At 49.9% G+C, this 60,948-nt stretch overlaps 1 protein-coding gene across 1 annotated transcript; it reads left to right on the plus strand.

The window, feature by feature from the left end:
• Positions 1–22,773: 22,773 nt before the first annotated feature.
• On the plus strand, positions 22,774–59,849 carry MEGF9 (multiple EGF like domains 9). The gene is made up of 6 exons (XM_042879256.1): positions 22,774–23,035; positions 40,265–40,457; positions 46,728–46,864; positions 50,094–50,228; positions 50,719–50,991; positions 55,005–59,849. The coding sequence occupies exons 1-6, from the start codon at positions 22,774–22,776 to the stop codon at positions 55,457–55,459; spliced, it is 1,455 nt and encodes a 484-aa protein (XP_042735190.1). The 3' UTR covers positions 55,460–59,849.
• Positions 59,850–60,948: the final 1,099 nt, after the last annotated feature.

The following is a 60,948-nucleotide window of genomic DNA, read 5'->3' on the forward strand; positions in this document are numbered from 1 at the left end:
GCTTTGGTGGCTGGGTGTCTCAGCATGCTGCTTAACCTGTCCCTTCTTTTCACAGCAGGACAATACCTTTCACCCACACTCAGTCTGTGATTCATAACAATGTTGGATTGTTTTCTGCCAAATCAGAGCCCAGAAAGTATTCCCTCCTGCATTCCCTCAATGGACTGCTCCCAAATATACATATATATACACACATGCACTCATCCATGTTTTTAGGGAATCACTCAGGATTTGGTTTTCATTTAGGAGGGATTATTTCAAGATCAAGCTGAAAACCATCTCCTAGCATTCTTGAAACCCTTCCACTCTTCTGTTACTTGCAACGTTTCTAAGACTATGTCCTACTCTATTGTTCAGTTCAATAATGAAGATACAAAATGGTCTTAAAACCAGGACAAAACTTCAAACTTTTTTTTTTTTTTAACCACCTTAGAACCTGATTTCAAACCTCCCATATGGGAGGTTTGAAGGACCTCCAATGTGGTGATATGCTCCAAAAACAATAACTTGGAAAAATGAACTACTTCATGCATACCACATCACATTGCAACCACGCGTTTTCTGTAGCTCACTCACTACAATACCAAGTTACAAAACATCAGAAACTTTATCTGCAAAATCAGTTACTGCTCCTCTTCCCATATTCTTGAAACAAACCTGCTTGTTTTTGTGGGATGTGTTTCTGACAAGGCCTTGATATCTGGAGGGTAACTCTGGGCAGGCACAAGCCATTCCTCTAGTCCAGAAAACAGAGGTAAGCTGCAGTGCCTATTTTCCCCTCCACTTTTCAAAGCCAACTACAGGGTTAGCCTTACAGTTCTGTGTAGCCTAACTCATCCTCAGGAGCCCTGGAAAGGAGTCAGGAACAAAACGGTGCTCAAAAACCTCTTTGGCACTGCTCTGAGTGCTTCAGGGTGTTTTATGCCAGGCAGTGATCTAAATACCTCCAGTGTGAGCCCACTCCCTGTAAAGCATTAAGTGGAGTGGCAAAGGCACAGGGCAGCTCCCAGTTAACTGGGAATATATTCCCAATGTTTCTTTTGCATTTACACCCTTCGTAAGTCAGTCTTTAACAAACAACAGCGACCAACTGAGACAAATGACAAAAAAAAAAATCACTGTGATCTGGGAGGTATGCAAAGATACTGGTGGCCATATGTTCCATCTCCAAACGGTACATGATTTATGCTTCCCGTCAAAAGCTGCTGCTTTGGAAGCCTTTTCTACTCAGTTTAAACCTAAGCAGTCTCAATCTCTCTGCTCCCAGCTAAAGCACAAGAACAGCATCTCCTCGCTGGGAGAAGGGTGTGATCTGTGGTCAGGGAGGGGCAGCCAGGACATGACATACACACAACCCACAGATCCCATCCAAACCGCAGCCATTCATGTGGAAGCAGCCCCACAGCGCTCAGCTTGCTACAGCAGAGGGCACACGGCTCCTCTGGAGTGCTGGAGAAACACCACAGAGCCACACTAGTACCATGACATCTCCCCATTGCCTCTACATTTATACTTTCTTTTCCAGCTGTGCTTTGGTGCCCATCATCCACAGGCTCCTGCAGAACTTTATCCTCAGTGCCAAGTGATGGATGCAGGCAGCCCGACACGGTTGCATGTTTTCAGCCTGGTCTGCACGCACCTGGGCACAGGCCAGCAGCACTCCCACACTTTCCTCTCGTTGCTAATCCCTCTCCTGCAACGAGGCTCAGCCCAAACCTCTGATGAACAGAAGGGCAGTTCACAACCACCTCCACCAGCATTTAATCTTTAGCATCTTCTTGCCTCGTGGAACACATCAAGCCATTTTGGGTTACTTCATTATCATGATTCTCCCACCTACATCCTGCAGCACATACACAGCTCTCCACCCAGCCCTACTACAGTCACCATTCTCCATCTCTTTCCCTCCTGCCCCCCGGGAAGCCTCCCCATCAAACCTCCAGCTGTGTCATGAGCCAGCAGCCTGCCCACAGCCACAGCTTACCACCTTGTGCCCTGCTCCCATATTAGACCTAAGCACAACAGGGCTCCCTGCTCTGAGAAGTGGGCCCCTTGCATTCTCTCACCCTGCTGAAATCCCAGTTGAGATCCATGTGCTCACAGCCTGGTTCCTGCAGCCCGTCCTCAGACTTGGCACACAGCCTCACCTCACTACGTATCTGCCCGCAGTGGTGCCATTGAGATTTTGTTTAATCTGTTTGCTTTTCCAAAGTAATGCCTCCTTCTGCACTTATCTTCTGGTTTTCTCATCCGCATCCAAGCAAAGCCACTCCTGTGCACTCTCAAGGACCCATCAGACTGCCCAACCACAAACAGCAGCAAAGCATACCCCTTCCCACCCCCAAAACCCTCTCAGCTCTTTCCTATAATATCTTGAAAGCCCTGAGAGCAGCTGGGATGTCAGTGCCCCAAGGCCATCGTGTCTCCTGCAGCTCCCTGCCCTGCTCCTAGCAATCTGTTTGCCCGCACTTTATCTCAGCCCATGGCAGCGTGAGGCTCAGGGACAGACCATCACTTTTCTCACCCAGCCCCTCTCTGCACAGCCCTAACACAGCTGATAACCTACAGCTTAGGAAGATTTGTGCATCCCAACAATCCCAAATTTCTTCCATTTCATCTTTCCAAAGGAAAATAGCGATTTCTTTTTACAAGGCCAGCTTTTACAGACCCTCCAGCTCTCGTTATGGAAAATAAGTGGAAACTCCTGGCAGGAGATTATAATTTTTGTTGTTTTTTTTTTCCTTCCCCCCCAATATATGAGCAAAAGCATATATTATATTCTGCCTACGTAGACTTTGCCAAAAAAAATTGCTGATGCTTGCAGAACTATGGGACAGTTGTCCAAATGCCTGCCACTTGCTAGTCATAGACAGCCATGAATTGTCCTTCTTGCTGACAAGTTAATGTTGCATCATAAACTGCCCATATGAATTTTTGTTTCTCTAACACATGACTGAATTCAACACGTCAGAAAAAATGATTAATTGCCCCTGAGATTTGGATCTTTAAAAAAAAAAAAATAGCAGAAATTCAAAAGCCTGATGTTCTTTATTCTGAGGCTGGTAGGATTTACATCACGGTTAATAAGTAACAGGCTTCCTTCAGAAATTAGGTCATTAGATTATTCTATTTGCAAACATAAAATGCAATCAGATGGAACCAGTAATGTCTAGGATATACAGACTAGACAACAGTGACATCTCAAATGCTTGCAAGGATTATTTCAGGGAAATCTTGGTCTGACTTTCAAGTGTCTGCAACTTCAGATGCTTTCACATTCAGGGCAACGTGGAAGAATCAGAAAGGTCCTTTAAAAGGACTCAGAACTCATATCACAAAACGTTGTACATCTCAAAACAGAAAACCTCGTGCTGCCCCAGGTGCCATAGCTCACAGGGGCTGTGCAGATCAGCGCCACCAACCTGACCACACCACTCTGTCAGATGATTATTTACCCCCACGTGCTTCTCCCTGGCAGCCAAACAGATCTATATATTGAACATTTGGGATCAGAACAGCAAGAGGTTCTTCTGACCTGTGATTTATGAATCATTGCTAGAAACGTGCTCTGATCTCACCTATGAAGAAAGGTTGAGGGAACTGGGCTTGTTTAGCTTGGATAAGAGAAGGATCTGGGGAGACCTCATTGTGGCCTTCCAGTACTTGAAGGGAGCGTATGAACAGGAGGGGGAATGGCTGTTTATGAGGGGGGATGGTGCTAGGACAAGGAGGAATGGTTTTAAACTGAAACAGGGGAGGTTTAGGTTGGATATTAGGAGGAAGTTTTTCACACAGAGTAGTGAGGCACTGGAACAGGTTGCCCAAGGAGGCTGTGGATGCCCCATCCCTGCAGGCATTCAAGGACAGGCTGGATGCCTCTGGGCAGTCTGGTCTGCTGGTTGGCAGCCCTGCACACAGGAAGGGGTTGGAACCAGATGAGCATTGTGGTCCTTTTCAATCCAGGCCATTCTATGATTCTTTTCTCCATGTTTTGTTGCTTTTCCTTTAGCAGTGATGCACAGAGACGTCGTGTACCAAAGAAGGAATCCAGAACTGGGTTATTTGCCAGGCTCATACCCCAAGTGCTTCGCTGAAATATGCTTGCCATAAGGATTCACCACCTGCTCCTCCCTGCAAGGTGCCCATCTGTCACCAGCTCACCCTCTTCTGCCCCTCAGCCAGCATGGCCATGCAGCACCATGAAACCCAGTATCTCCCAAAACTGAGCCACCCTAACAGAAGGACAGCAGATCTTCCCATCTCAACAATCTTGTAATCCCCCACTGCACCCAAAGCCATGTGGTCACAACTCCAATGTGGAGCAAGTGGGATGCTCCCAATGGGATGCCAAGACAAAGTTGGAGATGGGCAGAAGGAATTACCTGCCCCTTTATGGGTCATTTCCATCCATTTGCATGCACCTCTGTACAGAGAGCAGTCTTCCCACACTATGGAAAGAGCTGCTGTTGCCAAGAGGTGCAGAGAAAAAGTGAGAGATAATTATAAATGATAGCTAATTTGACAGCAAGGACTTCCAGCACACACAGCTACCAACACACTGAGTCAAACCCAGTTCTCATCAGCCTTTTGTGCAATGCAGATTACCCAGCAGAGCTTACCCAAGCTGGGGCAACCCATGCTCCAGCAGAGCCTGACCTCAGGTCCCCCTCACCCAGCAGAGATTGATGCACAGCATCTGCAGGGAGCAGATGCAAATAAAGTAACAGATATCACCATGTGGTACATTCTGCCTCAGCTGCATTTTTCAAGATCCCGGGCAGCGCATGAAGAATCAATATTCCCCAGTGTGTTTGGGGGCTGCTTTGGCCACTTCAAAGAGAAAGGTCTGCTTTGTCAGGAGCACACTTTCTGCTGAGAGCAATGGTGAGATTTGGCACCTGAATGCAACTGACCGAGTGGCTTTGTCATAACACAGACCAGGGTTGGGTGACAATTTAAAATAAGAGATGCACAGAGTCAATGTGAGACCTCATCCGCAGCAACAGGCACAGGGGATGCTGCACACAGGGCTCCCCATCGCTCTGCTCCAGACAAGGGCTTTTTCCTCATTTTACCTTTAAAATGTCTCTCCTCATTCCCTATGAGCAGAGGAAGGTCAGTAAATAGAACCTGTGCTAGCATTGGAACACAAACCCAGCCTGTGTAGGTTTCTTTTTTTTTTTTTTTTTTTTTTTTTTTTTTCTTTTAATAAAATGCTCTCTACTGAGCTCTTTCTGTTCCCTCCAGTCTCCAGACCAGGACCCCAAGCTTTGGCTGAGCCTCTGCTCCTAACACTTTTATATTTTCTTAAATGGACTGAGAAGTTCTTTCATAAAGTTCACATGGGGAAAGCACTTCTGCGGGCTCCAGGCAGGTTTTCAGCTCAGCGTTCACTCACACCACCACCTTATGACAATGCCTGGGCCCCCAAGAAGCAAAGACACGCACAGAACTGCCCATTCGGGGCTGTTAGGGGTCCTTCCCACAGCCTGGCTGCAGAACACACACATGAGATGCTCCCTCTGCTGACTGCACAGAGCCTCCTCCAGCCTGGCACTGGGCATCTTAGGAACAAAAAAGAATTTAAGAACTTCTCTCCCCCACACTATTCTCAGGTCTGGGCACCTAAATGGGAATACAAACACCCAGTTTTGTGAGCACTCCATGGCTTTTCAGCCTCTGAAAACATTGCATTGGGAAAAAAAAAACCAACACAACAGATGTAAGCACTTCTATATCAGCAGTGCTTCAAACTTGGGTTATTCCATATGATAACTAGCCTCCTATCAGAAGGATATTTCATAGAATTCATAGAGTCATTAAGGTTGGAAAAGACCTCTCTAGTCTGACCATCCACCTGCCACCAATGCTGCCCATACACCACATCCCTCAGTACCACACCTGCCCTTTCCTGAAGCACCTCCATGGGCAGCACCTCCACCTCTCCCTCTTCCATTGCCTCACTGCTCTTTCTAGGAGAAAATCCCCCGATACAAACCTCTTCAACTTTCCTGCAAACTCATCCATCCAAAGACCTCAAAGCACTGCACAATCTTAGGGATGTTGGACACCCCAGCACTGTGAGGTGAGCACCATCCACGCACATCAGTAACTGGAAGGGAAAAGCAGGCAAAAGCAAGCGAGAAATGGAATAAGAACTCAGAACTCCTCTGAAAGTCTCCTTTTGATGGGGTTTGGTAGGGAGCTATAGTGGGGAAACAAACCAACCCTCCTCCGCTCAAAGTTCCACAAGCGAAACTGCTTTCTCACCTCAGGTCTCATTGAATGCAGAAACACCATCAGAAAAACATTCATGCCCTATTTATTTCCCAACACAGCAGCTATTAAGATATTATAGACAATGCTCAGGAGCAGAAGCAAGGAAACATTCAGAACACCTGAAAGATTAACCACTTAAAATAAGAATCAGTAAAATAATTAAGCCTTGTAAAAATTAGGTCTCTCTCCTGATAACTCAGTCATAGGCAGCTCCCAGGATTCAGGAAACACCCATACAGGTGGAAATGGGTCTCCCAGCAGCCCCCCGTCAGGAGGGACGGGCACAGATAAGAGCTGCTATGCATAGAGCTCCAGAAACCCTCCTTACAGACACCCCTATGGGAGCTTTGTTGCTGTGTGACAGTTATCAGCACAGGGGAGGCTTCAGCTATTTGGGATTTGTCCTCAGTGCAGAGGAATCCCAGGAACCAGAAGCAAAGCTCAGCACAGAGGTGGAGCCTGTCTGAGAACTGGCACCATGCTTCGCTGGGCTGAAGGATTTCAGATTTCACATGCTCCATTTTTCCAACCCAAAAAGATGAGTTTTTCCACAGGAGCAGATGCTTTTCTTGAAAGATTTCTTTGAGTAGAAACGCCAAATTCTCCATCAGGAAACTGTTCCGAGGGAAGCATTTTCGACAAGCCCTGTTTGAGGTCTATTTCAGGACTGGCCTTCCCTGGCCCACGTCAGTCCTTTTAACTCATCACAGTGTGTAATTCCTTCTGTTACGTACCTCCGCTCTGTTCTGACTGCACTCCTGCAGCTATTTAAACAAGTCCTTATTCTGAGCTGGGGCTGCTGGGTCTGGTGATGCCCAGTGCTGGAGGCAGCTATCCTCAGGAAGCTCTTTCCCCATGGGATGTGCTATTTTCCATCTCCCCTCTCCCTCTCCCCCCCCACCCCCCCAAACCAACCCGGCCATTTAAAATTACTTTGAAGGTCCTTTCTGCTTACCTCACCCATTACCAGAGCAATGCTTTCTATGTCAGGAGAGTTTAAAACCACTGCCTACTTCCATGGAGTCATTTCCACTCACAGTGCGGGCAGTGAGCTCAGAAGTAGTCCTTTGTTTCAATCTCCAGCCTGTCTTGCTCTGCAGTCACGCAGCATCCCTGTCCCTCAAGGACAGGAGGAGGAGGATGCAAAGCACGACTTTCGGCTTTGAATGGCCTCAAGAAGCCTGGGAAGCTCCACCACACCCCTGTATCTGGGTCCAGAATTTGGCCAGTGTTCCCAGGGAGGACTTTTACCAAATCTCTCTTTGCAGTTCTCATTGCTGCAGTGCATCCAGGCCACAGCCCCAGAGCACTGCTCTCTGTGCCAACATGTCTTTTCCACAGGGATGGGGCTCACACCATTTTGACTGCATGAAAACTTCTAACTTGTCATCGCTCCAAGATGTGCAGCAACATCATCCTAACAAGTTCTGCTTGAAAACATTTCATTCCTTTATTTTCAGCAGTTTTCCTTCTTCTGGTGCTGGCAGACATCAGTTAAAAGGGCAGACCCCCATACAGAACACAAACCCTGAGCTGACAGCAACCCACATAGCAGAGAAATAACCAGCACGAATGGAGCCAATGCCAACAAAATGCTTCCTATAGAGAATCAGCGTGGTTGTAAACACCTCCAACACACACTGCCACCAACCCTGCTCTGTGCACAGAGGTGGTGGCTACATTTTCCAACCCGTCATCCTTCCTCAGATCTCCTACAGCATCTGCTGGGCTGGAGCAGAGGATTTGCAGCCTCAGGATGCCCTCTCGTGGTGCAGCTCAAGTGAGGTACTGCAGCGAGATGCAGCAACACTCAGTGTATCCTGCAGCCCCCCAAGAGGAGCAGCTCTTTGCATGGTGCATTTGGACCTACTGACACGAACCCATTTTTAGCCACCTTCCTGCACTCCTCCAGGCTGGCAGGAGGAGTCTGCTGCACCAAGATCAACACAAAAACATTCTTCCACTCAATGCTGGTTTTCATAGAAACAATTAAAAAATTTATGTGTAAGGGGATTGGATTTCCAATAAAATCTCAAGCCAAAAAGCTATTTAAAGTTTGCTTAAAAAAAATAAATATCAAAGCAGTCTATGCTTTGCCAAGAACTGAACCAAGCAGTTATTCTTGTCCCTCCACAAGCAAGTCCTGAGAAACACTAGACTCCTTTGGAGCAAAAATGAAAGTCGCACCACAAAGAAAGATTACTTGTATTCACTTTGATCCTTTCCAGTTGAAAAGACACTTAATCTTTTATTGGACCGGGTCTACGTTTAAAACTAAGGTTTGTTTTTAAAATGGGAGTATTGTTCTTTTCACTCAGCAGTATATGAATACCATGGGGGAGCCTGATGGTGCTACGGGCTGCAAGGAGTCCTGGAGCAACTTTTGGGCTTAGGTCACAGTCCTACAGAGGGTGACAGACACCAGACTGCTCAGCTCATAGCTGCTGCTGTGCTGAGGCTTCATTTGGCTGTCAGGAGGAAATTCTTTACCCAAAGGGCAGCAAGGCCTTGACTTTTGCCTAGAGCTGTGGGTGCCCCATCCCTGCAGGTGCCCAGGCCAACCTGGATGGGGCTCTGCACAACCTGAGCTGGTCATTGATTTAGAGGTTGGCAGCCCTTCCATGCTGCAGGGGGTTGGAACTAGATGATCTTTAAGATCCCTTCCAACCCAAGCCATTCCACGATTCTATGACTTCAACACCATCTCTAAAGCTACCACATGCAGTCAGACCAAAGACATCTTCATCTGCTGCTGGAAAGACTGCATTAACAGCAGACAGTCCCAGAACAGACACAGCTGCAATTGTCCTTCCTTAGGAACAACCTCATGACGTTCTGCCACTTAAATACATGCATTTCTTGTGAGGAACACCCTTAGAGGAAGAACAGCCCCACTGCCCCAGCTCTGCAGACCATATGGAGACAGTCCCACTGCAAGGACTGCACAGAACAAACCTGTACATCTCTGCAGTTCTTCAGCTCTCTTTAAAGCTGTAATCACTCTGAAAAACCTAATGACCCTGAAGGGTGAAACAGGACATGTTGGGCATCCTTTAAGGCATCCTACACACTGCTGAGCACACCCCACACCCAAACTTTGCTGGCACCATTGGGCACAACCAAAAGATTTTGCCCAAGGAGGCTGTGGATGCCCCATCCCTGCAGGCATTCAAGGCCAGGCTGGATGTGGCTCTGGGCAGCCTGGTCTGACGGTTGGCAACCCTGCACACAGCAGGGGATTGAAACTGGATGAGCATTGTGGTCCTTTTCAATCCAGGCCATCCTATGATTTTATGATTTTCATGCAAACATCACCTGTGAGTTCTCACCAACCCAGGCAAGAAGCACAAGGCAAAAAGCAAACAACAAAGCCTCATGCAACAATAAGTACAACAAAATCTGTGCATCTCAATGTCATAATTTAATGCGAGACATCCCGGTGAACAAATAACTTACAAGAGCTATGGTTGGGTGGCTAAGATACTTCCTCCAAATGATGCAGCCTCCAGGTAAATGAAACCTGCTTCAATCAAGTGCAGTGCAGAGCCCAGAGCTGCACGGGCTGGGTTGCACAGGAGGTAAACCCAAAAGATTTAGTAGCTGCCTCTGGCCTTGAAATCTGCTAAAAGCCTGGGAATTTCAGAAGGAATGTCCTGAGGAAATCAATGGAAATGCAGTGGGATGGACGGCTCGGACCTAAGAGCCAGCACACCACAGGCACACCAAGCGCTTCAGAAACCATCAGTGCCGCAGATCGCTCCCAGTCTCCAAGTGAGAAGCAGCACGTTTGGAATCCCGAATCGCACAGCAGTCAGGGTGTTCTGCTGCCATCTGCAGTGCACTGCTAAAAGCACATGCAGAAAAGCCCTGCGTGCCTCATTTGCGGGCAGACACCACACGTGCTCTGCAAGTTAGAGGAACGCACCGGCATTTGCTACAGAGGGTCAGTTTGTACGCTGCTTCCTTGCAGCCATCTCCCTGAGCAGCTCCTGCTGTCACTGCTGGGGTCCCTGAATGGGGAAGACATCACCCAGCACTCTCTGGCAGCCACAGCACTGAGCTCCCAGCAGGACACAGGTGGCCTTTTTCAGAGTTCCATCCATCAATCAACCAAATGAGGCACCACAATGAGTCACGTGCATGTTCAGACCAGAGCTTTAGTCTCCAGCCCCCACTGAGCACATTAAGAGGCTTCAGTGTGCCTGGAGCATCACCCAGGCTCAGCACTTTCCTTCATCTGGACAGGCAGGAAGCAATGCACAGCACTGCTTTACTCCCCCATTTGTTATCCATCAGGACACCAATCTGAAGCAGGAATAAAATTAAAGAGAAAAAGAAACAGCAAATCCTCTTCAGTATTTGGTTCTCTGCATTCATGGCAAGGATTTAGGAGCTCCCAGGGGTCTCTGACACCTCGAGGCTGAGCTGCTGCTGTAGGGCCACATCTCCCTTGGCTCCCTGGTTTGTAGGGGCCTCTGCGTTCACCTTCAAGGTTTACATTCACTGCTGCTGAATTGCTGCAACGGGTCAAAATTCTACAAAGCAAACACACCCCACAAAGCAGATACACGAACTCTTCCACTGCTCTTAAATCCCCAGCAAGGTGGTAAGGCTTTAACCACCAATCCAATCCATTAAGACCTCTAAGTGCACCCAAATCCTTGCTTCCTCCTCACTCACTTCCATTATCACTTTCCCACATTGACACTTAAAGAAGTTGCACCCCGTGGTTCTGGTCAGGAAGATTGCCCAGTTTGGGTTGTGATGGGCAGCATGTCAGAGGACATTAGCACTCACTACAACATTTTATTATTTTTTTTAAACCTTAGTTCTTCAAAAATCAGTGTTGTAGAACAGTTTGAGCAGAAGGGACCCTTAAAGGCCCTCTGGTCCGACATCCTGCAGTGAACAGGGACACCTACAGCTCCACCAGGTGCTCAGAACCTCAGTCTACATCACGAGCTGCCCACAGCCAGCAGCACAGCTGAGGGGCTAACAGGGAGAAGGGAGCTTAGAAACACCTCAAGTTTGCAGCTTTCCTATCAATTCAGCATCAACTTAGTGCCTATCTGCTCGTTCAGCATCAAGGATTTTTATAAATTAAACAAACTGGGAAGCTTTGCATGTTAACAAAATACAGAGCACCAAGAGAGACAGAGGAACCTTTGCTACCCTAAGCAGCCCTGATCCCCACTGAATGCCACCCAACCTCAGAACTTGGAGCTGGAGATAGGTGCCCCCCCAGGACAGGACAACACTCTGATCCCCAGCTCCTGCTTGCAGGGTTGTATCCACCCCAGTACCAGCACTCACTGCCCCATCTCACCTTATCTTCCTGTAGCATTACCCACTGCAGCCATATGCCTTCTCTCCAGCAAGCCTGCTCAGATAGCCCAGCGGTGAAACTAAAAGAGACAGGCTCCCCACAACACCTCCTAAAGCACATCTCATCCTGCATGTGCTCAAGAACAAGTGCTAACCCAGCTGGTGGCAATTCAGCCCTCATCACAGCTTTGTGATCCAGGACACCTGTGTCACTCCCAGCACCATCTGCTCTCCCTCCTGCCTACCCCAAACACCGGTTGGCTTTTTTTTCATTTTCCCAGGTGTTTCCCATTGTTGCACCTTCTGCTGCACAGTGCGTGCCAAGGAGGTCAGCACTGCTCCAAACCTGAACCCCTGGGGGCTGCAAAGGATGCTTTGTTTGCAAACCTCCATTTCTTTGTAGCACTGCGCTCCCTTGGCTCTTAAAAATAATAAAATAGTTTGCAGCAGGGAAGGAGCTTCCATAAGAGACCAGAGCTCAAGCAGAGAGCTGCAGGGTTTCACCCAACACTGGTGTTCTATGTGGCTATTTTGGAAGGGAACCAGACAAGAGCTCACCAGAGGGGATCCAGAGAGGACCTCTCCATCCATATGTGCATGGAGGGAGCATGGCACAGGAGCTGCCACTGATGCTGACTGCCCTGTAGAAAGCAGGACGCAACATACCTGCTAGTCCCTCTTCTTCCAAGCTCTCCTGTGTCTCTATGGGCTGGACTGATGTGCGAGCCATCATCTGAAGCCCCTGTCCCCAGGTTTCCCTTTTTTCTCCAGTTTCTGGCCTCAGCCCACCTTGCCCACATCAAGCAGACGGTGCCCCGAGCCTCGTGCAGGGAGTGCTGTTAGCCCAAATGAAGCGTAATGCGCCGGGTTGTCCCTAACAATGGGGTCCTCTGTTTGGCTTTCCCATGAGGGTTATTATAGCCGGCGTTTATCTTGGACTGGGGCCAAAACATGCATTAGTGCTCCTCATCCTGTGGGTTTCTGCACACAGCTCAAACCAGCGGAGGGGCTCTCAGACACGGAGCTGAGGTGGGGGAGAGGTTCTTAGGGAGTTGCAGCCTTACTCCTGTATACGCTCAGCGAAATGGAGAAGGTGTGGGCTGGCTCCATTTGTACCCCTCCATGCCCCGCTGGCTGTGGGGCAATCTTACCACACAATGCCACTGGGGGATTCCAAGTGAAAGCAGCAGATTCCTGCTGTCCTTCCTGTCAGAGGGGATGTGCCATGGTGCTGGAGAAGTATGACGACTCCTTGCTTCCCCCAGAGGCCCAGCACAGCTCAAACAAAGCTGACACCCCAAAACCTTTTCTCTTTCTGCCTCCAGATGTGTTGCTCCGTGGAAGCTACTACTGCTTCAGTGACCTCATTCAGGAGAAGACCTCAAATTGCTTTTTGCGGCCTCAGCAGAGCGCTGGGCAGCAGCAAGCACAGCTCATGGGGAACACAAGCCCTGCTGGCGTCTGAATGCCAGTTGCCCCACATCATAGAATCATAGAATGGCCTGGGTTGAAAAGGACCACAATGCTCATCCAGTTCCAACCCCCTGCTATGTGCAGGTCGCCAACCAGCAGACCAGGCTGCCCAGAGCCACATCCAGCCTGGCCTGGAATGCCTGCAGGGATGGGGCATCCACAGCCTCTCTGGACAACCTGTTCCAGTGTGTCACCATGCCAAGCCACCACTGCCACATCCCCTATATTACCACAGCTCCAATGGTCCACCAGGCACCCAGGGAAGTCACTGGGCACCCCGGAGCACACAAATGAGCCCAGAGCATGCCCTCAAGTGCCTGGCAGTGCAGCAGCACATCCCCGGCTGAGTACTGAACAGCACACAGCGTGCATCTGCTCCCTCTGCCGGGCTGTAATTAGGAAACAATATTATTAAAACCCATTCCCATCTCCGCTTTCCTTTCATCTCCCCTCCTTCTTGTTGTTCCTCTATTCTCCTCACTCCGCAGGCTGTGGTCTTTGGACTGCATGCTGATGAGCTCTTGTTTGGTCTAATCGACAGCGCTTGTTAACAGGGCTGTTAGTGCAGTTTCCAACCACCTGCTCTGCATTTGCTTCCCCTGAGGCCTGACCTCGAAGTGGGCTCGGCTTCTCAGTCCCAGAGCCCCTTTCTGCAGTGTCACAGGGCTTATTGCTGCTTTTAGGTCAAGATGCTTGCAGGTGCCCGTCTCACTGCCCACAGCACTGAGCAAAGGGCTGAGGAGGGAGGAGTGCAAATGAAAGACCTTTGAGGAGGGGTTTTGGGGTTGGTGGTGCCCCTCTGAAAGGGAACGTCAGAGCCACCAAAACGGCACACTCCGGTGAGGAAACAGCTCCTACCATCAGCAGTGTGATCTCTGGCAAATCACTGCATTTAGGTTTCCAGCTGTAGGCTTGTACCTGGCTGCGCACCTTTCCCTACTGTTACTTGTTGCCAACAGGAACGCAGCCGGAGTTGGCAGCAAAACCCACGGATTCCTCCTGGCTCATCTGTTCCAACACTCTGGCACCATTCAGTATAAGGATTCACACAGCGAGGCGTTCAGCTTTGGGTACACCTCCCCATGGGCTGGGCAGTATTCTTCTCAGTGGATCCCTGGAGGCATTCAAGGCCAGGCTGGATGAGGCTCTGGGCAGCCTGATCTGGTGGTTGGAGACCCTGCACATGGCAGGGGGGTTGAAACTAGATGATCATCGTGGTCCTTTTCAACCCAGACCCAATTCTATGATTCTATGATTCTATGATTCTCCCTGCAGCAGATGATGTAGGCTGGGTTTTGGAGGTCTCTCTCATTTCGGTGCCTCATTTTGGTGACAGGTAGCTTGGAGATGGGGGTTTGCCAGGAGATGTAGAAAGCAATTTGCCAAGAACAGTGATGGCTTTGAACCTAGCAACTTGCAGACAATGGCAGTCTTTTACATGCTAATAGATAGCATTGTTCTTCAAATGTCTGATATTTATAGCAGTATAATATCTGTGTGGAAAAGCAGCCAGTGAGGGGCATGACTTCCCAGTGTGAGCACTGAGGAAGCAGAGGGACAGAACAGGAATTAATACACGAGATTTGTGACTGAATTTCACTCAGTGTTTCCTCCAATTGCTGACATTTCCTTCCTGTATTTCACAACTGATGAGCACCCTGAAAGGCACTTCACAAAAAAAAAAAAAAAAAAAAGAAAAAGAAAAAGAAGAAAAACCTGGGTAAATATAGCAGCAAACGGAGATGGGCTGTAAATCAGCAGCATCCACCTGGAGGCTTTGCTGGCTGCTCTCCAAAGGCAAAATCAGGGGCAGGCCTGAGCAGCCCTGCTTAATGTCAGGGAGAGACAGCAGGCTGGAATGGCTGCCCGGAGAAGATGTTTGCTTGAACTGGATGAATTATGAGTAAACTTATTGATATTTATTATTGTTCTTAAGCAGTCTGTCTCGCTCCGCATGTTAAGATGGATTTCAACCTTTCCTTATTATGTCTAATAAGTGCTTGTGTCCAGATGTGAAATGAGGAGACCTTTCCCCAGGGGGTGACACTTAGATCAGTGTGTCCAGCACTGTGATCTCCCTCTGGCTGCATCCCTTGTCCTGGGATGGGACCCATTCCCACATCCCCATTTCCTGGGGCAGTCTGTGCTGGCCTCCCTTGCTGTAGCCATAGGGCTGCACCTATATGAATCAAAAGCTTCATACATATGGAGTGTGTTTGTATTACAATAAATGAACCCTCAACCAAGGGCAGAAGGACCACAGTGTTCTGTTCTAATGGCTTCCTAAACCCTTGCAGGCACTGAGGGACATGGTTGATGGGGGTGGGTTGATGGTTGGACTTGACGACCTTCGTGCTCTTTTCCAACCTTAATGATTGTACGGGTCTCAGTTCCTGCCCTGAGGTGGTCTTGGCTGAGCTGAGAGATGCCCAGGGTTGCAGTGGTGCCTGGGGCAGGAGTTGGGAATCATAATCTCTTGTCCATCTGCCCACTTGTTTGCATGGATCCAGCACCTTGCAGGCAGCGTGCCCAGTCCTGAAACCTGGATGACCTGCTGGGAAAGACATGGAGCAGTTCTGAAGGGACAGTGATGAGGTGAGGTGCAAGTGGAGGAAGAGGTAGAGCACAGAGCTGGCAACTGACCCCAATTCTGAGCTACTCCTTCTGGGTCCTTCTGGGACATCACTGCTTCATTCCCAAAGGACAGGAGGACCAGGGGAGCAGCAAGCCTTACATTCCTAGCACGAGTTCTTGGCTGAGAGAGGAGCACAAATGTTGCCATGATGTCTACTGAATAAATATGTGCTACTGTTGCCCCCATTTGTCTTTGCAGTTCTGGAGGAGATGCAGATGGCCCTTTAAATACTTGCAAGGCCTGCGACTTTTCCAGAGTGGAATTTTTTCCCCCTTTTTTCAAGTTACTTGACTCCCTGCTGCAATTAATATTATCTAATAAGGGGAATGCAAAGCAAAGCTTTCGTATTTGAGATTATTCACACAAACAAAAATGTAAATGGCTGTTGGAAACCTAGGAAAGAAAAGGGCTCCGGAATGGAAGTGGGGCAGAAAGCTGTGCTGGGTGTTTGGGGCAGGGACAGAGAGAAATTGGAAAGATTCAACTTTCGCTGCTAGAGATTGGGAAAATATTTTGTGTTTGCATTTTGTTTTTGTTTTGTTTTTGTGTTGAATTATTTGAAATCCTACGATTAGATACAAAGAAGTGTTTCAAAATGGAACGGCTCCAGGAACCCCTTCCATAATTTGGGAAGAGGATGCGTGACTCAGCAGCAGCAGCAGTGTGTCTCCTTCTGACCCTGATACAGTGTCTGGGTGTAGAGATGGATGTGGCACTGTGATGTTGGAATGGATGCAGTCTTTAAGTGGCTCCATTGCCACACGCTCCCATCTGCCAACAGAACAAGAGCTCCATCCCTTTGCTTTTCCAAGCCCCCGTTTAGATGAGAGCTGTGCTTCTGCTCTTTGCAGGCAAGATGCTGTGGGCACATCACCATGGATATTCCTCACATAGGCACAGCCGTGCCAAAAGAGGAGCTGCACATTGCGGGGAGCCCACTTCATGTTACTTCTCCTGGCTGAGGGAATTCTTCCCAAGTTGGTGCTGGAGTCACTGAGCAAAGATCTGTGCAGTGCTGCCCATCCTGCCCGTGTTACCCACGGTGCACAGGTGATGAGGGGTGATGCACAGCTGGTGCACGGGTTGATACACGGGGTGGTGTGCAGGGGATTTGAGGTCTCTGCCCACAGACCCAGAGCTGCCATTCAGCTCTTGTTTTCTTGGTTTGCACGATGGTTTGTTTTCTTTTCCTGGGGACAAGGAAAGGGGTGTGCTGCTGATTTGGAGGATGGCCTCTGCTTCACAGCTTCCTGAGCACGTCAGGCAGCGTGAAACACCTGCATGGCCTTCTGGCTGAATGCAGAGCTCAGGTATGCAGCCAGCCAACGTACAGCCTTTGAATTCAACACCTTCCCTCACCTCCAAGTCAACAAAGGCTTTGTTTGGTTGTGGTCAGCCCAATTTCCACTCCATAAATCCTCCTACCTTTGCTGGTACTGATACTTCACTAAAGCAAAGAAAAATTGCTGCCTTTTTGGCTCCCTTTGCACAATACCATGGTGCTGAGCCTGGAGCTGAGCCTGCAGCTGGGGATTTAGGGGGCTTCCAGGGTTCTCTTTCCTTCCCCACACTGATATGTGTTTTATTGAGGTGATGGACACAATGAGGAAACACGTTGCCAAGGCAATGGGAGGAAAAAGCAAGCTTCATATTACAGATTTCTTCTTCAGCAGAGCCTGGAGGGGATGGGGGGAGTCAACAACACAAGTTACTGTTGTCTTCAGTGGAAGGCTCTGAGGGGCACTGAGCACCCCATGCTGTTATCCCTGGGGATTATTATCCACAATGGAGCAATTTTTGTCTCTCTTCTGCATTTTTAGAGGGTTTCTTTGTGCAGTCAATCCTTTATCCTTGCAACAATGCTGAGCCAGACCCCACGGTTTGGGGGATGCTGTGCTGCACATGGGGCTCAGGAGGGTGTGATGTGCAATGTGCCTGCAGTGGATGGAGCAACACTGCAGTGCTGCAGCCACCAGCTGCCAACCCCCCACCCCATCACATCGTCTGCAGAGAATTCAGCCATTTCCCAGCAGAAAACATCCCAGCTGGGAACCTTCCTCGCATAAAAGCAGCATTTCCTATAGAGGAAGCACTGGGGTTATAGGGCAAGGCAATGGACTGAGGGAGGTAATTTAGGCTGGCTTTTCTCTATGAAGCCCCAATGGGCTGTAGTGAAGCAGAAGCAGCATTTCTGCAGGATCTTCCTGGTGATGGATGGAGCTTCAGCCAGAAGACTGAATTTCATTGTTGGGTGTGTGAGAGGGGAAATGGTGCACAGGAGCTGGGAAAGGACTTTGTCTTTTATGGGCCTGGAGAGACTGATTTGGGAATTTTGCAACCAATTCAGGTGTCTGTGTTTAACAGAGGGTGGTGGAGACCGTTGAAAAGAGCTGCGGAAATGATGGAAGGGCTGGAGAAGCAGCTGTGGATGGGGAGAACTTACAGAGCTCCATCTGTTTGTGTGATTAAAACAAGAGGTTGAGAGGTGACCCGACGACAGCATATAAATACCTGATGGAGGAGCAGGCTGGGTGCTGCAGGGCCTGTAGTCTAGCAGGGGGAAAACACAAATGGGAGGCTGGAAGTGAGGGCCAGACAGAGTCAAACTGGAAATAAATCACCTTCACTGTTAAAAAGAGAACAAAACCAGGTGTAATGTTTTGGAGCAAATCCAAAGGGAAGTGGTGCTTTTTTTTTTTTTTTTTTTTTTTTTTTCAGCTTTGGGGTCTTGAAACAAAACCTGGGGGCTTTGATGGAAGCTGTACATTGGTGAAGGCAGCCAGCTGGTGCACAGTGGTGGATAGATGCCCCATGTGGGCATTGCTGGGTTAAGGGTTGCAGGGACTCCCTGCCTTGCAGTGCCATTGGGACGGTGTGATGCTGCAGCTCCCCTTGGTCAGAAGGAGCCCCAGGCTCCATACAGGCCTACAGGGCTCCATTACCACAGGCACACGTGGAAAAACAGTCAGACACAGAAAGCTTTGTTTCACTCGGGCGGCCCCACCGAAGCCTGCCCTGCATCCCAGGCACTAATGCGCTTTCAGCATTCGGTGACAATCCCCAGCCTTGGAATGAAAGGCAAAACGCGTGTCTGTGGCAGAAAGTTGCAGAGATAGAGAGTGTTACCAGTGCTTCAGGGTGGGTAAGAGCAGGAGATTTGCTGCAGGGATCTCGAAGAAAAGCCCTTTTTCAAAGGAGATGCATAATCCCCGGTAGCTCAGCATCTCTCATTCGAGGACTTGCATGCACGATCCGCCATCAAACAAGGGGAGGATTTGCTGCTCCCTTCTGTGGATGTGCAGTAGGGAAACTCTTCCACCCCGCTGTCAGTGATGCTCTGTGCTTCCCAACCAGTGCCAGGGCTGCTCCTCTCTGTGCCCCACAGTGTGAATCAGGGCACGTAGAGCAGCATGGGGAGGTGCTTCTGCACATCAGGAGTGCACATCCCTGGGGTGTGGTGGGAAGAGCTGGAGGTGAGGGGAAATATTTGGGTGTGAGATATGGTGTGTGCATGGGAACTCACAGTGCTTCCCACTATATGGGGCTGCATCATGGCAAGCACGGTCACCTCCATCCAGAGCTCTGAAAGTTTTCATTCTGTGGGAGATTTTGGGTGGATTTGGAGGTGGAAGCACAAAACAAAGTGGCATCAGTTGCCCTCGGAACACAAATTCCAGATTCTGAGCAATCTGAGTCAGCAGTACAGAGCTGTTCCAACCCAACCTCCCAGCGAGCAGCGAGAAATGTTTGTGGCACTCAAATTTATTCAGTCTTTTTCCACTTTTGATGTGAAAAAGAGCTTAGCTTTCCATGTGCATGACCTTGATGTACCCAAAGTCAAGGCACTGTTGCGCGCACAGCTGGGACCCACAAGGATTGCTACCACATCCCACCCACTGCCACCAGCAACTCCTGCCTTTATTTCACCTGAACACAGAGCTGTGCTGGCTCTGCTGGTACCCAGGTTGGGGTTTGCCTGGGGGGGATGCACTTAGCTGGGAAGTGGCAAGAGAGGTGCCAGCTGTGGGACAGAACAACGATGGTGTTTGATTTCTGAAGCATGCAGGGAACACGTGTGCTGTGTTGTTCTCTTGTTGCTAACATTAAGCTTGGTCATGAGAACAGAGGTATTTTTTGGAATGAGTTTCTTCCCGACACCCATGCTGTTACATACACACAGTGCTGGCTGCAGCAGTGACGATAAAGCCGCTGCTTTTGCTTTATGTTTTCAGCTGGTTCCTGGTTAGGATCAGCATCTGAGCAGCTGCTTATTAACACTGTGCTGTGATGCACTCCTTCCAGAGGCTCTGGGGAACCTGACGTCCCCTCATCAGATTGTTGGATGATTTAAAAGATGGTCAGTTTGCATGTGGAATAATGAAACAGTTCACCCAGAAAGAGCAGTGTAGGGAATGTGCTGCTGTCCCTCCGTGGCTCTGCTGGCAGGATGGAGGGCAGGATGGGTCCTGCTGGTCCCTGCAGTGGTCGTGTGCATGTTGGGGAGCTGCCTGCCCAGGCAGCACTTAGGCCCAATGGGAGCAGTGCAGTACAATGCTGCTTTGGAAATGGAGGCAGCGGGGAAATCTCGTTACTCCTGCATTGCAATTAATGATAATTTAGAAAAAGAGGTTTTGTATCTTGAGTCCTTGTGGGTATCAGAATTAACATCTCATTGAATTATCAAAGCTTTCCAGCTGTGGGTGGTGAGGAGAGGCTTGGGGCTTGCAAATAGGTCAGAGAACACCGGTTGTTAAACAGCTCCTGGAAACTTTCCAGCGGGGAAGGAAATCTTGCTGATGCGATGGAATAAGAACAACCCCAGGGGGATGCTGATATCCTCCAAACCTGAGCTCGGTCCCGAGGACGCACCGTTCTCACTTTCTGGTTGCAGACCGAACGCAGAAAGGAGGTTGTGCCCCACCGAACGCCGCGCGGAGCACCGCTGGGTGTCGATGAGCTCCATTTCGGTCTGCTTCGAACTCGGGGCTGCGTGCAGCGCTTGCAACCCTCACTGAAAGCACCAGGGGGAGCGGCGAGCTCTGCTGCCCGGCCCGGCCGGCCTTGGGGAGCGCCTCGGGCAGCGCAGCGCTGGTGGAGATCAGCGGGCGGTGGGAGCAGCGCCGGGGCTCTGAGCCACGAATAGCGCTGAGGCGATTCCTTCTTGCAGCCCTTGATAGCATCTAAGGGCTTCTCCTATATAGGAGAAGCGTTTTGGAGCACAGATGAGCAACGCTGTGCTGGGAGGTGGGAGCTGCAGAGCTGCGATGCTGAGCTCAGAGGATGCTTTCAGAACTCGGGCACACAAATCCATCAGGTTTGCCCCGAGGGAAATGGCACGGCATAGCTGGTGGGGGATAATAATTATATTATCAGGCCTGAAAAAAAGCCCATTCATTTCTGAAAAGGGAGTGGATATGGGGGAAGAGCGGGGAATTACTGAGCAGCAATTCACCCGCGGCAGACGTGTTGCCCTTGCAGACAAACCTGAAAGGTGGTGTTAGGGAAGGACTCACAGCCTGGATCAGCAGTGAAGGTGGGGCTGCCTGATCCCAGGGCGGTGTTTGTCACCTCCTGTACGAAAGAGATGCAAGGCCAACACCTGTCTGTCACAAAGGGTGACGCACAAAGGGTGGTGACACACTGGAACAGGTTGCCCAAGGAGGCTGTGGATGCCCCATCCCTGCAGGCATTCAAGGCCAGGCTGGATGTGGCTCTGGGCAGCTGGTCTGGTGGTTGGCGACCTGCACACAGCAGGGGGTTGAAATTAGATGATGATTGTTGTCCTTTTCAACCCAGGTCATTCTATAATTCTATGATTCTGTTTGCACCACGTGAGGTGCCCCATGCATGGGGATGCCTGCAGCTGGAGGACTGGAGTTGGGTGATCTCTGTACCTTCCAACTAACACCATTCCAATGCAAAGGACGCTGAGGGATGCAGAGCAGTGGCTGCTCTCTGGTCCTGTCCAGCCCTGCAAGCTGTTACAGCACCATTAGCAGCCATGTGCAGTAGTGCTGATGACCACAGTCCTATTGCACAGCTCCAATGGATCCTGACAGTGCAGCTCACAGTGCACCCATGTGCCCCACGTTAATAATTAACATTTGTATCACCACACTTCCATGGTGGGGCAAAGTCACTCCTGGTGCACAGAGCTGGTGGGAGCGCAGGGATCCACAGCTTTGTTATCCCACAGCTGTCCCTGTGTGGGTGGGGAGCACAGGGAGCTGTGTGCAAGGTGGGAACATGGAACGGTGGGAGGGGGCCACGGGGACAGCCTTCATCACTGCTGGGTGGGGTGGGATGGAGGATTCATTCGTTTGAATGAAAGAGGTAGAAATATGAACAATAACAGACATATATATGTATAGATAAATATAAATAACGTTAAAAACGTGCCATAATGTAAAATGCTGTAATATGAAATGTAGAAGAGTGAAATGTAGAAAAAAGATCTATGATGCTGAAAGAAAATAAAATATAAAAACACCAAAAATAAAAAAAAATTAAAAAACCGCCCAAAGATATAATTCTGTACTTATTTATTAAAAAAAAAAAGAGATACCTGTAAGTAGGCAAAGCATAAACACGTAAAATATATTTAAAAGAAAATACAAAGCCATAGGCACACAGCAGAGGTGTAACGCAGCATAATGAAGCCCAGCCGGCAGCGCGAGGCGGGCGGCGCTGCTGGGGGCGGGGCGCTCCGCACAATGCCGCACCGCCGAGGCCTCGCCGCTTGGCCCCGCCCCTCTCCCCGCCCCCTCCGCCCTCGGATTGGCTGAGCGGCACGGGGCGCGTCCCAAAGTTAGCGTCACGTGCGGCGGGCGCCGCGGTGATTGGCTGCGGCCGAGCGGGGCGGGGCGGAGAGGGCGCGGCGCTGTCAGCGGGGCCGGGGCGCGCCGGGTGCCGCCTGCGGGCGCTGGGCAGCGGAGCGGCATGGCCGGCTGAGGCGGGCGGGAGCCGCCGCCGCCGCCTCCCGGCGAGCGAGCCGCCGAACGAGCCGCCGAACGAGGGAGCGACGGGATGGAGGAGTGAATGGCGGAGCGCCGCCCCGCACCATGAGGCGCCGGGCTCGGACCGCGCCCGGGCTCGCCCTGTTCTGTCTCGCCGCCCTGCTGGCCGCCGCTGCCGGGCTGCCCCTCCCCGGCTCCGCGCCGCCCCCCGAGCCCGGCAGCGGCAGCGGCGGCCCCGCCGACAGCAGCCCGGCACCCACCGCGCGGCCCCGCGGCCCCACGGCCCGGCCCGGCCCCGCACCGCTGCCCCCGGAGCCTCCCCGGGAGGAAGCGGAGGAGGAGGAGGCGGCGACCGCGGGCCCCGCAGGTGAGCGCCGCGAGGTACCGGGGTTCCTTTGTGCCCGGCGGGCGGGGAGCGGGGCCGGAGCGCTGCTTCCTTCCTTTGCTTGCTTTATTTCTGTAACGGTGGTATTTTTTGCTCCTTGCCGGGGTTGCTGAGAGCCGCCCGTGGCGGAGCGACCGCTCTGCGCTGCTGCGGAGCCCCGCGGCTGAACGATGGCACCGACCGGCGCTCCTGGCGTTACGGCTGCGGCTGCTCCCAAGTGCGGCCCTCGGTGATTCTCTTCTTTGTATCGCGGTTCGGGTCTTTATTTTCTCCAGGAGATAGAAGGGGTGGAGATGGGGAGCTGCTGACAGCGGGAGGAGGGTTTGGGGTCCCTGAGAGCAAAATCCCGCGGTGCTGCCACGTCTGAGGCGGGACCGGCAGGAGCCCAGCAGCGTGCCAGCCTTCCCTGCCCGCTGCTCTGCCTATCCTTGGGCCGGCTCCTCTGCCAGCATGGCTCTGTGGGGATGGGCACTGAGGTGGCACTGAGATGCTCGTGCTGTGCCCAGGGGTTGCTGGCGGCAGACACTGATCTCCTCTTGCTCTCCGCCCTTTAGTGTGTGTGGAGTGGGAGCACGTGGACCCGCGATGCCTTTCTGAAGAGTCAGTTCGTTGGGCTCATTGTGGTTCGTTAGCTGTTGGTCTTAGTGGGGGCTGTGATGTGTCAGGGCTGTTTTGGGGGCCTGGTGATGTGGGGCTGCTCTCTGGGCTTGGCCATGCCTGATGCACCTGCTGGAGGGTTTCCCAGCTCACATGGAGCTGAAGGGTTGGTGAGGGCAATGGGATCCATGGGGTCAGTTGCCTTTTTTCTTGGCTTCAGTGCCTTCAGTGCTGTTTCTTCAGCCCCGAGTAGGGAATTAATGCTTTCTATCCATTATATGAAACAAGTGGGCCTCTTCTCCCAGGCATCAGAAGGAATTCCTTTAATGCTGATAGCATTATTCCTGATAAGGAACTGGTGTGTGAGTCTTCTCAACGCTACCAAGACTGAAATCCTGACTTCAGTGTGTTGTTCTCATTTTGATTTCAGAAGCCCTCCAGCCTCTGCTTGGTTTGTTCTTCTTCTCCCTTTCCTAGTTTCACAGTATTTATTTTTCTTTCCAATCCTGTTAAAATCCTGGATTTTCTTTTTAAGGGAAGCAAATTGTTAATCCTCCTGTTTGTGGAGATGGGCTTAGAAGCGTGCCCTGCCTTATCCACACAGCACCCTGTGCTCCCTGTGTGCTCAGGGCTGGGGTGGCTTCACACTGCAGGGATTTCTTGGCTGGGTGCATGCAGTCAGCACAGCCCCGTTTAGGCTGCTCTTGCATGGAGAACAAAACCCTTCTGTCTGCTCCTTCCTGCAGGGTGCTTTGTGCGTGAGGGTGTCTCTGGGAAAGCAGCACTTGGAGCAAGGTAGGGTGCAGGTGTCTCGGACCCCATTGGGGTGCAATGAGTTGGGGTGCTGGTGAGGTTTGCTGGCTGCGGCTCACAGCTGGGATGCTCTCAGCACAGATGTGGAAGGTGCAGCTGCATTGCATGGGGGGATTCCAGCCCATGGGCTTAGATTGGGCACAGAGTACCAGCAGATCTGGTGTTAGAGGTGGCATAGGGTGACCTGGCCAAATGGGTGGGCATGGCCACCAGCACAAAGTATGCTTCTTTGCTTTAGGGCTAGCTGCACACGTGGGGTCCCTGTACCCTATGTGCAAGAAGAGGTCTTATGGGGTCCTCTGCAGTCCTAATGGTGATTTTGTAGGGAAAAGGGCTTTGCTTCAGGCTCCAAGGCCATCAACAGGCAGGCCCATTGCTGCTGCACTAGGGCTGTGCTCTGTGGGAGGCTGCAGCTCCTGGATCCCAGTGGGACAGGAGCTCCCTGGTTTGAGGTTTGGATGTGGCTCAGTTACTGGGACAGCTTGGCTTCTGGATGGCACATTTTAATTTTAATTAAGGACATGAAAATCAAGTTACAGACATGAAGGCTTGTGGTAAGGAGGATGCTTACGTTACTCAGGTTGAGTAGGGGAGCAGCCAGGGCAGAGCCTAACTTCAATTGAAGAATACACTGTGAGGCTTTATCCTGAGCTTACAATGCAGGGATGTTGCCTGTGGCTCACTTGCCTTCCTCCTGCCTCCATGCTGTTGTGCCTGAGTCACTCTTGAATCAGATGCTGCCAATGGTCCTGACTCAAGATTTTTGAGATTTTTGGGCTTAGCAGTGCTTATAAAAATTGGGATGCTTTAGGAAGACCTATGGAGTACCCAAAGTCTCACTTATTAGCTTCCTTGTGCAGTGCGAGGGTTTGCCTTTTTTTCCTTTGGGACAGACACTGCACTGCTGAGCTGCCAGGTAGGAAATGCCGAGCATGAGATGGAAGAGTGGGGCTGTGCTGCAGTGAGCTGCTTATCATGATGGCAGGCTCATGCTGGGGGCATCCAGGGGCCATCCCAAAGAGCTGTGGGCACAGGAGCACAGAAGGACCTGTCCCTGAGGAACGGAGGCACGCCAGCCTGCTGAAGTCAGGGGAGAGATTTCAGAGTGTTTTGCTCTATAAATACCCAGGATAAGTCATCATGCTGCTTCTAATATTTGCAGCCGATGCCAGCGGGCTGGCAGGGAGTGCTGCTGCAGCTCCTGGTGCTCCCGAGAGCAGAGATGGGCTGTGTGAGGCATCTGCTGGCACTGGGGCTGAAGCTGTGCCTGTTCTGGGAGCGGAGCAGGGATTTCTCCTGCAGCCATCTGGCCAGGACAACTCCTTCTGCTGTACCTCCGACAAGTGCTTAAAATAAACCCCAAACTGCCGGGATGCTGAAGCTGGGATGCAGCACTCAGTCTGCAGCTGAGGCTCCTCAATGAGGCTGCAGCGAGGACCTGAGCTCTTTTTGGGGACTGCAGGCGTTGGGCTCTGTGGGGCTGCCTTGTGTAGAGGGCAGGTGGGGCCAGGGCTGGAACTGTGCTGGGTGGTTGGTAGGATGTTAACATGGTGTACAGCCTGGGGGGAGGATTGCAGCCTCGCCATCTGCCCAGCCTTGGGAGCTCTTGTGGCCTTGTACCACCCCAGCAGAACCCCACCTGCAGACTCGTTAAACTGCCTGCAACCCAAGGTTTGTGCTTTGCAGGAAATTATTTGCTTTTTTTCTTTTCTTTCCCCCCCCCACATTTAATTTGACTTTCAGTTGGGTCAGACTGAAATAACGTGGCTGCGTGCTGGTTATTGCATTGCTTCTGGCTGTGTTCCCATGAAGCTCAAGGGCCCTGCACCGTGGTGCTGCCCTGTGGGCAATGTCCGTCTGCTCCATCCCTAGCGTGGGCTCTGGGGGAAGGCTGCTGGAGGAAAACACTCACAGAGTCAGCAGGGCTTGTATGGAAGAGTCTCAGTTTGGTTAAACCTGTCAATCTGGAAGCATTTTGAACAAGGCATTCTGGATGAAGAATAAATCCCTCTGTTAGGGCGGAATGTTTTTTCCTTATTCAATAGGAAATTTTCCATCAGTGCTGATCAGGCCTCCTGCCTGCTCCTGGGGATGCATGGGGACTCATAGGGACACCTCTGCCCCCATCCCCCTGCAGGTTGGTGGCTGGTGATGCTGGTCCAGGTCCTATAGTGAGAGCAGAGTCAGCAATGCTGCTTGTTCCTGTCTGTGCACGAGGGCTCCAGATCCCAAGGGATGCTCAGGTCACGTGCAGAGCATCACTATCGGAGCAGGCTTTGGAGCACTCACCCATGGAAAAAGGATGGATGTGGGGTCTCTTCTTGCCTCGCCTGCACGAGTCCTGTTTCCAAGCAGGTGTCAATGAAGAGCTCCCAGAGCTGCACAGATTCCTGCTAAGTCTCAGTGTGGTTTTCTGCTGCTTGAAGGAGGATTTGCTGAGCACCTGCTGTATGAATTAAAATTTGCCTTGTAAATGTAACCGGTTCAGAGCCTCAGTGGGAAGGGCGGCTGTTCGCTCTTTGCCTGGATAAGGAAAAAAAGCGAACCCCCCTGAGGTTTTCTTCTTACTGCAGACCAGCCTTGAAACCAGGGAGAAGCCCGAGCTGCTCTTTTTACCATTTTTAATTCACTCGCCCCATGTCGTTATAAATAAGCCAGCAGAAACATGACAAGGCAAGCATCCCTGCTATTTATAGCTTGCGCTGCTCCGCACGCCTGCTTTAAAAACCAGCCGGCTAAATGGCTCTGCAGCCTTTCAGCAAAAGACTTAATGACACGGCCATTCTGCACGCAGTGATGGATGCCTGCACTTCAAACCCTGCTCTGTGGTGGGGTCTGTCCCCTCGGCTGGGGGAACCCCATGTCCTGACCCTGCATCTCTGCTGTGGCCATCACCACCAGGAGCATCACTGGGGTGCTTCTGGTTGGGTCGGTGCTCCTTCTGCTGCTTGGGTGTTCACCTCCAGGCAGATTCACGTCAACATCCCCCAAGTTTGATTTATTTATTTTTTTTCTCCTTCTGTTTCATTTTGGGGCTGCATTAACCCTTTATTGCCTTGCGTTGGCTCTGTGGCATCACTGTGTAATTAAGGCTTTGGGATGCCCTCACCCATTTAACTGGTCGTGCCACTTCTCAGATGGATCTGCTTTATTCCTGGCAAATTACCCTGCTGCACTTTTCAGGCAGCTTTACTGTATTTTGACTGACTGGCTGCCTATATTAACTGATAGCTGCTTGGGCTGCTTTGATCCCGTATTATTTATGGAAATGATGGCACATAACTCTGCGTAGCTGATTAATGCCGCATGTATTTTTAATGCGCGAGTTCTGCTGTTTGATCTGTGCTAAATGATAATTCTCTGATGTGTTCCTGGGTTCATTTCAACTGCTTATGAAAAGGATATTGAAATGGACTGTTTGTTTTGTTGCTTTTTTTTTTGCCCCCCAGTGGTTCTCCAGCTCTCACTGCTTTCCCCAAGCGCCGCTCTGCTTCAGCACGTGGAGCGCTTCTGTTTTAGCACCATTTCAGTGCTTCCTTGGTGGCACTGCTGTGGATTTGTGGCCGTGTTTGGGGGATGTTCAGGGAGGACTGTGGCCTTGGAGGTGATGCTTCGTCTTTCCTGGTGCTGTGGCACCTAAATGGGGTTGAAACCAGCCAGAATGGAGTGGGTGCAATGCGTGTTTTGTGTCACCCGTCACAGGTTGGTTGGTGCTGCTCGGTATTAAGAAAATGACTTTAATTGCTGCCTGAGCTGCAGCTTCCTCCTCTGCAGGGTGAGATGTGGTCTGCGTGGGGATGGGATCACCCTGGGAATGCCACCACATCCAGTGCTGCGTCCTATGGCTGAGCTCACCCTGCCCGCATCCGTCCTGTGGGCTGGGAGTCAGGATGGCTGCAAGAGGTCCATCAGCGAGCCAGAGGATCGGCACTTCCTTTCCCTGGGGGTAAAGCAGAGGGGAAAGGCTGCTTTCTGTTTATTTTCCAGCCTTGCTGACACCTGCTCACTTCCATGGCAAGGCAGGGCCGTCCCCAGAGCCCTTTTCTGGGCACACTGTGTGCAAGGAAGGTGCTGCAAGGGTTCTTTCTTGAAAAGCACAAAGATGCAAAGCAGTGTGAGTTGAAAGCCTTCAAAAGGAGGTGTGTGTTTTCTTTTCTTTTTTTTTCCCCTCAGAGCTTTTTGTCAAGATCAGCAGAATATCTGTCTTTCTGGAAAAGATCCTTTTTTTGTTCAGAGGATTTTTCCACTGAAAGCTGTTTGTTTGACATTTTGTTCCCCCCAAATTCTTCACAGCTTCATGAAAACCTTCAGTGATTTGTTTTCCTCCTGCCCTCTCTTCCAAAGCAGATATATACTTTTTAGTAAGGCCAGGACTTCCTGTGGGATAGAAAAGCCATTTTTCTGTCAGCTGTAACTCATGCTTTTTGTCACTGGGAGCAAAGAAAATATTATAGATTTTTATCTTTATTTTTTAAGTTTTCTAGAGTTCCTCCCTTGCCCCAGATCAGAGACGCACCAACCTGACTGCTGCAGGGAGCCATTTGTTTTGGGAAGGGATGCATTGCAGCGAGTGCTGGGAAGGTGGGCAGGGTTTGGGGGTAAGATTCCTACAAACTGGCTCATGGGATGCATAAGTGAAGGAGTAGGGGGATCCCTGCTTGTCTTTGCCTTGAGCAGATGCAGGGCTTGCCCCAGGTTGTTCAGCACTTCCAGCTCAGGACATTCTGTGGTGCTGTGGAAGAGAAGCTGGAGCGCTCTGGATCATGTCTGGGCTGGGTATTTGCTCCCTTGGTGTGAGTGCATCAGATGCCTTTTGTCTGTGGCTGCCCCAGCAGCTTGCAGCAGCCCTGTCCTGCTCTGCCTTCCCTCCTGGGCTACAGCATCATCCCCAGCCCCCTTTGGAGCTTGGGGAAGGATTTGCCTTGTGTTTGAGCGCTAGAGATCTTGATGGTGACCACGGCCGCCTTCATCTCCCTGCAAGCAGCTGCGTTAAGGTAGTATTAAATTATTCTTATTTATAATGAAGCTATAACCGAGCTGTGTGTGTGTGTCAGTGCTCTGTCCCAGTTTCGGGGCAGGACTCGGGTCCCTCAGTGCCTTGCATGATGTCCCCATGGCTGCATGCCCAGGGAGCAGCACTGGTGGCTCCGGTTGGCGATAAGCGCTGTGACGCAGGGAGCTAAATACCTGTTCTTGGAGAAAAGCAAACAGCCTCCACCTGCCTCCAGCGTTTCTCCCTTCAAGGGCAGGCTGCACGCCCAACGTGGAGCTCCCTGGAAAATGTCTTTTATTATTAACGCACTTGCTTTGGCTCAGCTGTGTTGTTGAGAAATCCAAGCTTGACTCCAGATAATGAATGACAAACATTTGTCTGGGCTTAACTATTTCACTCGGAGCGTTTTTTCTGTGTTGGTTTGTGTTGTTTTTTTTTCTTCCTGGAAGCTTACTGTAAGCTGTCAGCAGCGTGCCTGCTGACGTGAGTTATCGCTGATGTCCTGTGCTTGGGTCTTCCCTTCCATTCCTTGTGTGTCTTGGTTGTTTCTCTTCAGGGGTGGCCTTTGTGCAAGTCTAACCCACTGGAAGTAGAAAATAAATGAGAGATGGCTTGTCCTTTAAGGAGTGTGTGTGGCTGCTGGTGGCACAGCCAAACCGGGCAGGCTTTGGGTGGGATGGAGAGCAGTGTTCCACCATACAGAGACCTCCAGTACCCAGCTGCAATGCTGGGCACCTACAGCAGTGGTTGTCAGCCTCTGTGAGCTGCAAACCCCCTGAGAGTGGTCCAGAACAGATGTAGATGCTGAACTGAACCTTGTAAATGGTGGAATCGATGATTTTCTCTCTTCTCCTCACCATCAATCCCCTTATGTGATCCCTCTTAGCATCAAACCCAAGCTTGTGTCCAGCACTGGGTGCTTAAGGGAGCAGCATATTCCTTCTCATGGAGCCGGTCCCTCTCACCTGCATCTACACAGTTTCTAGCATCACATGTATTAGAGAGTGCACCACTGGCTATGCCAAACTAGAGTCTCTATTGATTTTTGTTTTATTCAGTTTATTCCAGGAACATTATAAAACCCTCAAAAACTGGGGAACAGCTGGGAGGGAAAAACAACAAACCTCTCGTAGCCGAGCCTTGGCTGCAGGGGAAGCCCTGTGGTTTGAGCATCTCTTTGAGTTGGGCTCAGGCTCACCTTTGCTAATCCAAATCAGGATCTAGTGCCTTGCTCTGCGGATGATTCCTCAGGCAATGCAGGAACACAGTGCATCTCATGGTGCTGCTGGGTGCCCTGCAGCACTGCACAGGTGTTTTGCTTATAGATTTTTTTTTTTTAGGCCTTTTTGAAGAGGATTTGGCTTTTCTGTTGGACAAGGCTCCTGTGTGATGTACTCTGGTTTCTTGTCAGTGCTCAGGTGGGCACTTCACCACTCCACGTATGGCACTGTGGATGCCATGGTGTTTATTGTGAAGGCTTGAGCCTTGGCTTAGGCTCTGACATGATCTTTGTTTGGAGTTGCTGAACTTGTTTGTTTGATGGAACCGTTTTCATTTTGAAGGTGAGCTAAGTAAACACAAGCAGAAGCCATGGCTGGATGAACCTCGTGTCCATCAGTGTTGCTGACAGCACGCTGACTAAAGAGAGAAATTAAAAGCCAATCTGCAGCCCTGCTTGAGGTCATCCATCTGCTGCAGGGCTCGGGGGAGCAGCAGGCTCAGCCCTCAGCATGCTGGGTTTGTGCTCCGGCCTTGTGCCAACACTGCAGCTGGAGGGAAGTCATAGAGGAGAGCTCAGGTGTTCCCAGACATCCCCCCCTTCCTCTGGGGGCCTTGGGGTGCTGGTACCCAGAAGGTAATGTTGGCCTTCAGCTGTTGATCCCCACCTCCCCCTCTGTGCATTATTTCCCTGATGTGTCCTGCCCAGCTCGGTTCCCTTTTCAAAAGTTTGGCTTCTCCTCTTAGCGTTTGCCAGCAGGTTTTGTCTCATTACAGTGTCCACAATCCAGTTCTGCTGGTGCTGGCTGAAAGCAAAGGGAACTCCAGAATGGGATGAGAGTGAGAAGCAAGCATAGCACTGAGTCCCACACAAAACACTGCAGGGCCAGCATGAGGCCCATGTTATAAACTACGGGAATGGAGCCATAAAACCTGGCCTGCAGGAAGCATCCTCTCTTCCCTCCTGGGAGGGCATTTTCCTTGTGCTGTTCAGAGCTCCCCATGCTTGCAGCACTTCACAGCTTGCAACTTCTCACCTGGCAGGAATCATGGTAAATCCAAATTTGCCTATAGCGTTGTGTCGTCACAGTCTTGAAACCAGACCCAAATGGCAAAACCTGCCTGAAACCAGTTGTGATTACTCATGCCTTGTGCCATCCTTCTCTCCCGGTAGAGTTTCTGCTGTGGTAATTCCACTCATTGAGCAATGAGACACAATAGCTTCATTAAACTTGGAACCAAGCTCTTGAGAACCAGAACTCCCAGGCTTTGGGCTGCTGGAAGGTTTTCTTCTCCTGTCCTCTGCGGAGGTGTTAAATTGAATGAAAGGAATGGAGAATATCATGGCAGGGCAGTTGGAACTACTAGGTGATCTTTAAGGTCCCCTCCACCCTAAGTCAATCTGTGGCTCTATGATTCTTTGCTATTTTGCTGTAATTAGTAGAACTTTGCATTTGTTTACTTAGAGTTGGGGGGGGGGGAAGAAGAAAATTATATGGCAAATGAATCCTGTACTGTTGTGGCTTCACCTGATCTGTGAGCTGAAACTGCAATGAGCTGAGAGGGATGGGGTGTGTTGGGGGGGGGGGGAGAGGTCTTCCCTCAGGCTCTGCAAAGCGCCTCTTCATTAACACTTTCAGTAAGTGTTTATTAACATTAGGGATAAAAGAAGCCTTTGTTAGAGGATCTGTCCCTTTGCTGCTCCAGCGGGGGAACTGAAGCTTGAAAGGAGCTGCCCTGGCCACCTGCTGGAGATGCTGAGGGAAGTTTGCATTCCAGATTTTCTCCACAGGCTTAAACGCAGAATAGCCTGCAGCCCTCCAAAGCGAGTCTGTGCATTTTCATATTGAATTCTGTATTGATTGCACGTCCGCGCTGTTGCTTCTGCCATCTCCGTGCTGTTGCTCTGTGTTTTCTCCCGGTATAAGAGTGACTGTTTGAAACGAGAGAGGAGTGCTGATGGTGCCCAAGGAGATGCATTACAGCTGTAGAGATGGTTTCTGTGCTGAGCAAGGTGCTTTCTTACAGCAGGCTGGGCCTGGTCCGTCCCTTCCCATCTAGAGGGCCCTGTGAGGGGCCAGGGCAGCTCTCAGGTGCCATGGAGCTCCTGGGCCCCAATGTTGGGCTTGGTGTGGGGCGAGGAAGCTGTGCAAGTCCTGCCCAGGCTGGGTCAGTGCTTGTGACTTGGAAGAGGAGAATCTGCAGCATCTGCTGATAGCAGCTCATCTGGAGGGTAAAGGGCTCTCAAGTGCTGCACACCTTGCAGTAGTGTGGTTTGGTTTTAATTGGGTCAAGGGAAATGTGCTGACAGAAAGCAGCCTGTGTAGGTGAGCAGGGGGGTCCCTCACAAGCAGGGCAAAGTGCCTGTGGGTGTTTGGAGGCCGCCTTTGATATCGTGTGTGTTTAACTTGTTGGTGTTTTTATGCCCTCGGTTAAATGGTGGGAGCTTTCCTGCATTGGGGCCCCAGCAGCATGCAGCAGGGAACTGCAGTGGTGCTGCATGAGTGCAGAAGGGCTTCTGGAGAGAGGGAAGGCAAGGCCCTCTTCGTTAGCACCTTGCTAGTGAGGAGCCGTTGGCACACAGAGCTTCCCCAGGGACTGGAGTCTTAGACTGGATATAAGGAAAAAGTTCTGTGTGATAAAGGTAGTGAGGCAGTGGCACGGATTGCCCAGAGAGGTGGTGGTGCCCCATCCCCGCAGATGCCCAAAGTCAGGGGATGGGGCTGTGAGCACTGATGGAGCTGTGGGTGTCCCTGTGCACTGCAGGGAGTTGGACCAGATGACTTTTAAGAGCCCCTTCTGGTTCAAACAATTCTATGATTCTAAGAACAGCAGTGCCACCTTCCTTTCCCCCTGTCCCAGCGATGGAGACATGGAGCTCGCAGGTCTCTGGTGATGCCATCCTTACTTACCGTGGATTTAAGGTATCAATTGGCTTCTTCCAATCCATTGCAAGGAAGGTCTTGTTTGTTAATTCAAGTCAGGATAAATACTTTGTGTTGCCTTATTTCTTGGCACAATGGCACACAACTCTCCTGCCATGGGATATTGCCTTAGCACCCTTCAAGCCATGCGCTGTGCACTGCAAGGGCAGTGGGTGGCAGATCAGCCATGGTGATCAAGGATGTCACCTCTGCCCTTTGCTGGAGATCTGGGCTGCACAGGAGACCTGAGTGCTTTACGTGGGGCTGGTGGCTGCATCTGCCGTCCTCAGTGGGCAGCTGATAGATGGGAGCTTGATGAGATGCTTTTAATTAGGGAGAGCCCTTGGGAGCCTCAGCTGAGGACATGAGTGCTTTGCACCACGCATCGACAGCATCCAAATCATTGACAACAAATTAACTCCAGGAGAAGGCTCGAGGGTGAAGCTCTGAGATAACAAAGCTTCCGCAGGGCTTTGGGCAGCGCCAGGCATTTCATGCTGTGTCAGCAGTCAGCGAATTTGGGCGCGATGTCGGGGCAGCATGCCAGGTGCTGGGCTGAATATTCCCATCCGTGTGACTGGGAGCTGGGCTCTGTGTCCTCGGTGACACTTCTGCCCCAGTCCTCAGCATTTGGTTCATGGTTCATCAGTTGGTTTTGCCTCTTTTGGCTCCAGTTGTCCCGGTGTGGCAGCTTGTTGTTGTTCCCTTTGGCATAGGGATGGACTTGCATTGCTGCAGCATCCCCCAAAAGATGCACAGCAGTAAGATGCAGGCCTGCAGGTTGGCAGCCCTCGGATGGTTACAATGCTTGCTGTAGAATAACATCTAGCTTTGAAAACCAGGGAAGGAACTGAGCCCTGGCCCTTAAAGACTGGGAAAGGAGGCAGCAGTCTCGTACCTGCTCCTAACCAGGGTTGTTGCTGCTGGTGCATGCAGCAGAGCTCATATCCTGTGCAGGTGCTGGGAAGGATGGCTCCTGCCCAAGGTTAGCAGCGTTAAAACTCCGCTATAAATTAATGCGCCCGTTCATTAGCTTCAATTCCCCACAGCGCTGAGCGAAGTTTGTGAATTTAATTACTTTTTGCAGGGGTCTGAGCACACAGAGACTTCAGCAGCTGATTATAGTTTGTATTATTCATGCAGCTTTTTTTAATCCCTCTCTCCACGAGGACGGAGCAGATTGATACCAAAATTGAAGCGTGCTCATAAATCTGCAACCCTGGCCTGGTGTGAGGTGCCTTCATCCCCCATCTGAAGGGGTTTGCTGACAAAATGACCGAGGTTCCTGCAATCCAAAGGGAGTGTGCCTGGTGGCATTGAGCTTGCCAGGCTGTTTTGGCAGGTGTGTGCCAAAGTTACGTCTCGTCTTGTTTGCCTCCAACCTCCCAGTTGGGCTGTGTTGCGCTCTGGGTGGTAAAAAAAATAAAATAAACAGCAAGGCAGAATATTTATATGGTTGCAGGCATTTGTGAAAATATTAGTGTGAAAATATAACCAAGTAAAGGAAAACGGCAGTGAAACTATTTCTAAATTGATTGAAAGGATCAAGTCTGGTTTTTATTAACAGCGGGGATTGCAATCGCTAAACATTCTTTTTGTTCTGTTTGATGTTACTTCAGCTTCTTATATCATAAGCATTTTAGGACCTCATTCTTTATATGAAAACAACTTTCAAATACTGTGCAAGAGACCCAGAAGATTTCTCTGTCTATGGAAACTCAGCGTTAGGTGCAAATCGCTCCCCATGGTGGTGGGATCCCAGCCACCCAAGGCTTTTTGTCCCAGCAGGGCTGATGGGTCGTGCAGCCTGTTTGTTAGCTGATCTTGTGCCTGTCTGCAGGGTTTGATGCTTGTCACACCTGTGTGTCTGGCTGCTTTGACACACGTTGCTCAGGAAGGAGCTGGTTCAAAGCTTGCTGTGCAGGTTGCTGGCTTGTTCAGCATCAAAAAGGACAGCAGAACAACAAATTGCTTCGTGCCTGCGCTGCAACGGAGGAGCTTTCACCAACTGCTAGGAAACCAAACGCCTGGATGTTTGACTGCAGGTGCAGGAAAGGAATAAAAACAACTCATCCTCCACATCTTTGAGTTTGTTTCAGGCCTGCTGCTTCTTGTTGTGCTCGGATAGGGGACGGGGATGACCAGGAGCCACACGCAGCCCTTGGAAGCCCAGGAGCAGCTGAGCAGTGACTGTCTTGGCTGCACCCCAGCTGCCTCCGTGCTGTTGGCGACCCAGAGCTGGCACCTTGGCATTGTGTTTCTTTCCAAGTGATAAGAGATGGATTTAATCTGATTTAATTTTCCTCAACAAACACGTTTAATCTTTTAACGATATTACAAGCGGCGTATAAGCATTGAGAAATCCTTGTCTTTTCTCCCCTACTGACCCACGCAATCCTTTTATGGAACAACACAAGTGATTCCCGTAAAGCTCTTAACAGCATTAACATGAGCAGTGCTGCTCTGTGCTGGCAGCATGCAAGAATTCGTGGTGAGGAGCTGCGTCAGGGGACTGCCAAGCTGGGGTTGGGAAAGGCTGTGTCTTAGAGGGTGATGGGCACAGCCCAGATGCCAGAGCTCAGGGAGTGTTGGGACGTCACTCTTAGCCATAGGGTTTGGGTGGTGCTGTGTGGAACTGTGGTTGGACTCAAAAATAAGGGAGAGGGGAAGGGCAGGCAGAGCTTGCACTTGGGGATGAAATGTAGGGAGAAGCCTGTGCTGAATGAAGAGCATCACTGAGCCTTCCCAGGGCGAGCTGTTATTGTGTGCAGTGAGCACACTGCAGCACGCAGAGGTGCAGTCAGTGCTGCTGTAACACCTGGGAGATCAAAGCAGTCCTAATGGCTGTCTCCATGGGGAAGTTCTTCGGCTGGGTAATGGATAGAATCCATGAGGCTTGCAGAGTTACAAAGAAATTTTGTGTTGGTTCCCAATGAGTAGGGGACTTTGTTCAGGATTTAAGGTGTTTAAGGATGTCCCCAGCAAATATAGGTCTGATACAGGCATCTTGATGCGTCTCACAGCAATTTCTTCTTTTGCTGTTTTGTGAATATTTCAGCGGCTTCTAAATTATTTACTCATTAAGTGCCTCAGTTGGAAGAAGGAGTCATGCTTAAAGCACGTGCAGGGACCAAAAACACAGCAGGTCCAATAGGATGCAAAAAAAGATATGATTCAGAAAACATTTTTTGCACTGCAACGAGCCCTTCAGGACAGCTGCTGGGGGCTGTGCTGTGCACGCATTAGAAATGCTCACTAAAAGCAGCCCTGGGGCTCAGAGCTGTGTTCTGTGCCTCAGGGCATGGCTGGGGATGTGTTGGGTCCATCAGTGCGTGCACGGATCCCAGCAGGTTCCTCATTGTGTCGGTGCTGCTGAGCAGAACTTTCAGTAATCCTGCAGCGACTGTGTGCATCCAGGAGGCTGAAAATCCAGGAGTAACTCTTCTCTGCTTTATTGGCAACCTATGACTTTTGCATAATAATTACTCAATTCAGGCTTGCTGCTGGCTGTAATTGCACTTTAAATCTGGGTCTTCTGCACTGTGAGCAGCGTGCCTGTTGCTGCAGCGTGTTGGGAACCTGCTCCGTTCCTCCAGCTGCCTCCGTGGATCTGGCAGTGAATGGTGAAGGTTGAAACGCAGCTCACGGAGGGAGCGATGTTTCCTTTTTTCAGCTGGAGGAGTAGCAGCACGTGGGAAGGGTGCGCGCTTTTATAGTGCCTCTATTCAGGGATCTCACGGTGTCACCGGGCTGCTCGTTAATTAGAGCCTGCCAGCACCTTCATGAGCGAAGGTGGTTGTTCTTATCATTGAGAGCTGAGCGCTTTGAGAAGAAAGGAAGGAAGGGAAGGAAACCGTGATGCTTTAGAAATGGGAAATGGAGCTGTGCATGGGGGAACTGAGGCAGCGAGGTGCAGAGCATGGTGAGGAGCTCAGAGCAGAGCTGTGGCCCTGGGGGCTTTGCTGTGCCTGCTGCTGAAGGCCATGTGCAGCCAAACCTGGTACCTCCAGCCCAGCTTCCTGTGACCCGTCTCATTAGGCAGAAGCTCTTGGTAAGGTGTTTGTGAAGGTTATCTTCAAAAGCAATGTGTCTGCTTGACAGAACAGAATAAAGGCTCTGAGTACCCAGAGTCCAGCCAGGAGCCAGGGCAGGGCTCCCTTATCTTTTTCTCCATCCCCACTTTCTGTGATGTATTCCCACACCTCTAAGGCTGAGGCTTTGTTACCATGTTCCCTTTCTGCCTGCAGATCGCATTTGCTTTCTCCAACCCGGCAGCCGTCAGGACACCAAAGTGTTGTCTGAATTAAGCCTGGGGTTTTCATAGTCTGGTACATCATCATGTCAAACCCTGACGCTGCTGTCTGCTGCTCCTCTGCTTCCCACCAAAGGGCATTGAGGGCACGATTGGAATCCGTCAGCCGAGTGCAGCAGAGTGGACTTTTGTCCTTGGGGTACAATGTGTGATGCTTCTCTGTTCCCAAAAGTCCTCCTGGGTGCTCGAGGGAGGAAGACCACATGGGGCGACTGTCCCTGGGGAGCTGTGCTGGCCCCGTGGTGCTGTGCCTTGCAGCCAGGGGCAATTATTTCTCGGGTTCAGCACTCCCTCCAGCCTGCCAACACAAAGCTCCTTTTGCCTGTGTTAGTTTGGATTCTTGCAGCATTGCTTGTTCTATGGGGAATGTGGAGCCAGTGCTGTTTGCATTGCTGTTGAGCTCGGCTGCTGGAGCTGAGCTGCCCCTGGGTTTGGACCTGACTTTGTGCAGTTTTGATGAGCAAAGACCTGTGAAAGAAAAGGAGGGGAAAAAAAAAAAAAAGAAAAAAAGGCATCCAGATGATTGTGTGTGTTGGAGAGCATACAGCTCCCAAAGCCTGAGGGAGCCTCGGCCCATGGAAAGAAAATGGCATGATCTACATGATCTGCTGCTGACACCACTGCTGAGCTCAGCCTGCAGCCGACTGGTGCAGCCAGGCTGTTTGGGATCGCAGTGCCTGGGGGTGGCCCAGCCCCAGCTCTTACCTCCCTTTTGGCTCCTGTGCTGTTGTACATCATGACCACAAAACCAGGTTGATCCCCTCCTTCAGCACAGCCCTGTCAGCTACAGCATGGATTGAGTTTGAGAGGTATTTTGATGTGTTTTTGACAGACTCCAGTGCAGGTGCTGCGTTGGCTCAGTGCGTGTTTTCATGCCTCGCTCTGGCAAAAGCTCAATACCCACATGGATGGGGTTCCACTGGGTTAATTGAGCTGAGAGTTGGGCTCTTGTGTGAAGTGAGTTCTGGAGTCCTGTGGGTTTTGGGGTGTTTGTCTTAACTTGCTGGCATCAGCTTCACAGGTGCATAGGCACCAAGTGACTTCCATGGGATGACTTCCCAGGTGGAGTGGCAGAGCCAAATAACTCATCTTTTTTGAGATGTGTGTGTGTTGAGAGAAAGCAGACAAGCAGCCAAAGCATGGTGAGGTATTTAACAAGCACCCATGGTTCACTGGGGCACAAGCACGCAGTGTAAGTGTTAAATAACCTTAGATCCTAGTGCTGACATTGAGCAGCATCCTTGGGTCTTCGTGGGGTGTTTGGAGCCTGGTTGAAGTCATGTTTTCGTGTGCTGGGGGCCTGTCCTCTCTTCTCTGCAAGGTGCCCCAAATGTGGCTTTCCTCAGGGAATAACAAACAGCAGCGCTTGCGTAAAGCCCTGATGTGCTCTTTCTGAAAATAATCCTTGTTTATAATTCACACTTGGCAGTAAAAGACTGTAAATTATTAAGGCACCAAATACTTTTCAGCGAAGAAGCGGAGATAAACCTCATGGCAGAAACAAATTGCTGGGGAGGTTGTTCTCTTTGCTGTGTTAGGTACTTGGAAATATTACAAGAAATAAAGTGTGTGGGGACTGGGAAGGCACTGCTGATTCAGGTTTGTTCCTCTCTTAAAACATTGACTGCTTGGTGATTGGTCTCATAGCTTTGTGAAGGATGAGCATCCCTGGAGCACATATGTGGGTGCCAGGAGGACTTGTGGGTCTCCAAAGCATGTGTGTGGGTCCATAAAGCTCATGGACAGCTGGTAATGGCCATCATGTCATGGGCAAAGCAAGCGGGTCTCTACTGCCCAGCTCCATCACCCCTTGGCTAAAGCTGTTTCTGTGCTCCTGGCATAGAGCGCAGATTTGCAGGGGGCTTGGGCTGCTGCAGTTGGGACCTGCAATGGAAAAAAGGAGGGTGCTTAGCCCCAAATGCACAGAGCTCAAATCTGGTCAGCTTTTGGAGGATTTTGTATCCTCTCTCCATAAGCAGTGGTCCTACCCGGTGCACCATGTAGGTGTGTTGAAGATTCTTTGTTGTAAGGCCAATCCCACCGGTAAACTAGAGACGGGATCTTACAGTTAATGGGTTCATCACCTGCTAATGGATTTCAGAGACTGGCCGAGGCAGGGAGGGATCCCTGGAGGTGCTCTGCTTCACCTGGGCCACCCGGAGCAGCTTGCCCAGCACTGTTATTTTACCCCGATATCACCTCGTGTTGCCCAGCTCCTGACCAACCACGTAACCAGACAATGACAAACATGATTATATATGTGTGTATGTATATTTAAGCGCCTATAATATGGCTATGACCCAATCCCTGTGCCCTCCACACACCCCCTTTCAGCCTCTCTTTCCCTCTTGCAGGAGAGCCATGCAACTGCAGTGCTGTGGGAAGCAGTGGGTGCCACGACGCTCCGGGACGCTGCACCTGTCTGCCAGGCTATGCGGGGCTGCACTGCGAGCACTGTGCCCATGGCTTCCACCCCGACCACAGCCAGCAGCACTGCCTGCCCTGTGCCTGCAGCCCCACTGGTGCCCTCGGACCCAGCTGCGATGAGTGAGTAACCAAATGACCCCAGGTGGGGATGATGGGTGGACGGCGGGGGGGTTGAGATGCAGAGCAGGTATGAATCATAGAGTCGTGGAATGTCTTGGGGATCTCAAAGATCATCTCGTTCCAGCCCAATGCCTGTAGATGGGTCATGTTGGCTGGTGCTAATTGGAGGTTATCGGTGGTGGCAGGGGCAGGTGTGGCACCAGGGTCTGCCCTCATCCGCTCTGTGGCTCTTTCCCTGCCTGGGCTTTAACCCAGCCTCATTTAACCTGAGAGCTGCTGCAGATGCTCCTGAATTGCTGATAACAAATGCGCTCCTCTGCCGGGCGTTCTGCTGTGCTGGCATTGCTCTTGTTGTCTTTTGGGGTTTGGTCCGGGCGCCCTCTGTGCTCAGCACCTGCACTCTGCTGCCAAGGCTGGTGCTGAGTCAGAACCGCAGTGTCCTGCAGGGACATGCTGCCTGTAAGAATGTTGTGCCTTATTTCTTTTCCAAGCGCCCAAGCCCTGCGTTGTTGGCCCTTTTCTGGTGGCGTACAGGATTGAAAAATCAAAACCTAAATGCAGTTTTGCACTTGGCTGGAGTGACCTTCTTATTGAAAGGGTGGCTGCTGGGGGGTGTGGAGTTTTCCACCCTGCTCAGGACCAGGCACACCAGCAGCTGGCTCCTGCTTTGTTGACATTAAAAATACTGCCAGCTGTTTATGACTTATTGCTATTATTACTATTAGAACTAATTAAAGCAGCAGCCAAGCATTAACTTGCACAGGTTAATTCCTGCACCCTGGTTTAAGAAAAAGACACCTGCTGTTCTGAGCAGAGCAGCAGCATGGATGTGGCCTCCAGAACACGTGTGATGCATTGCTGTCAGCTTGCTCAGACTTTTGCCAGAGTGACTTTGAAAGCAGCACCGTATGATCGTTATTGGTATTATTTCCAGGCATGCTCTACCCGTGTGCCATCATCTGGCCAGCCAAAATGCTGTTTATTAACTAGACCGCAAATAAAAATAAAAAATAAAAATCCTTTTCCTCAGGCAAGTCATTGATCTGGGGAGTGAACATTGACCTGACATGCTGTCGCCGTGCCTGGGCTCCGCAGCTGCTAATCAAAGGTCGCTTTTAGTTTTAGTTCCCTGTCTGGGAGTCCCCTCTGGAGGCTGTGAGTCAGCAGGGCTGGGTGCTGCTGTCAGCAGGGCTGCACTGACATCCCCTGGCACCGCTGGGTGGGCACCTGCAGAGCAGAGCTGTGCCTGCCTGCCCATCCTGCGCCTCGCTGGGTGTGATGCTCCTGCTGGGAACCGTGCCCAAAGCACAGGATGGGAGCGGTCAGAGCCTCCTCCTGCTGCAGAGGCTATCTCAGAGGATGGTGAAACAGCCTTCCTGTGGAAACCTGTCCTCTGTCTGACTCAGTGAGTAACGCGGGGTTCCAAGCTGCAGGAAGCAGCCCACAAAGAGGAGGTGCCGAAGGACTTTGTGTCTTTCCCTGGCCAGTGCCAGGCAGCCCTGCACGTCCCTGAGCCCCACAGTGTGGCGGTGTTTGCATCTTGCTGGGAATTCACAGCATGGCACACAGCACCTGCTGGCTTTTCTTCCTGGTGGCACATGAGCAGGCAGCCCCGTGTGGCTGTTGTCACACTCTGCACGTTGGGATGTGACATGAGGAGATGCTGTGAGACAGCACTGCTGTGCAGAAGAGCTCAGGGCTCTGTTCCCCATTTCTCCTTTCTATGCAGTTGTCTCTTATCATTGTGTTCAGAGAAATTGCTGGTGGAGGAAAGCGCACGGTGGGACCTTGGGGACAAGAGTGCAGCGTGGTTGTGTGTCCCAAAAGAAAACAGGAATATGTTAAAGTGAGGCTTTGCAATGTCTGATAATTCACTCCCACTGCCTGTGCCTCAGTTTCCCCACAAGCAGAAGGGCAATGGAAAGCACGAGCTCCATGTGCTGCCTTTGCAGTTTGCTTCATGCCCTGGGCTGCAGCCTGCATGCTGCTCTGCTCACTGCCAGCCTGGCAGCTCTGGTCTTGGTGCAGCCATGCTTCGCGCCTCAGGCTGGTGTAAGGCATGTAGCAAAGATCTGCTGTCACTTGCTTCCATTCTGTGAAGAAAAGAAAAAAAAGATAATGCATGCAGATAAATGCAAAAGTGTTAATTCAGAGATGTTTTGCCCCCCCTCAAGGGGATCCGATGCTTTGTGTTTGCATTAAAAAGAATTAAAGCAGAGCATCCCTGAGAGCATTTGTACATGGCTGTGCCCTGGAGCAGGGATGTGGTGAGGCTGGAAAGGGAGCAGCCTCCCCCTGCATGCCCTCTATGTGCTGGGCTCTGGTTGGAGGGGCTGGGTGGGATCCTGACCTGGATGGATTTACAGAAGCACTGCGATGAGGGTAGGAGCAGCAGCTCCAGAGAGTGCCCTTTGTGAAGGTCTTTGGCTAAGGCCTGGGGGTTCTGGGGGAGCTGGGCTTGCAGAGCTCTTTGGGAGGGGAAGGATGCAGTGAGGCCATGGGGAAATGTGAACATGGAGCATTAGTTTTGCTGGGAGGCAGTGGGGCAGGGCAGGAGCTGGAACCAGGTTGGGCATCTTGAGGTGTGAGGCCATGTGAGGTGGAAATGTGGGGTTTGTTAGAAAAGGCAGATCTGTGGAAAGCCATTTGTGGAGCTTCCCCGGCCTTGTTCCCAGGGTCTCCACTCGTCCCAGCTCAGAGGGTTGTTGGGGGGAAGGTGGTGGAGTTCTCATTCTGCATGCAGAAAATGCTCATTTTCTGTCATCAGTGTCATTCACTTAGAAATGTCATTTTTTAGGGTGGGGTCTGTATTGCCATCCCATTGTATCCCAGCAGCCCAGTAAGCCGCACTGGGAGCCCAACTCCTCAACGGCTTCCAAAACAATGTCTCCAAAAAGCCATTTTTTTCCCTATTTTATATCTGAAACACTGTGCTCCCTTTGTGGATCATCTGAGCACAAGCAGTGGCTCATTATCTCCAGGCAATGCCTCGTCAGCATCCTTCTGCCAAGAAGAGATCTTTTTCATAGCGGAAATTGTTACATGTGGACGTCATAAATGTAGAAGAATACCCTGGCAGAGCAGATTTGTGTGTGTGTGTGTGCTTTAATTATCCATATATCTCTTCTATTACCGGCTCCTGTGCTTTACAGCTGATTGCTTCTCCTCTGCAAGCAGGTGGATGTTGTCCCTGCACCCATCTGTATTGGGGTGCAGAAAGAAGAGGGAAAGGACAGTGAATGGACACAACAGTGAGCGGCAGGTTGTCATAATCTCCCCTACAGTAATTTGGGCTGCTCAGAAATGCTGTTATTTGGTTGATTTTCCAACAGGCTTTGCTGTTCCTGTGTTGCAGGCTTGCTGCTCTGATGAGCACTGACTGCCCTCGCAAAGATACCAGCATGGCTGTTGGGGTCCTTATGGCTGCATTGTGGTTTTCAGGCTGCCCTGTGCCTTCCTTCTCCCTGCATTGAGGATTTGGGGCACAGAGGGGCTGCGCTGTGCAGAACCATGGGTGGCAGCCCATTCCCCATGGCTGGATCCTGTTCTGAGCCCATTTGAGTTCTGCACTCTGTAGGGCAGCGTTGGTATCCAATGGCATTGTGCTCTCCCTCTGAGCACTGAGGCAGTGCTGGGGTGGAGATCCCCAGCTTTCCCAGGGTGGGATGCAGGGTGTCCCCGGCGGGGGGATGCGGTGGCAGGGCTGGACAAGGTGGCCCTTTGACACTCACAGAGCGGCCTTTCAGGGTCCCTCTCCATCGAGGGCTGCCCTCTAACCAGGCGCCCTCCCCCGGCACAGCGCGAGGAATGCGGTGCACAAAGGCCCAATGTTCTGTGCCATAAAGCCCCACTTCTTCTGCCTGCCACAAAGGCGGCTCAGAGCTGGGCATCGCTTCCACGAAAGCGTTGGGGCTTCCAGGGGGAGAGGGGAGGTGAAACCCAAGGGAGCTTTTCCTGCTCCAGGTGTGCAAGCAGGGAGATGGGAAACCCACACGTCGTGCCCTGTGCTGACGCCCGTAGGTGTGCCCTCCTTCTTACCCTGCTCCAGAGTCTCACCAGTCTTGTATATGAAGAGGAAATTTTAAAATGAAAGCACAAAAGGTTGGGGCTGGTGCACATTGGTTGGCCCTGGGGCTCCTGATGGCAGCTGGGCATCCGTGTTTTGCTGGCAGCTGGGAAAATGTTCAGCATGAATTTTTCCCTTCTCTTCTTCTTGGGAAAGAAAAGAAAGAAGAAAATAAACTATTGGAGCTTGCTAAGGGTTTTCTGTTACACCATTAAACCATGCACAGCGTGCCTCCAAACAGCCCTAAGGCTGTGCTGCTCGTGTGCCCATCCGTCTTGTGTCTGTCTGTCCCTTCTCTTTAGGGGTCTCTGTACAGGAGCACAGCTCCCATCACAGCTGCGTGCTTCGATTTCTCCTGGACCACAGATATTTTTGTGCTTTCCTTATTTTCCATGCAAGGAGGCCTCAAGTTCCTGTGCTGAGCAGTGAGGGGTTTGGACACAGCTCTTTGTGTCTGTGTTTGCATCCCTGGCTGTAAGTCCTGGCTGGGAGTTACCTGTGAGGTTCTGCAGCGTCAGGCCGAGCACAAGATGCTACAGAGGTGGGACTTTGTGCCCTGCTCCCAGGGCACTCCCAGGCAGGGTTAAAGCTGACTGAGATGCTGGGATTTGGGGCCTGGTTCTGTCCCATCCCATCCCTGCATCACTTGTTTGTCGAGAGCGACAAGCTGGCTGGCTTTGGTGGAGTTAATCTCCAAAATGGAGTTGAGCAATCGATGTCGCTGCATCAAAATGTTTCCTCCCTTCCCCCTCCTTTCCCCCACCTCCCCCAAAAATGAAATTCCTGGCATTGGCTCAAAATGCAGCTCCGTTCTCACTGTGCGAGTATTAAACTGTGGCTCTTTTCTTTCAAGTTGCTGGATTTTTATGGGCGCACTCGGTCTGTTAACAGGACTTTTTTTGTGGTTTCGACGCATTTATATCATTGACCTTTGCTTTAAAAAGTGTCTGACAGCCCTTACTGGGCTGGGGCTATGAAAAGGAGTGTTGTAAGGGGGCTTTATTCTGTGGAAGCAATGACCACAGGGAAAGCTTTATATTTGCTGAGTGATTTAATTCTTGCACATGCAGAACCTGGCTCTGTGCCATACGTAACATGTTGAGAAAAGGTCTGCTTGAGAGCCATTAAAATTAAACTTTCCAAAACCTTTTTAAATAAAAATACCTTTCTTTCCTGTTATTTTTAAGCTCACAAGTAAAATCAAGGGACGTTGCCCCAAAATGCTCCATTGAGTGGAGTCGGTGGGGAAATAAACCTTTAAAAACGTGGGAGTCTGAGGAAAGGTGCAGGAGGATGTCAGTAAATACAGGCATGATCATGGATGGGACAAGGGGCAATAACATGGGACTCTGCACTCCAGGAAATCCCCATGCTGTTGTTTTTCCCTGCTTGGCTCTGCCCATCCCCTGCCCTCTTACAGGAATATCTGCCCAGCGGTGGCCAGAAGCAAATAAAAACAAGCTGCTTTCTGTTTGCTCTCGTTGTAAACACTGTGACAACGTTTGGATTAATGTCAGGTCTTGTGAAAAGCTTTTTAAAAGTCAAACAGTCGGAGCTGCTTCACAGCATCATCCCTTTGAATTCCGCATCTGCCCGCTCCAATTCTGGATAATGGTCTGAAGAGCCAGGAAACATCGCGTTGCTTCTGCCTGCTTGTAATCTGTCCATTAAATATGCCTGAAATTTAGTATTCTGCGAGTGTTTAATTGTGCAGCCTCCCGGGCTGACTGCTGCATTTTGGTGTGCCTTGGAGTGCTTTCTTTTCCTTTAGCAAGCCAGCGAAGAACAGAAATACAAAATCATGTTCATTTCTAACAGAAGCAACGTCTTCCCAGAACATCACAATGTGTTTTAATTAAAAGCAACACATCGAGCTGTTTGGAGCCTCGATTAGTTGGAATCAACAGATTTTTCTGGGGGCTTTCAGAAGCAAATAGCGCGGTGCTCGAGCTTCCCCAGGAGGAGTGAGGGGGAACAATGGGATGCAGGCACTGCTAAATGCTGGGGAAGGAAGGGGTGGTGAGAAGGAGCTGCATCCCGTGCTGCCCAGGGGTGCTCTGTGAGTTGTGGTGCTTGCACTGATCCCTTCTCCTGCAGGGGACCAACCTGAGCACCTCTGTTCATTGGAAGGAGTTGGACCCGATGGCCTTTAAAGGTCTCTTTTTGTGATCTTATGATGTCACTGCTTGTTCCTCTCCGTGCAGCGATGGGAAGTGCCGGTGCAAAGTCGGTGTGACAGACCTGAAGTGTGACCGGTGCAGTGATGGGTATTACAGAGCCAACAGCACCTGTGAGCCGTGCCAGTGCAACAACCACTCCAACACCTGCGACCGCCTAACAGGTAACTCTGCTTTCCCCTGCTGAGCACCGCGCCTGCAAGCTTTGCCTCTTTGTCTCCTTTCCCGTTTTCACTCACCCTACTGATCTCCATCTTTGTGCTTTGAGTGCTCAGGATCATCACCGTGAGGCTGAAATTAAGACGCAGGGCAGGGCTGGAGGGAGTCCTGTTCCCAATGAAGCCGATAAAGGCTGGGTTATTTGCTCCAGGCTGCAGTGCAGAGCCTTTATCCTGCAGTCTCTATCGGAAATCAGTGCTCCATTGTTCTGCACTAACACGCAACGCGGGCTCTTAAGGAGCTTTTGTTTCAATGCTGTTTACCTGGAAACATACACTGTGCTGGCAGTGATGTAAGGTGACTGGTATTGCCACAGATTATGTAATTAGCGCTGGGAAAAAAACTGGCCACGTCTAATTACTGTTGCCTACTTCTTGTGAATTTGCCTCGTTTGTTTTTCTTGATCGTCCCTTTGCTGTCTCTTGTGCGTATGGGTGCTGATGGGGTGCAAGTGTTGAGGCACCTGTGCTTGGGTGGTGTATGGGAGGGCAGGGGGAGGCTGAGCTGTTTCTCCTCCCCGCTGCAGGGAGAGCTCCTGGAGGAGCAGCTCTGTGCAGACAGCACAGTCCCCACGTAGCAACAGCATTCACCCTGTAGCATTCACATTCTCATCAGATCTTCCAGATTGCAATGTGATTCTGTAATATTCATCCAGGAGCTTATCAAGGAGCAGTCATTTCAGAAATGCTGCCCTTTTTTTAAATAGCTGACAGAGAGGCAGGGCTTATCAATGTGGTGATCTGGGGCAGTTTTGGCACCTGCTCCTGCCCTCCTCCTGCTTCCGTGGGCATGTTCCGGGTCTGCACTCCTCGGAATTGAATTCATTCATTCCTACTCTGAACTTCAAGCATGATTTTACGTCCTCTTGATATTGCAGGATATGAAAGCTGTGCACACTTCAGCTCTGATGCTGATTTGGAGCTGGCTGTGTGGGTTTTGTGAAGGAGTGAGATAATCTGCTCTACCTTCTTCTCCCACGATGATCTTCTCCATGATCTTCTCCACGATCCCTCTCTCGATTCAAACCCCAGTTTACAGCCCTGGCCTCTGCAGCTCTGCAAAGAAAAGCTCTCATTTCAGTTAATGAGCTATTGTTGATTTGACAAAAATCCTTTTCTTTTTTTCCTCCCTTTTCCTCCATCTGCTTTATTTGCTGCCGGAGATGGGGGAACCCAACAAAACCAGAACAGAGAACAGTCGATAAAAATGAGCTCCGACGTCTAACAAGTAACACAGTGCTCTCAGCCTGCACTAGAGACTGCACTTTGTGTGACCTCCCCAGCTTCACATCAACTGTGTGCAGTCTTTGTCAAATTTTCAAGGCTTTTTTTCCGCACTAATGTTGTCCTTTGGGCTCCCCCTGCCGGCTCCTCACAGCCTGTCTCAGTTCAGCTCTGCCCAGGAGGAATATTTAGAATTACTGGGCTGGAAATTGGGCAGCCAGAAGTCCCCACGTGGCCTCGCTTCCTCCGCTGTGACCCTCATGCACGGTGTTGGGGCTGTGCGGCTTCAGTTGTATCCAGCTGGGGTACAGCCAGCCCTGAGCCGTCCCCAGGGTGTTATCAGGGTGGGAAGAGCTATTAATTATTAAGGCTTTCCAACATTGATACTCGATTGCTGTGCACGGCTGAGCAACCTGCTGACTCATTGGAAGTGCAGCCATTTCACAGGGCAGATAAATGCTGGTAATTTCCACAGGCAGGAAAGACACTGGGCTTGAAATGACCACAGCTGTACTGAACACGCAGGTGTGAGCCCAGATTTATGCCCCACTGAAGCCTGCAGAGCACAGTTCAAGGCACCCTCGGTGCTGATGGAGCATACTGGCTTTCCAGCAGTGGCTTTGCACAGGGCAGCCTGGCAGAGCAGCTGACTGAGGGCTGCAGCTGTGGGAACAGAAAGCAGGAGGTGATTTCCCCTCTAACTCTGCACCTCTCCCACAAAAGCCACCAGCTCGTGTCTGGCAGGCAGCCGGGAGCAGAGCAAACAGTGTGTGGGAGCTGATGCCGAGCAAGCATCCTGGCTTACCAGGGTGCTGTCAGCACTGCCATGGGTGAATCAGCCACTTCCCCAATTCAGCAGCTAACCAGGGTTTGCTTTGTCTCCTTGGTGCTGGGCTTGGGATGCTCTGCTGCGAAGTCATCGCTGTGCAAGGAGAGAAGCAGGAGCCATGCGGTGGGCTTGCATGGGAGCCAAACTGCTTCAAAATTAATGAGAAGATCTGCTGTGGTTATGTTAATAGTCAGCATTAAACCAGTTCAGCATATTAGATGTGGTTAGCATCGATAGGAGCAGCGCTGCTGGCGTAGCTTGGGGAACCTCCTGTCAGCGCTCAGAAATGCAGTGGATGTGCAGTGCTGGCTTGGGTTGTTGCAAGGAGGCTGTTGCATTTTTAGAGTCTTGTGCAGGGGATTTAATCGAATAAGCATTCCTCAGGTCACCACCACCTCCAATTCAGCCTGCTGAATTACAGGATGTTCCTGTTGATGGATGGCTGTGGTTGATTTTTCTTTCCCTGTTCACAATAATATCAAAATGCAATTTAGAGGGCCATTAGGACACAGCCTTCATGAGACACAGCTTGTCAGTTTTCTGATTCAGGGGCTTCCCCAGGCAGGTCTCCTTTGTCCCCACAGGAAGGTCACTGATTGCTGCTGGCTTGTGCCCCTGACAAATGTTCCTCCTGTGCTAGGAATGGGGGAAGCTGGATCCACACAGGTGGGATGTAGCTGTTGGCCCCCACAGCAGTGCAGTGGCACTTGTTTATCAGCTCTGTAGTATGGGAACACAAAAAGGAGCAAAGGCATAAGCTGGAGGGAAATCCCCTTGCAAAAGTGGGGGTTTAAGTATTGCTATACTGGCTTGCTGTCACAGATACTGCTCCAAACCCCTTCTGTTGGGGAATATTTAATATCGATAGCATGTGTTTACCTGCCTTGACTTTGAGTTACAGGCACCTTTGTTGGGGCTACCTACTTTTTCACATTATCTGAGTGTGTGGAACACTGTCTAAAGGTCATAAGAGTCCAAGGCAAGTCCCAGGATTGTATTTTGGCTGGAGGGTATCCTGAATCACCTGTGAGCTCTGCTAATTGCAAGCACACCACGTGGGTTCATGCTCCAAATGCTCTGCTCCAGTTCTGCTGCCAACTGGCTGCTGTGCTGTTTCCCCAGGCACCTGCCTGCACTGCCAGGACAACACGGAGGGGAAGCACTGCGAGCTCTGCAGGAGTGGCTTCTACAGGAGCGCCCACAGCTGCCACCGCTGCCCGTGCTCCACTGTGGCATCGACCGGCACCTGCCAGATCCGTAAGGCTTTCCTTCTGGTCTGATTCCTCTTGGTCTGAGCTCTTCTCAATGTGTTTCAGTTAAATTGCTGCTCAGTGTGCAACAGCCATGGGGCCGATGTGTAGCCGCTGGGTCTCCCTGTGCTGGGACCAGGGCATCTTGCTGGAAGCAGTGCCACCAGGTTGCTGCAGATTGCTGGCAGCCTCCATCCAGCTGTTTCCTGAAACTGGCTGCTTGAGATGGAGACATATGGGAGCAGGCATGTTTGCTTAGCAACCTGCTGAGCGTGCTCTGTGATGCTGGTACGAGGCATCAGAACCCCACAAACCTTTTTATTCTCCCTAGAAACAGAAAATGCTGCAGTTAAATAATTATATTTATAGCTTAAAATTTGAGATTGATTAACAGTCAGTGGCCACTAATGTTTGTATTAGTTGTTCACAGTCCCACAGAACAAACCCCACAGAGAGGGGCTGTGGTACTCACCTCTTCTGCTTTCTGTATTCTGCAGAGCCTGGTGAAGCTGCCCCAACATGTGACAAGTGCAAAGTTGGTTACACTGGCCCCAACTGCAACCAGTGTGCCAACGGCTACTACAACTCTGACAGCATCTGTGTCAGGTGCCACTGCAATGGGAACGTGGATCCCATGCTGTCCCCCAGCATCTGCAAACCAGAGAGTGGCGAGTGCATCGGATGCCTGTACCACACTGCTGGCTTCCACTGCCACGAGTGTGAGGATGGCTACGTCAGGGACCCCGAGGGAATCAACTGCACCAGGAAAGGTAAAATGTGCTCCTGGGCTCGGGGCTGGAGCCCGCTGTGTGTGTCAGATGTGCATGAGCTGCCTGGAGGCTGGTAATTGCTCATGGGGTGGGTTTGGACTGAGGACGGAGCGGCTTTGAAGTCTTCCAGGGAAAACAACGAACCCCATGCCTCCAAAAGGCTCATCGTGGGCCACGGGGAAGACTTCCTTGGGAAGTTTTGTCCTCCACTACCAGAAGCTCAATGCAGCCAATACTGAAACGAGCAGCAGCAATGGATGCACCTGATGCACTGCTCGCCCTCAGTGTTCTGTAGATACCTTGAGTTTCCCACACAGGTCGACAGTATGCTGAGAAGAAATCTACTTGCAGTGTATTGAAATGTGGATTTTCAGGCTTCTGTTGCTTGATGTATTTGAGCTCCTAGTGCCCAATGAATTTCCAGGTTGTAGACTCACAGAATGATTTGGGTTGGAAGGGACCTCTAAAGACCATCAGACTCATTCCCCTGCCATGAACAGGGTTGCCCACCATCAGGCTGCCCAGGGCCCCCGTTTGACCAATCCATTTTAGTGCACTGTTTAGTTCCATGCAAAGAGCATTCATAATAACTTTTGTCACCCCTGATACTGTGCAAATAATGACTCAGAACTAATCTAGATATTCTTGTTTTGGCTTTGCAAATGGGGAAGCTGAATCTGCCCTGAGAGGTGAGAGCTGGGCTTATGCAGCAAGTGAATGCCAGAACTTAGTGGTACTTGCTCTGGGGTCTCTCATCTATCTTCAGTGTGCATCTGAAGTGCTGCATGTAGCATCCTCAGGTGCAAGCTGGCTCTGGTACTTAGAAAAGCTAGTGCACAGTGAAACTCAGAGTAAAATCACAGAAGGTAGTTCTTACACTACCAGTTCAGTGGATATTAGGGTATCATTGTTCCTCAAGGTGGATCTCCAGCTCCATGCATAGACACAATTCCAGCACTCTTGTGTTAGGTAAGAGAACCCATTATTCAGGAAGTGTACGTGGACCCAAATTCATCCCTGTCACCAACAGAGATTTAATCCAGATCTTCCATTAGGAGCTAATGTGGTTTTTACTCCTGTGCTGCTCTCTGGAGGTGCAATCACCGAGCCCTCTGTGCAGGGAGATGATCAATACAAAGAAAGTTGAATGCTCATTAGCTGTAACTTTGCAGATGCAGGGCAGGAAATGACAGTTTTGCATTGGGTCATCCATCATCTCGCTCTGCACAGCTCTGCCATCATACAAAGAACTACGTGACCTTGCTCCATTAAAATCCATATGCATGATTTTGCTTGTATACTTGCAGCTTTCACTGCAATTTGTTTTATTTTAAGGACATTGTTAAGTCAATTCCTGATGTGGGAGATTTTCTCTGTTCAAAGGGACAGAGATGTGTTCATCTAGCTTTCCTGTTTCCTTGACACCTGCTTTTTCTCTTTCTGACAGTTTCTTTCACTTGTTTAAAGACTGACTTGCTGAGGTATTGTGCATTAACTAGTTTAGCATGACATTTCCACAAACCACCAGTGTGTTTGAGTGACCTAGTTTGGAGTGGCTTCTGGAGTGAAATCCTCACCAGATCTGCAGATGAAATTGTTGGGCTCTGAGGCTCTCCTGAGCCATCAGAGTTGATAGGACAACACACCTTGCACTCCCTGGACAAGGCTAAAACCAACCTCATCTTTCCACACGGACCATTCATAAACCTTACCAGGTGTGATGCTTTAGCAGCAGCTTGGGAGAACACTCAAGAGTCACATGGGATGACCAAAGTAAAGGGTTTGGATCCCCAGATGGCTGCTGATCCTGATGCAGTGATGAGGTGCAACAGGGAGCAGAAGAAGCCAAAACTGGGGATGCCATCCTGCAGAGCATCACTGTCTGCCTTAGGTGCTGCAGGCACGGCCCCGGCTCCCTGGAGCTCACTCATGCCATGAGTTAGTGGCAGCTTTGCAGAAGTTGTGGGTGAGCAGAGCAGCTGGATATGACGCTCATGATGAAGCTGCCAAAGCTGCCCATTGACTGAACAGCTGCTGCTCTCAAGGAGCAGGCCTAGGACATCTGGAGGGCTGGCACGGCCTTGCCGAGCAGAAACAAGCACCCTTGTTGTGGCTCAGAAGCTGCAGTCCGCTGTCAGAGCATGGCACTGTTTCCTGTGATGTTGTCATCAGTTCCAGGATATGTTTTCACCCGGGACACCCTTGCCAGCACTTAGCTGGTGCTGACTCACATATAAGGCCCTGAAAAGTCCTGTTTCCTTGCTGGTGAATCAGCCATTGTCTCAGTTCTGTTTTTGCTAATTATAGCTACTGTCCGGATTTGCCAAGAATTAAGTATTGATGAAGGAATTTGGAAAGAATGACTGAATTCCTCATACCCTTCTGCCAAAGCTGTATCCAGGAATCTCTTGCTCCCGTCATGTTCCTTCCTATTATTACTAGATTCTGCCCATTAACCCATGGAGAAGTGCTTTCTGTCACCCAGCATCCTTATCAACCTAATGCAGCACCTGCAGTGAAAAGAGAAGCTGCTGCAGGGAGGACTCAAAGCAGGAGCCTGAGTTAGGTTCATGCTGCCTCTTCGAGAGGAATTTCTTTCTCAGTCCTGACCTGGGAATTCATCAGCCTGAAGTTAACTCCTGGCAGTCCCCCTGAGGGCCCATGGCTGGAGACAGGCTCAATATTAGCAGCTCCTGTTGCCACTGGAGATGCAACTCTGTGCAAAATGACTCTTTCAGAAGTGGCTCCTCTCCTCAGTCATCATTAGACTCTCCAGGAGAGCTGAATCAATACAGCGCAGCACCATCAGCTGTAATTGCCACAGTTGTTCATGGGTTTCAGACGAGGTTGTGTTTCTGATAGCAGAAATGGAAAAGGAAGGGAAAAGAGGGTGCAGAGTCCTGTGGAACAATGGGTGTTGAGTACATTTTGATTGATTGAGGTTTCAGCTTCTGGAAGGTTCTTACTGCTTTTACTTAAGAGTCTAAAATAGATTCAAAGGTTACTCCTGTGAAGGAAATACTTCATTATAGTCACATTTTAAAAGATACTCAGGTTCTTATGGTGCTTTCTGAGGCTTAACCACTGTGTTTTCCCACCTTGGAGATCTCCAGCGTTCCCTTCAGGCTGCCTCAGCTCTGGGCAGGGAGCTAACCCTGCAGGGAGGGCAGCTCCTTGGCTGCCTGTGTCTGAGGCTGCTGAGGAGGGTGGTGTTGGAAAGGCCCTCTGCTTGTCCCCATGGCTTTGTCCTTGGCGTGTGAACATGTGCCTCCAGCAGAGACTAAAACAGGATCTGGGCTGGCTTCCCATGTGTTTACAGGCTTCAGGAGAGCATCCAAAGCATTCTTTAGTTGCAGTTCAGCTACCCTCTGCTTTGTGTCAACTCAGGGGTTCGTGAGGTTTGTGTATGACTTCATTTGAAAGCAGAACCGGGATCGTTTTGTCCTTTTACATATCACAGTGTAACTGGATTGGAACCCAGTACTGAGCACTGTGACAGCAGAATACTGATGGGTCAGTTTTCTCTTGATCTTGCACAGGTAAGACAAACATAAATCCTGCCTGTAGTGTCTGTGTAAGGTGCACAGTGCTATGCCAGCCCCGTTGCTCCAGTGAGGCTCTGCCTTTGTTGGGCCGAAGCACAAATTCTTGCTGTGCCTGCTGGAGTCCCATCTCCATGGGCTAAGCATGAGCTGGACCAGGTGAATTACTTTCATCACGAGGTCACGTACCTAGCATTGAATCTTGGTTAGCGCACTTGTGATCTGTCTTTGGGTAGTAAACTCAGCTGTCCATCACCGGATTTTCACAGGATCTCTGCCGTCAGGGAGCACTTAGCACACAGATTTACTTTAAAAATCCCTGGCTATCCTTTTTTGTGAGCTATTTTGCAAAACATCCAGCTTTAGCAGTGTAGATTTGACTGACATAATAACTGTTACGTAAGAGTGTGTTTGATGGCAGTTTATCATGTTTCTTTATTGACTGCATCTCTATTTTTTTTTGTTTTGTAGAAGCCACTCTTGGCCCAGAAATAACAGAGTTTATAAGTCCTGCTCCGAACACTAGCAAGGCAACGTCACTTCCAACTGCAGTGACAAACAGTACATTGTCACCAACAACTATACAGACTATATTCCCTTTAAGTTCCTCTGACAATAGTACCTCTGCTTTTGCAGATGTTTCTTGGACTCAGTTTAATATAATTATTTTGACAGTCATCATCATTGTCGTGGTCCTACTAATGGGCTTTGTGGGTGCTGTCTACATGTACCGTGAGTATCAGAACAGAAAACTTAATGCTCCTTTTTGGACCATTGAACTCAAAGAGGACAACATCAGCTTCAGCAGCTACCACGACAGCATCCCCAACGCTGATGTTTCGGGGCTGCTGGAAGATGATGGGAATGAAGTGGCACCGAACGGACAGCTGACGCTGACGACTCCCATGCACAATTTTAAAGCTTAGAAGAGGAAGCAATCCAGCTGTTCCAGAGTTGGCTTCAAGAAGTTACAGGGCTTGTTGAAGGGGTATCAGGATCCGTGCCAAGGCTCCGTGCAGAGGAATTTGCTCTTCAGGTACTCTTAGCTGGGCATGCTGTAGCTTGCAGGTGAACAGGAGGAAGCTGTAGTGCCCGAACGGCAGGTAACGTGGTGAAATGCATTCAGTGTGTTGTTCTCCGTAAGGACCCACATAATTCACTGTTGGTACAAGACTCGATTATGCTGATCTTAAAATATCCTTTTTATGTAGAGGTGATGGGGCAGTGAAAGCAATGCCCCATTAATCAGAAGCTACTCTGTTTCCAGCCAACCTAACACTTATGCCTGCATCTTTAGCTTGAAAAGTAGCTTATGGATTAACAGTGGATTTTCAGGAAACAGACCTTTGTAAAGGCTTTGTATTACTTCCTGATGTGAATTTGCTTGAAAAGGAGGACAAAAAATGGGAAATGATTCTTTATTGTACTACCAAGCAAGTAGAGGAGTGAGTTGCACACTTGAACAAAAGTCACCATTAACAGTTTCCACCAAGCTGGGAAACAGGAAAAAATATCACAAAGATATTGGAGTTAGGGAGGAGAGTAAGCTTTTCCCTTTCTGAGTATTTATACAGGGTGATGATGCTATTAAAACATAGCAATCCACTTTTTTTTTTTTTTTTTCTAGAAGAGGTTAATGAACTTGTATAGTTTCTGTGCAAGGGAAGACGACAAGACATCTCAGGGTTGCTGTGTACAAATAAAAGCTAGGCTTAATACCCTACCCTGATAGCAATGGTGTGTTCTGTATATAAAATGTAATATATCTTCTTGGAGCTGTATTTGTAATTATTTGTAAAAAAAAAAAAGACAAACAACCAAAAAAGCCAACAGCAAAACCGTGGACCCCTCCCCAACCTCCTCTGTTCCCCAGTCATATTTTATCATCTAGATTTTAATTGTACAGTGATTAGTGGCATTGTTTAAAAAGAAAAAAAAGAAAAAAAAAAAGAGGTTGTTTAAAATACTGTAAATTAGATGGCAATATTGTCAGAGCTGGGACTCTGGCAAACACCCACTGCTTAAAGCTTTTCTTCTAGTGTGTCTTTGTTTTTTAGAGAAAATGTGAGTGCTCCCTACTTGCATCTGTCAAATTTCCCTATTCCTTTAAATACAGAGTGAATAGCCAGCGTTGCCACGAGTAAAGCCTGGAGGTGTCCAGCAGGCAGATGTACCTTTTGGTTACTTGTTTTTAAGTCTCTGTACAAGATGCAAATACATTGGCATGGATGCATTGAGAGCCTGCTCTCAATGACTGAGCTTTCCTGAAGCTCCTCACGTTTGGGATCTCGGTGCTGTTCCTCCCATTGGACACAGTGATGGCTATGGCTGGGTGCAGCCTGCTGGCTTCTCTTGAAGGATGAAGGCAAAAATTGCCTGGATTTGGGTGGAAATGGCTTTCAGTCACAATACTCGCAGAAACCGATTTGCACTTCTGGCCTTAAAAGCTGAACGTGCACGGGTGCTTTCAGGAAATTCATGTAGCACAAGGTGGTGGAGGAGAATCAGCTGTCTAGAATTCGACAAGGTTTTGTGGGTTCCCCTGAGTTTTCAGTGGGCCTGGCAGACAGAGAGAACAACAAATGGGCAGCACAGCTTGGGGAAGTCGTGCCATAGGGCACCTTGCTGGTAGTGCTGGGCCAGCCCCATGTAAATCAATAGCGTGCTGCTGGATATGCACAGATATTACACCCAACTCACAGGCGACCTGCAAAACAAAGCTGCATCACTGTACGTGTTGGTGCTCTGCAAGCGATTGGTGCTGAGGAGGAATGAAGTACCTGCTAAGGGTCAGCAGGAGCTGGCTGATGCATCCTCAGAGCCGGGCAAAGTAAATATTTCTCAGTGTGAGAAATGGTAGGAAGAATGTGGTGATTATTTATTTGCTGCATGGAGGCTTTTCTTATCTTTGGAGACTTTTGGGGGAGTGGGGAATAGGTGCTCTGAACACAAGCACAAAGATGCCATTTCTGCTTCAAAAGCTTGTTGCTTGATTTAAAGGTGAGGCACAGCAAGGAGGGAGAATAGCCAAGAGGATGGTGAGAAATGGTGAGAGGAGAATGTGGTATTGCATAGAGGAATGTGGAAGAGATCCTGCTGCCTGCTATGGGCCTGAGTGAGGTCCTGTAGTTCTGTAAATTGGGCTGAAGTTCGAGCAATGCTACATTTAGTTATAAAATGGGGGAGAAACGGAGGAGAAAATGTGGGTATTTGCTAATCCTTGAGTTATTCTTCCAGCTTTTAAAGAGCAGAGTGGTGACAAATAGAGAATTTCCTAAAAATTGTAATTATTTGACAGTGCTCATTTTGTGATACGCTTGCACTTGGTCACTTCATAGGGTGGGGAAAGGTAATTTAGGAACTGTTAGCTTCTGGGACTAATGCAAGCAGGCAAAGTGAGGGATGGGTTGTTCACTCTAATGTTTGCAGAACATTTTAGTAGATGTTATCCTCTTTGCCACAAAACACCTCTTCCCCACATTTGATAAGACAGTAGGCTACCTTGTAACTGGAATAGGGTTTAATTTTTCTCTGGCTGTAAAAATACCAACCATCTGGTGAACCGGAGCATGAGTTCAGGTGCTGAGCCCTCCCATACCATACACTGCAAAGGCAGGTGTTTGTGTCTGGGTTGCTTCTGGCCTCCAGAAGTCTTAAGAGCTTTGTGTTTTAGCCCTGAGTTTGAAAAGACAAGGAGGTCAGGATGCCTTATGCAAAGGAGGGGGATGCAGCCATGGTCTGTGGGGGTTGTACATCTGGACAAAGGGATCTAGATGGCCTCTGCAGTTGTGATGAGAAGAATGGCCGAGGTGGGGCCTGGCTGCCCAGGTTTGGACAGCAGAAGAAAGCACAGAAAGGATGTGGCAGTGGGACAGTGCTTGTCTGATTGCAAGCTGACTCAGCAGGGTGGAGCAGCCATCTCCAGCCAGCCAGAACTTTGGTGTGGAGGAATTATATTTATAAAGGGAAACCCCAGCAAAGAAAGAATAAACAGCTTCATGTTTGACTTTGATCTGAGATTAGGTTCTCCTTGCTGCCTCCGTCAATCATGCAGTCATCCCCCAGGCACTGTGGAAGGTGAAGCAAGTTACATCTCCAGTCAGCTTGGGTTGGCATCACTTGTGGATGGGGTGTAGAGCCAGAACGCCTGTGCCAGGGTATGAAAGGCCACTAGGAACGCCAGCCTGCCCTACGTCACAACTTGTCTTGAAGCTTCCCAGATGCTGAGGTTTGCAAATGCCATGGGTAGATTGGCCAGAATGGACATACAGGGCTGCACTGGGGCCCAACTCAGTGTCTATCAGGAAAAGACAAAGGCATCTAGATGACTTGTAGGGCTGATGCAGCAATACAGATATCCAGAGCTTTCAATTCTAATGGACCATACCACTGTTTGGCTGCAGTGGTGTGACCACTGTGTGCAAAGGCAGTGGTGGGATGGTAAAGTAGCTGGAGAACACGGAAAAGGTATGATGAGGTGAGTAGGGGTGGGAAGCCAGCTGTGCAGGCACAATCCTCGGGGTTGTGAGGCTCTGTGGATCCAGCTGGTCTGGATGGGGTGAGTTCAGTTCCACAAATAACTGAAGGCAAGAGGATATAATGGAGCAGATAAAGGGCAAAAAGCAATGATGTGTCAAAGGCATGGGGCAGCCTGGCTGGCTCACAATTTAGGAGAGTATTTGGTAAGCAAAGTGCAAAAGTATGATTGGGTTAATGTGAGTAGATGATCTTAAATCTTAGGAACCACTGCAGCTAGAAATAACTGCGTGGAGCAGTAGCCCTGGGGAGCTGTCAGGAGATGTCATCCATTGGAATGATAATTCCCTTGGACCAGGCTGAGCAAACTTAGCACACTGGATGTCTTTTTTCGAAAGAGAAGAGGATGTATTCAGCATCCTTCAGGTATCCTGGGCCAGTTAACCACTGCTATACAGTGTCTTATCATAAATGTTAAATGCAATGTAAATGTGGCAGATAATTTGCACAGTCTCCTTTAAGTAATGGATTTAAGATTGTAACCTAAAAATACATTTCTTGTTAAAATGAAGTTTTGAAATGAGCTCCCACAGGATTCTGTTCTTTGTGTGTCAGAGGAATGGATTAAAATCAGAAAAATGTGGGCCTTGTACTTGCTCCCAACTGAAACCCATCAGTCTTACTACACATCCAAATAAGGCGTCTCCTAAGCATATGCTATGCTTACAAATGCATTTCTAGGGAAAAAAAAAAAGTGTATGATTTGAATATATGTCAGAATTTATACAGAAGAATGTTATTTAAAATGAATAAAAATAAATGTATATAATTTGTATCTATGCCACTTGGATTTTTGCATTTGTTTTTTGTTCATTTGAGTTCAGCAGGAGTCTTTGTACAGATAGCAATCAAAGCTGGCTTGAAACCTAAAGGAATGAATCTGATCTCATCCCAGTAATGGCATTTGTTCCAAGAGAATTATTCCTTCATTATACTGCTGTATGTGAGATGAGAACTGTGGCCTACAAATGTTTTTTAACATCATATATTCATTAGTCCAGCTGACACTGTGTCAGATAATCCATCTAAAAAATGAGCCCTGTGATCTGTTGTGTCTGCTTATTAACCATCCCAGCTTTCAGCTTTCATTCGTGTGTTTGGTAGCTGGACAGCCAGCCCTTATTTCCCCATCATTTAATGTGATGTTCACATAGACATATTTTGTCAGAGATCTATGCAGTCATTAAAAATGAAACCTTCAGAGCAAAGAAATTAGAAGAGGATATTGTATCGTATTTTTTCTTTGTGAGCACAATGGGTCTTCCAAAGAAAATTTACGCTTATAACACACTCTGAAATCCACATCTGTGGCATCAGCAGTGTTGGACATTTTTTTGGCCATGTCTGCAAAAGGGCTTATGATAAACTTGCACTTCTTTCTCCCTTGTCAGTATTATCTGTTTGGTGTAAATACAAAATGCTAAAGGTTAGTTCTGCCTTTATGCCTGGAACGTTTTGTCTAACTCTTTGACTCCTATTAAGCAAAGAACCTGAAGAGAGGTGAGCCAGCATCAATTGAGTGAACTTAAGAACTATGTGTTCATTCAAATGCTTAACTGAGCCAGAGCTATAAAAGCAAGGGCCACACTAGTGAAATTCCAGGGAGTTTATTGAGACCTGATTTGCATTAGCAGAACAGTTTGATTCTGCGTGACTTAGCTGAGGAGGAATTTTGCTCAGGAGCGAGCAAAACTGAATGCTGAACTAGGTCGCCAGTGCCAAGACTTGAGGACAGCAAGCAACCCAGGTTCAGCTGATGGTAACATCCATCCTTGTGCCAGCACCGTGCTTCTGCACTGAGCAGCAGGCTGTCACCTTGTTCCCTCAGACTTTGTGGTCAGCATAGAGTCATAGAATGGCTCAGGTTGGAAGAGACTTT

The sequence above is a fragment of the Lagopus leucura genome, unplaced genomic scaffold (genome assembly GCF_019238085.1).
Source record: "Lagopus leucura isolate 7727_CA_CO unplaced genomic scaffold, USGS_WTPT01 Super-Scaffold_100022, whole genome shotgun sequence".
Classification (NCBI taxonomy): domain Eukaryota; kingdom Metazoa; phylum Chordata; class Aves; order Galliformes; family Phasianidae; genus Lagopus; species Lagopus leucura.

Bases quoted from the DNA above. Each gene is read 5' to 3' on its own strand.
- MEGF9 (XM_042879256.1), top strand. From the start codon at position 22,774: ATGAGGCGCCGGGCTCGGACCGCGCCCGGGCTCGCCCTGTTCTGTCTC. The intron at 46,865-50,093 runs GTAACTCTGCTT...CTGTTTCCCCAG, and splicing joins CACCTGCGACCGCCTAACAG to GCACCTGCCTGCACTGCCAG. The intron at 50,992-55,004 runs GTAAAATGTGCT...TTTGTTTTGTAG, and splicing joins AATCAACTGCACCAGGAAAG to AAGCCACTCTTGGCCCAGAA.